This window comes from Ictidomys tridecemlineatus, chromosome 10, assembly GCF_052094955.1.
Source record: "Ictidomys tridecemlineatus isolate mIctTri1 chromosome 10, mIctTri1.hap1, whole genome shotgun sequence".
In the NCBI taxonomy this organism is placed as follows: Eukaryota; Metazoa; Chordata; class Mammalia; order Rodentia; family Sciuridae; genus Ictidomys; species Ictidomys tridecemlineatus.
Window position 1 is genome coordinate 111,028,920 of NC_135486.1, and position 72,089 is coordinate 111,101,008.

Below are 72,089 nucleotides of genomic sequence, written 5' to 3' on the forward strand. Positions count from 1 at the left end.
GAGTGTGCCTTTTTCCTTACATCCTTACATCCTCCTTGTATTCTTAATAAATGACATTCTGACTGGAGTAAGATGAAATCTTAGAATAGTTTTGATTTGCATTTTTCTAATTGCTAGAGATGTTGAAGTTTTTAAATATATTTGTTTATTGATGTATATCATCTTCTGAAAAATGTCTCTTTAGCTCCTTAGCCCATTTATTGACTGATTATTTGTTTTCTTTATGTTAAGCTTTTTTAAAAAATATTTTTTTAGTTATACACAGACAAAATATCTTTATTTTGTTTATTCATTTTTATGTGGTGCTGAGGATTGAACCCAGTGCCTCATATGTGCAAGGCAAGTGCTCTGCCACCGAGCCACAATCCCAGCCCTATGTGTTAAGTTTTTTGAGTTCTTTATATTGTTTATATTGTTCTAGATATTGTTTCCTTTGCTGAGAAGAAGCTTTTTAGTTTGAATCCATCCCGTTTATTGACTCTTGACTTTATTTCTTGTGCTTCAGGAGTCTTGTTAAGGAAGTAGGGGCCTAATTCAGCACGATGAAGATTAGGGCCTACTTTTTCTTTTATAGGCACAGGATGTCTGGTCTAATTCCTGGGTCCTTAATCTACTTTGAGCTGAGTTTTGTGCATGGTAAGAGATAGGGGCTTAATTTCATTTCCTGCATATGGATTTCCAGTTTTCCCAGCACCATTTGTTGAAGAGGCTATGTTTTCTCCAATATATTTTCCAATGAATGTCTTTGATGCCTTTGTCTAGTATAAGATAACTGTATTTGTGTGGGTTAGTCTCAGTGTCCTCTATTCTGTAACATTGGTCTACAAATGCCAATACAATGCCACTTTTGTTACTATTTTGGTGCCAATACAATGCCATTTTTGTTACTATTGCTCTGTAGTATAGTTTAAGATCTGGTATAGCGATGCCTCCTGCTTTGCTTTTCTTGCTAAGGAATGCTTTGGCTATTGTGGGTCCCTTATTTTTGCAAATGAATTTCATGAATACTTTTTCTAGTTCTATGAAGAATGTTATTGGGATTTAATAGAAATTGCATTAAATCTGTACAACAGTTTTGGCAGTATGGCCGTTTTGACAATATTAATTCTGCCTGTCCCAGAGCATTGGAGATCTTTTCATCATCTAAGGTCTTCTTCAATTACTTTCTTTAGTGTTCTGTAGTTTTCATTGTAGAGGTCTTTCACCTCTTTTGTTAGATTGATTCCCAAGTATTTTAACTTTTTTGAGGCTATTTTGAATGAGATATTTTTCCTGATTTCTCTTTCAGTAGACTCATCACTTATATATAGAAATTAATTTGATTTGTGGGTATTTATTTTATATCCTGCTACTTTGCTGGATTCATTTATTAGTTCTAGATGTTTTCTGGTGGAACTTTTTGGGTCTTCTAAATGTAAAATCATGTCATTGGCAAATAGAGATAGTTTGAGTTCTTCTTTTCCTATGTGTACCCCTTTAATTTATTTTGTTTGATTGCTCTGGCTAGAGTTTCAAGGATAATGTTGAATAGAAGTGGTGAAAGAGAGCATCCCTGTCTTGTTCCAGGTTTTAGAGGGAATGCATTCAATTTTTTTTCCCATTTGGAATGATATTGGCCTGGGGCTTAGCATAGATAGCTTTTACAATGTTGAGATATATTTCTATTAATCCTAATTTTTCTAGAGTTTTGAACATGAAGGGATGCTGTATTTTGTCAAATGCATTTTCTCATCTATTGAGATAATCATATAATTCTTATCTTTAAGTCTATTGATGTGATGAATTACATTTATTGATTTCCATATGTTGAACCAACCTTGCATCCCTGGGATGAACCCCACTTGCTGGTGGTGCACTATATTTTTAATATGTTTTTGTATGCGATTTTCCATCTATGTTCATTAGAGATATTGGTCCATCTATGTTCATTAGAGATATTGGTCTGAAGTTTTCTTTCTTTGACATGTCTTTGTCTGGTTTTGGAGTCAGGGTGATATTAGCCTAATAGAATGAGTTTGAGGAGTATTGGTATTAGTTCTTCTTTTAAAGTGTTATAGAACTTGGCTGTGTATTCATCTCGTCCTGGACTTTTATTGGTTGGTAGGCTTTTAATGCCACCTTCTACTTCATTGCTTGAAATTGATCTGTTTAACTTGTGTATATCATCCTGATTCAGTTTGGGTAAAATAATGACTAGAAATTTGTTGATGTCTTTGATATTTCTATTTTATTGGTGTACAAGTTTTCAAAAAATTTTCAATTTTCTTCTGTATTTCTGCAATGTCCATCATGATATTTCCTTTTTCATCACAGATGTTAGAAATTGAGTTTTATTTCTTTTTGTCTTCATTGGCATGGTGAAGGGTTTGCCAATTTTATTTATTTTTAGAAAGAATAAACTTTTTTGTTTTGTCAGTTTTTTCAATTGTTTCTTTATTTCAATTTCATTGATTTTAGCTCTGATTTTATGTATTTTCTGACTTTACTGCTTTTGGTATAGATTTGTTCTTCTTTTTCTAGGGCTTTGAGATGCAATGCTAGGTCATTTATTTGTTGGCTTTTTCTTCTTTTAAGGAATAAACACCATGCAATAAACTTTTCTCTTTCTACTGCCTTTATAGTATCCCAGAGATTTCAATATGTTTTATCAGTGTTCTCATTTACTTCTAAGAATTTTTTAATCTACTCCTTGGTGTCTTTTGCAACATGTTGTTCATTCAGCAGTGTATTATTAGTCTCCTGGTGTTAGAGTAGCTTTCATTTTTAATTTTATCATTGATTTCTAATTCATTCCATTAAAATCTGATAGAATGCAGGGTAGTATCTCTACTTCTTTGTATTTTCTAAGAATTGTTTTGTGGAATAATATATGGAAGGGTCTACTTTAGAGAAGGATCCATGTACTGCTGAGAAGAAAGTGTATTCACTAATTGATGGATGAAATACTCTCTATATGTCTGTTAGGTATAAGCTATTGATTATAATATTGAGTTCTATATTTTTGTTGCTGTTGTTTAGCTTTTGTTTGGAAGATCTATCCAGTGGTAATAGAGGTGTGTTAAAGTCACCCAGTATTATTGTTTTGTGGTCTATTTGACTCTTAAAATTTAGAAGAGTTTTTTGATGAATGCAAATGCTCCATTGTTTGGGGCATATATACTTAGAATTGTTACATCTTGTTGATGAATGGTTCCCTTAAGCAGTATGAAATAGCCTTCTTTATCTCTTTTGATTAACTTTGGCTTGAAGTCTACTTTATTTGATATGAGGATGGAAACCCCTGCTTGTTTCTAGAGTTCATGTGAGTGATATGTTCTTTCCAAACATTTCATCTTCAGTCTGTGGATGTCTTTTCCTATGAGATGACTCTTTTCAAGGCAGCATATTTTTGGGTCTTTTTTTTTAAATACAGTGTGCCAGTCTATGTCTTTTGATTAATGAGTAGGCCATTAACATTCAGGGTTACAATTGAGACATGATTTGTGTTACCAGTCATTTTGGTTTATTTTTGGTTTTTAATTTGACTTGGTTTCTCATTTGATTGGTTTTCCTTTAGTGTAATACCCCTCTTTGCTGAGAAGGTATTGCTCCCTCTGTTTCTCCTTCATGGAATATTTTGCTGAGGATATTCTGTAGTACAGGCTTTCTAGTTGTAAATTCTTTTAGTTTTTATTTATCATGGAAGATTTTAATTTTATAATCAAACATAAAGTTTAATTTTGCTACATATTATTCTTGGTTGGCATCCATTTTATTTTAGAGTTGGATATATGTTATTTCAGGCTCTTCTAGCTGTGAAGGTCTGGTTTGAGAAATCTGCAGAGATCTTAATTGGTTTCCCCTATATGTAATCATATTATTTTCTCTTGTGGCTTTTAAAATTCTCTCCTTATTCTGTATGCTAGGTATTTTCATTATAATGTGCCTTGGTGGATATCTGTTGTAATTTTGTACATTTGGTGTTCCGTAAGCCTCTTGTATTTAATTTTCCAATTCATTTATCATGTTTAGAGAATTTATTTTAAAATTAAAATCTAAAATTTAAAAATTTACTTTAAAAAATTTAAAATCTGATATTATTTCATTGAATAGATTGTTCATTTCTTTGGTTTGTAAGTCTATGCCTTCCTCTATCTCAATAATTCTTAAATTTGATCTTTTTATGCTATTTCATAATTCATGGATGTTCTGTTCATGGTTTTTTAGCATCTTCACTGTGTGTCAACTTTATTTTTAAGACTGTATATTTTGTCTTCATTGTCTGAGGTTCTGTCTTTCAAGTGATCAATCTGTTGGTGATGATTTTTATTAATTTTTAATTTGGTTTATTGTTTCCTTTATTTCAAGGATTTCTGGTTTTTTTTTTAAGAATCTCTGTTTTCTTATTGAAGTAATCTTTTGATTCTTGTATTTACTTATGTAGCTCTTTATTAAAATGATCTTTCTTTGATCTGTATTTGCTCTTTTATATCATCCTTTAATTCACAGTATATTTTATGAATGTACATCCTGAACCCCTTCTCTGTTGTTTCTTCTGCTGAGCTGGTCATGGAATCTAATAATGTAGTATCTTGGTTTGTTTGGGGCATTTTCTTTCCTTGTCTTTTCATGTTGTTTCTGTATCTTATGTTCTACCACTGTGGATCTGGGGTGCTACAGTTTTTACCCTATAAGCTTATAGTGTCCCTGCAGGGTTCCAATACCTCTCCTTTAAGGAAGAAATTGATATTGACAGATCCTAATACAAGCAATACAAAACCTTAAACCAAACATCCTACTAAGATGTTTGTGGTTTTGTCACAATATACAGAAATGGTGAGTTTAACGATTATCTACAATATAAACAGTCAGTTTGCAAAAGGTCTGTAGTTTCTGATGGTGTACAAAGAGAGAACTAGGGGTGGGGTGTGAAATGAGGTGTTAAGGAGGTAGGAGGTGAGGATATAGAGTTAATAGATCTTAGGAAGCATGAAAGAGGAATCAAAAGAAGTTGGCTAGTAGCAGGAGAAAAGATAGAAAGTGACTTTGGGGAGACAAATAAGTGAGAAGACAACAGAGTATAAAAAAACAAATATAAAAATTAAGTAAAATTAAAAATGTAAAAATAAGAGATAAAAGTATATACAATGCAATTGTAGTATACTATTCAGACATTCCAGTCCTCAGTAGCATAATGTATAAAAAGTACTTGGTTTCACAAATGTTGGGGATATGAGGGTGGGGGAAGAGAGAGAGAAAAAAAAGAGAAAAGAAAAAACTCAAAGGAAAATTTAAGGATTGTTTCTGTGTGAGTTCAGTATCTTTCCTTCTTCCCTTCTCATCCAATAGATGGGGTTTTCTGTTGTTTGCTATTATCTCCACCATCAGGATGGTGAAGGTTATTAGGGTGGAAGGGTTGGTATTGGGGGTGGAACTCCTGGAGGTGAGGTAGAGCCCTTGCCAGTCCCCGTTGGGAGTCTGAACCCCTAGGATCTGCTTTGGGGCCTGCTCATGTGATGTGGGAATCTCATCTTATCTCCTTATATCACCTGTAGACCTCACAATATCTGGTCTCCAATTTAGTCTCTAAACTCTATCTCACTCACTCACTCTCTTTCTACTTCCCACTCAGGAACCTCTCTCTCTCTCTCTGGAACTCTTGTGGGTTGCACTCTGGGGCCTGTGCACCTGTCATGGAGATCTATTTTGTATTGGGCAGATCAGGACCAGGCTTTGTGAGCTACTGACCGGTCACTTAGCTGCAAGCACTGTGCCAGGTTAGTGGCTGTGGGGGTGAAGGGGGAGTTGTGGAACTAAAGGTACCTTGATATTGCTTCTAGGCCTCATCCAGTGTCCCAATCTGGGAGTTGTCCCAATTAAAGATGGCAACAAAAGTGTTTCAAGATAGAGGCAGCTGCTTTCAGAGATGGAGTGTCAAGTAGGGCCAGGCGGTGGCCTTGAGCAGCATGCTCAGAAATGCTGCTCTGTAGCATGCAGTGTTTTTGCTGGTAGCTGTCTCTAGACCCTGTCAGTTGTCCCCAGGTGCAAGTGACTATGGCAACCCTGTCACTTCCATCTTGCAGTGTCTCAAGATGGAAGTGACAGGGGATCCCCATGCTGGTAGATGGGGGCCCACATGAGAGTGGCAGCCGGGCATCCTGCACAGGCACTGATGCTGGGGGTTCTGCACAAACATTGAATTCAGAGGACCTAGTGGACATGGCAGCCAGGATTCCTACATGGGAGCAGCTGTCAGGAGTCCTTTAATAACTCACAAACAAACAGTATTCCCCTGCTTGAATCCTAGGTCATGGAGTGACAAGGAATGCAGCCTCCCTCTAGCCTGCCATCTTGGATCTCTTCCTCACAATTTCACATTCATCTGTTGAAGGACACCTTGATTGGTTCCATAGTTTGGCCACTACGAATTCATATACTATAAATATTGATGTGGCTGTGTCACTGTAGTATGCTGATTTAAAGTTCTTTGAGTATAAACTGAGGGGGGATAGCTAGGTCAAATGGTGGTTCCATTCCAAGCTTTTGGAGGAATCTTCATACTGCTTTCCATAGTGGTTGCACCAATGTGCATTTCCACCAGGAATGTATGAGTGTACCTTTTCCCCCGACATCCTCGCCAACATTTATTGTTGCTTATATTCTTGATAATTGTCATTCTGACTGGAAGTGAGATGAACTCTTAAAATAATTTTGATAAGAAAAATTATTCAAGACCTTTAGCTCAGTTTTGATGGCTAAAAGTTCCATCAGCATGGCTTTGGCTCTTGTGAGAGTTCTTCTGGCTTCCATCCATTAGGTGTCATCATGGTAGAAGCATTTGAAAGAGGGAGAAATTGATACCATTGGTTACCAGTGACAAGTTCTGCTTCCCCACATTTTGAAGTAAAACATTAGAGAAACATGCCCAGGCAAGCATATAAAGCAGGGTTTACTTAAAAAAGGGATAACATAGATTTCTTCAAGGGAAAGATAGCTGGTATCCTGGTATCCCAAGAAGTGAGATGTTCTGACTTTTACAAAAAATATGTCATAGATTTCTTTGTTCTCCTATTTCTTCCCCTTATCTCTTTCTCTTTCCTCTGTATGTGACTAGGCCCAAGAGATGCTTGGTAGAATGGCCAAAAGATGAGAAGCTACCTTGATAGGGTGGAGAAAGCATTCTGAAGGAATTAACATTTCATTTCCTCCATTTTTTGGATCTGACCCTTGCCTATCTGCCTGTCTAATTCGGGCTTCAAGATGATAGGAAGAGACAAGATGCTAGACCATGGGGACAGGCCAGGAATGATTTCCTGCTATGCTAAACTTGTGGTAAATTTCACCTGCTGATAACATCACCATACTAGGGACAAAGTTTCTGACATGATCCCTTGGGGGTAAAAAACAAATCCAAACTTTTGCACTATAATTTTCAATATATGGTAAGTATAAAAATTTTTAATACATTATTTTTATTTTTTCACACAGAGTCTCTCACTCTAGTAAATTCACATGACATTGGATAGCAGCTATCAATGGGGAGCAACCACATTTCAAGAGCTCAATCATGAGGTCCTACTGCATCAGACAGTGCAGGATTAATTTTAACTTGGAAATGAGAGAAATCCTAAGGAGAGTTGATAATTGACCAGGGACTGGACAAGCAGTGATAGGGTAGAAAAGCCTTGGAAGTTCATTTCAAGTGACTATAGCCACAGATTGAAAGTGAGTAGTAGTAATCTGTGTGCAGATTTCTACTACTGCAAATATTGTCACAAAGGACATCTTTACATAGATGACTTTGAGGTCACATCCCTTGCTCTGGCATCTGATACCATGAATTTGAATCATGTTCCAAGTGAATCAGCTGTGTGACATGGGAGCAGTTTCTTTACTCCTCTGGGCCTTGGTTTCCTCATCTGGAACATGAGGATGGTGATAGTATGTACCTCATAGAATTATTTGGAGACTCAGTGAATTAAACACAAAAGCATATAAAATGATTCCTGTTGTGTAGTTGATATTGGCCATTGTATGTTTTTCTTTGCTGAATTATTCCTGAAAATCTATTCCCTGGAGAGAGGTACTGGACTGACTTTCTACAAGAGTGTAATATGGACTGTGGGCACAGGGGTTCTGTCCTTGAACACTGCTAATATTTTACTTCTGTTAGACTGTCCTCCTAAAGAAGGAAATGGTACTAAATCAAAAGAAAATTATTCCAAATTTTGCAGAGAGAACTTGCAGTCACCTGAGCAGTCCCCCCATCTAGAGTAAAAGTAGGCATTGTTCTTGAAAGAAATCTGCCTGTGCCGGGTATGTAGTCCTCTTGGAAGTAATAGATTTTGTGAAAACAGACTGGCACCATCTGGAGTACCTTGCATATGATCCTTAGAATTCCAGAATTTGATTTATTCAACCCATATCTGTAAAGTTCTACTGTGTGCTTTGTCCATGTTGAAGATACAAAGGTAAAATAGATAAAAGATCCCTGCCTCAAGAGGGTCACATGCTAGGGTTGAGAGACAGCCAACAGGCAGGAACACAAATTCAGTAACTACTCATTGTTTAATTGCCAGGAAGGAAATGAATAAGATGTTGAGAGAGCAAGTAATAGGCATCTAGTTGCCTGGAAGAGTCAGTGAAGTCTTTCTGAGTACAGGTATTTTAAGCTGAGACATTATGTATTAAGCATCTGTCCCATGAGTAGCCAGGGAAAGAGCATTCCAGAAAGCAGAATCAGCAATGCAAAGGGCTGTGTTTTTTTCCTCTGTGTTTCTTTCTCTGGAACACCACCCTGTTGTTCCAGGGTTAAATCCACTTTGTCATAGTATATTATCTTTTGATCACTGCTACTGGGTTTGGTTTGTTATTTTGTTTAAAAATTTTGCACTGAGCCTCATGACAGAGACAGGCAATTAGCCTGAATTTGTTGTTCTGTTTTTTTTTGTTTGTGATTTGGATCTAGTTGCTGTTTCCCCTAGAATGAGTTGGTCACAGTGCCCTCTTTTTCAAGTCTCTGGGTTGATTGACACTGTGGTGTCTCTTGGCTTCACCTGTGTATTTGCAGCCTCTAGATGGTTGCTCATGGCCCTGTGTTCTAGGACTTATGTTTGTGTGCAATTGCTTCTCCTTTGCTATAACCTGGTGGTCCCTAAATTCTGTATTTTTTAAAATACAGAAACCCATGTACATTGAGTTTAATATGTATCCTGGGTTGACTGTCACTAAGTGGTGCTTCATAGGACCTGTAGGTGAGCAGAAGTGAGACCCTCCCTACCAGCTGCCTGCTGAGGCAGTGGAAGTGGGTGGTTGGAGGACATGATGTCCTGCTTTACTCCTGAAGGAAGAATAGGAATTCCCCAGATAGAAAACTGTTTGAGTTCATGTCAAGGCTCTAGATCCATCTGTGAAAATTAAAGAGACAGGACCATGCCAGTTTTGGGGACTGTGGCAATTGGCAAAATGTTCCAGTTTCTTAAAACATCACATATCTCTGAAGAAACCAGCTTTTGCCAGATGGAGAGGGGTCTGGTGCTTCAATTCTGAGGCATTTAAATTTTATCTCATGGGTTTGGGGAGCAGTCAGAAGGATTTCAGCAAATAGGGAACATTATAAGATTCTATGCTCTGACTGCAGACTGAGCAGAGAATTCCCTGGATATCTCATCCTGGGATCAAAAAAAAAAAAAAAAAAAAAAAAAAACGATTAGGAGGTTACTGTCAGAATGATTGCAACCAGAGTTTTGAGATGAGACTTGATTCCCCACTTCACCAATTTTCTTCTGGGTTCTTTTCTAATAAATTTAAAGAATAAAATCCATGGACAATGATAGAAAGGAAGAGTAAATGGTGTAAGATTTATTTAAATGAGGAGAGATAGAACTCCTGATGTGGGAGGGGGCAAGAGAGCAGGAAAACCCATTTCGGTGTGCTAGCTTAGGGGTTACAAGCATCAGTCAAAATCTATGTTAAAAAGGCATTGAAAAAATATTAAGGCTATTGGTTGTGAGATTTAGCTTGAGTTTTAATCCTTCCTGTAATTCTCATAAGAGTTCACTCCCACCTTCCATTTCCACCCACCACCTCTCTGGGAAAAAGGAGTTGACTGGAGTATTCTCACAGGTGAGCTTCATGGTCTTTTCCATTTGAAATAGTCCTTGATGGTGCCTAGTAATATTTCTACTGGTTAGCCTCCTGGTAGAGAGTCTGCCTTTGAATAAGACCTTAATATGAGCCGAGTCTGACCATTATCTATCCTTATTCATTATATGGGGAGGGGAGCATATACCTTAATGCTCATCTTTTCCTTTAAATATTGCCTATTTATTTCTGTATGGTTTTCTGAAATTGGTCAACACTCTGGTTTTTCTTTGACTTGTTGATTTCATCACCTTGTATTTTATGCTCTCCTGGCACCCTAAATGATTCTGGTTGAGAAATATAACTGTGATGTCTGTTTTTCTCCTGATACCAGGAGTTCAGGGAATATGCAAGTTCATAGTGGGTTTATGTTTATGGATGTTTCTTTGTAACATCTCAGTAACATTTTGTAACTACATTGGGTGTATTCTGTGAGATGCATAAGGAAATATTTATCCAGTTGGGGAGAGAGGTAACCTGCCAGGTTATTCAGGAGGCTGCTTCATATGCAAACAAGCATAACAGCAGCACAATTTGGAATCACAAGGTCTGGTTCCAGGGCCTAGATTCCTGCTTTAGTTCATTGGCAGGTCTATCCCCCATTTCTCTGTTTCTACATCTGTAAGTGCTCATTAAAATAATTCCAGTTCCATTCCTGATGTAGGAAAAAAGAGGCTGAAAACCCAAGGAATTTTCAGTTAGCAGGTTTATTGGCTACAGGGTCCAGAGGGGTTATCACTTGAAAAATTCTCTGGACCTTGAGTCTGGAAATTCTTGGAACTTTGTATGGGGGAGAGGTTGGCGGTGTACATGAAAAGTGCTTTTTGTCCCCTTTTTTAGATTAATCAGAGATTTTCCAAGTTTTATCACAAAAGCAGAAGTAGCACCATCAAGTCTTTGGCCAAACCTAACTTTTGCAAGAAAGAGCAATTTAGTCCTCAGAAAAAATAGAAAGTTCTTTCCCAAATTCAGTTTTTTTTTCAGATTTTTTTTGCTGATGTTTTGTTAACAAGAACAGTTATGGTGTCTGAGTTGAGAAGTCCGTTGCAAGGTTTTGAACAACCAATAAAAAAAAAAAGAACAGTTATGGTAAGGGTCTCTGGAGAAGCTTAAGATTTTTTGGTGGAAGAGGGGGCACCACCATGTTCAGCTCATGGAATCACCATAAGGATCCATGAAGGGAGATGTGAAAGCACTTTGTAAACTGTGAAGTGCTGTGAAGGTGTTAGCAGATAGCTTATCAGGATAGACACTGAATGGAGTAGAAGGTGAGCAGTCATGAACTTCTCTTCTTTCTGTTGGCTGCTTGGCAGCTACTTTTAGAGGGAATCACCTATGCTTGTGGGAACAGGAGAAGCTACCACTCTTTAAGTAATTGTTAATAAGCTTTCTACATTGTGCTGCATGAGGCCCTACAGTAGAAAATCACAAAGAACCTGCCAAACCAGCCAAGGCAGTTCAGCTCCTCTTTCAGGTGAAGTGAAGTAAACTTTTCTCATTATAATCTCCTTATAAAACTTCCTTCTATCATCTTTAAATGTGATGCATGAATAGGCAGGTATGTCGCTGAGTGTGTTCAGGGCTGTGCTCAGCTCTGTGATGAGGAGTCTTCCAATATGAACAGACATTCACTTCCCCAATAAAAGACCCTCTCTTTTTGTTAGGGGAGACACAGCTTTGGGATTTGTCCCTATCCAGGATGCTCTCCATAGTTGCAAGTAATGAACTTTTCTTCACTGTTTCATCTCTGTGTTGTGCTTATCAGTTTTCTAACACCAAAGTCCAAAGCCATTAGGTTTGGTTCCATTTTTTTGACAGAAAATCAATAGAAGTGCTTACCCTCTAGTGCAAGTGGGTGAGAAAGGACAACCCTCTCCCTCACTCCATCCCTCACCAGTGAACTTACTGTAGTTCTTCACGATGACCTGTGTATGGGCAAAGGTCAGTTCATAACCCATTCAAAAGGCAAGGGCTGAGGTGCTAATCATCCACTAATTCTGAGTGGCCTTGGGCAAGTCTGAGCTGGTGTAAAAAGATTAAGATCGGGAATTCTAAAACTAGACTATCTAAATTTGAATTGTGACTCTGTGTGGAATTACCTATATGTTCTTGCAAGGATCAGTTGATATTACTGGAACTTCATTTGCTTGTCTGTGAGTTCTTAATAGTACCTGTCTTTTATGGTTGTCAGAGGTAAATATTTTTAGACAAAAATTTCACCTATTGTAACAGTGATCCACCTCATGCTTTGAATACAGCCTTTGGATTCTCTGCCACTAAGGCTTACTTTAAAATGGACATGATTTTATTTTTCTCTCCTCCCTCTCTCCCTCTATAACCTGGGAGTGGGAAACTATCTTTTTCCCATCCTAGGCAGAGTGATCTGTCTTTAAGCAAGCACACACCCACCACAGGAAACAAGTAATTCAGACTTCAGAAATAGTACCCGAAGAATGACTCTCCCATTAACAAGTGAATTGAACCTCTCACAGGGAAAACCTGGGATGGATCACTTCTTTAATAACCCTCTGTTCTTGGACTGGGGCTATAACTCAGTGACAGAGCACTTGTCTAGCATGTATGAGGCACTGGGTTCAATCCTTACCACTACATAAAAATAAACAAACAAAATAACGTCATTCTGTCCATCTAAAACCACAAAAAATGAATAAAATCCCTCTGTTTTCCCTGATGGGCAGAATCATGGCCTCTTGGATAGGAGTCCCCTGTGCTTCTTTCCTAGTACAGCAATAAAGCTTCCTTCTTTGTCTCAAAATCGTTCTTGTTATTTAATTGGCATCAGAAACAAGACTGAGCTTTTGGTAACACTATTGTTATTTGAGATAAATTCTGTGAATGTACTGGGCAGGAGGATTGCATGTTCAAAGGTTTCAGCAACTTAGCAAGGCTGTAAGCAACCTAGTGGGACCCTGTCTCAAGATAAAAAATAAAAAGGGCTGATGATGTGGCTCAGTGTTTAAGCACCCTTAGGTTCAATCACTGATACTAAAAAAAATTCTCTGTGTGTTTGTGGGCAAGTGTGTGTGTGTGTGTGTGTGTGTGTGTGTGTGTGTGTGTGTGTGTGTGTGTTGCCCTTTCCTCTGTAGTCCTAGTTGAGAAATCAATCTAGCATTTTAAAATTAGGACCCCCTTAGCAAATGTCGTCTCCAAGGTCCAGTCTATTCCATCTTTGTGCTTGATCCTGCCCCCAGGCTCTTGGTTCCTGGCTATACTGGAGGGCCTGGGGGACTCTCAGTGATATGCAAGATAAAGAGAATAATGAAGAGATGGTGTGTTTTTGGAAGTTCAAGAGTATTATAGAGTAAAGAGAGGCTGGCAGTCCTGTGGGGTCCTGTGACTTGAAGGACCTTGACTGAGCCTCTTCCAAAGATGAGGAAACAGAGCTAGGCATACCCAAGTACTGACACACCCCACCCCTCAAGTCCTGTGAATTATGCTTTTATAGCTTTCAAAGTAGGAGAGAGTTAAGGGGTAAAGTAAAAGTCATGATATGATTTTGATCTGGAATGTTCCTAAAGGCTCAAGTGTTAAAGGCTCAGTTTCTAATGCAGCAGTGTACAGGTGGAGGTGGAGCTTTTGGGGAGATGATTTGATCATGACCTTCCCTAACTTCATCTGTGAATGATCCATAGATGGATTCATAATTTTATGGCATTATCAGAAGGTGGTAGAGAGGACAGGGCCTAGGGCCTAGTTGGAGTTAGGTCACTGGGTGCATATCCTGGAAGAGTTTATTAAATACCTGGCCCCTACCTTGCCCTCCCTCTGATTCCCAGCAACCATGAAGGGAGTGACGTTGCTCCATGGTGCACTTCTGCCATGGCAATCTGCCTCACTACAGCTCAGAATCAATGGATCCAAGTGATTATGGACTGAAAACTCTTAAACTGTGAGTCCAAATATATCTTTTCTTCTTTATTTAATATTTCTCAGTTATTTTTTCTCTTGTGGTTTTTAAATTTTATATTGTGCACCATAATTATACATAATAGTGACTTTTATTGTGATATATTCATAATACAATGTATACACATAGCATACATTAGTTTATTTCATTCTCGTGTACCCCCTTCTTTTTGCACCACCTTCTCCCTCCCCTGATCCCAATTCTCTACTCTATTGTTCTCTCATGTGTTCATATTCTTTTTCTAGCTTCCACATATAATAAAAAGGTATAACCCTTGACTTTCTGAATCTGGCTTATTTCACTTAGTATGATGCTCTCTGTTATGGTTTTGATGAGTGGTGTCCCCCAAAAGTTGAGGTGTGAGGCAATGCGAGAAGGTTTAGAGGAGAAATGATTGGGTTATATAGTATAGCCTTAATCCAATCAGAGAATTAGTTCCTGATGGGTTTAGTTGAGTGGTAACTAGAGCCAAGTGGGGTGTGCTACATTGGGGGCATGGATTTGGTGTATATATTTGTATGTGGCAAGTGAACACCTCTCTCTGCTTTCTGATCATCATGTGATCTGGGTCCCTCTATCACACTCTTCTGCCATGATATTCTGCCTCATCTTGTACCCTGAGGACTAAGACCTCCAAAAACATGAACCCTTAAATAAACTTTTTCTCCCCATACAATTGTGCTGGTTGGGTGCTTTAGTCACAGAAGCAAAAAAGCAACTAAAACATTCTTCATTTCTATTAATTTTCCTGCAAATGACATAATTCCATTTGTGTTTATTACTGAGTAAAACTCCATTGGGTATATATACCACATTTTATTTATTCAGTAATCTGTTGATAGACACCTAGGTTGGTTCTGTAACTTTGTTATTGTGAATTATGCTGTCATAAACATGGATAAGCATGTGTTGCTATAGTGTGCTAATTCTGTTGGACATATATGGAGGATGGTATAGGTGGGTCATATATTGGTTTCATTCCTAATCTCTTATCACAGCAACAAAAACCTGACAATAGAGGTCACCTGTGTCAAACACTGCTGGGAACTTCAGCAAAGGTTTATTTTATTTCATAATAATTATCTCAATTTGTAGTTTAATATTATTTTTGTGTTTAATTGGTTAGCATCCCTCACCATTAATCAAGGTTGAGACTCATAAGGGCAAAGATTCTGACTGGCTTGTGGGTAATATTTGGCACAGGTCCTGAATACAACAGACAGGCAGCCCTTCCAATCCACAGTGACACTGAGGTGCAGCTCACACCTCCTCCAGTGCCATGAGGAACTGTCTCTGGACCCAACATGTTCATTGGCACTCCCAACCATAAAACCCCATCATTCATCCACCAAAGCTTAGATACCCACCTGGTTCCCCAAATTAGAAAGGTCAAGTTTTACCTGAGAAGAATGTGAACTTAGCTAAGTTAGACAAGTAATCTTGCTTGCATTATTTTTCCATAATCACAATTATGAATTTTGGAATTTGAACCTCATACACAAATCATTCCAGAGCACTACTGTGCCTGTCTATACCCAAAGAAAGTCACTCAGACAGTGCAAGTCAAGATAGGCTTCCCATGGGAGGAACCACCTGGGCCCCCATTATGAAAGGATGAAAATACCATAATGATTGTCATCCTTACATCACTGATTTGATGGATCACCTGTTCATTTACACTTATATCAGCTTGATGCCTCCCTGAATGTTATCTGAGATGGAACTTTTATCTGTTGCCAATGAGAATAAGAAAGGAGATAAACCATTCATGTTGATAAAGACTGTATATTTCTCATACCTGTATGATTCATTTTATGTGGCTGGACTGTCCTTATTTATGCTACATCCTTATTTGTCTCTATCTGAAACCAGAATAATAACTGGGCATTAGTCATCTGAGTACTTAAATATTTAGAGCAGACCTTTTAAGGTATGTGTTTTCTGCTTTTTTCCCCCAGATTGCTCCCTCTTCAGAACAACCAAATCTACACATGTATATTACCTGGCTTTGTTTCTTTAAATTATAATTGTGTCTGTGGGATAGTTAAGGAGAAGCAATCTAAGTGCTTCCTCCTGGGTTGATCAAATGGCATCAAGTTCAATACTCATTTTACCAACTTCTGTCTACTTATTATGTGGGTGGGCATCCAATTCCAACCATCTAGGATCAAGGCAGATCCCAGGGTTAGGCTATCAGCAACAATCTCACCATAACCCCAAATCTTTTTTATACTTTTTCTATGGAACTAAGGCTAATATGATTTCCCCCTTATTTATTTCCTTATTTCCTTATTTATGCTATGTCCTTATTTGTCTCTATCTGCAACCAGAATAATAACTGGGCATTAGTCATCTGAGTACTTAAATATTTAGAACAGACCTTTTAAGGTATGTGGTAAGTGTTTCACTAAATATGTGTGAGGAGGAGAGGCTAGAGGTCATGAGGGCACTCTCCTGGCACATAATGCTTTCCTGCATTGGTGCAGCACAAATTTAGTATGCAAGTCACTTCATGTTTGAAGATATTACCCTCTATGGAATTAAGTTCATGACGAATCTCTGTCTTTCTCCCTCCCTCTCTCTCTCTTTGAGTGTGTGTGTGTGTGCTCATGCGTGCTCATGTATGTGATAACTTCTCCCTGGCCTTGAACTCCTTGGCTCAAGTGATCCTCCTGCCTCATCCTCTTGAGCAGCTGGGACTATAGATTTCTGCCACCCCACCTGGCTAGAGCATGGCTTCTTTGATTGTCATTTGCAGAACAAGAACCTTTGCATAGGTTGGACTCCAGCACTGGATGCATTTTTCATCTCAAGGAATGACTAACCCATCCTTGTTGGTACAAATCACAACCAGTCCAACCAGGACCAGAGATAAGTAGGACAGGGGGAAAATCATATTAGCCTTTGTTATTTCATCATCTTAGCCAAATATGTCTTGAAAAAAGATGAAATTATATAGTTCCATAGAGGTTTTATATACAAAAAGTTTAAAAAAGATTTTGGGTTATGGTGAGATTGTTACTGACAGCCTAACCCTGGGACCTACCTTGATCCTAGCTGGCTGGATTTGACTGTCCGCCCACAAAATAAATAGATAGAAGATGGTAAGATGAGTATTGAACTTGATGCCATTGATCAACATGGAAGGAAGCCATTAGATTGCTTCTCCTTAACTATCCCACAGACACAATTACAGAAACAAAAGCCAGGTGATATACATGTGTAGATTCAGTTGTTCTGAAGAGGGAGCAATCTGGAAAAAAAGGCAGAAAATACACACATGCAGATTTAGTTAGTCTGTGTTGTCCCAGAAGGAAGGAAATCCCCATTTCCATTTTCTTTGGTGCCCGTCAGGGTGGGAGGTGGAAACCCCATGGTCCTCCAACTTTTACTCTCAGCATGAAGAAGTCATTCCCAATGTCAGATGGGGTGCCTCCAAATTCAGTCTGTTTCAAGGCTGTTAATTGTCAATAGTTATCAAATGACACTGTAATCTCTCCTTGTTTGAATGCATGCCAGAGATGTGAGAAGGGTTGGTAAAGGGTGAGTATCAGTTGGCGCAGAGTAAGAAGAAAGAGAGAAGGAAGCACATAAGCACAGCTTAAATGTCTTCTCATTCTGTTATGTATTGAGAACTTGGAGACTTTGTTACGTAATCCTCTGTTTCTCAGGCTAATCAGACAAAGAATTTGACTCAGAGTTGAGAGAATGAGCTGATTTAATTTCCAAACACTCAGACCTGGCATCACTCACATCAGGAATCTGCTGAGGGGCTCACAATGACAATTGTTCTCCTCCTAAACCAGCTTCCGGAGCCTTCTCTCCACCCACAACCACCCATTTACCAAAAAGCAGGAAGCCATCTGCTCAGACACCTCTTGGCCTAATGAAAAATCTGGGATTATCTTTTCGGAGTTCTGGTGCTGGATGTGCTCTCTGTGGTGATATCTGCCATGAGATGGGTGGGTAGAGATTTGTGGTTCACCTGGCCATGCAGACTGCTATTCTCCTCTTCTGTCCTTTAACACCCATTGGTCATGGACATGCATTATTTTCAGAGACAGAGGCTATTCTTTGCTCTAAAATCTGTCTAACTTTCTGGCTACTGCAAGGATCTCTTACTGGCTGCACAGGAAGTAGCCTGGCTTGACATTACTCAGTGCATTCATCAGCTTCATCTTGTCCATGCCCACTATTTTTTTCTAGGGGACTTCTCCTTATCAGGGTACTGGCACAACAGCCTGAATGTTCTGGGAAGGTGGCTGTGGCCCAAACAAGCCAAATAATCTTCCTGTATTAATAAACCAGGAAGATGAAGTGGTCACCAAAGACACACAGGGAAAGAACCTACAGAGGCCCAGCAATCTCACCTGACTCAATGACCAAACGTCCCAGATACCAGCTCTTTGTAAAGAACTCTCCTAGGGACTAGGTGCATAATAGTGGATAGTACAGAGACCCTGCTGCAGAGAAGTTCACATTCTGGAAAGTTAAACAAAGGTGGAATCCAACAATGTTGTTGGAGAGTAAAGAGAACAACAACAAGAGAAATGTGTTCCAGGGATTCTAGAAGTTGTCCAGGGGAGGAAGTGGTTCCGTGTGAAGAGGTGGTATTGAAAGCATTTACCAGATGAAGTTTTGACTGAGCTGGGTTTTGAAGGATGATTAAGAGTCTTTTGGGCTGGGGCTGGGACTCAGTGGTAGAGTGCTTGCCTAGCATGTAAGAGGCCCTGGGTTTGATTCCCAGCACTGCATAGAAATAAATAAGGAAAGAAAGAAAGAAAGAGAGAAAGAAAAAAGTATTTTAAAAAAAGTCTTCAATGGAGCAAGAGGGCATTGTAAGCAGAGGAAAGTGCATGAGTAGTTATTTAGATATAACTTTTTTGGGGTGGAATTAAAGGATTTTGTAATGAGAACACCCAAGGAGACAAAAACTGATTAGAGGACATTTAATTCCAATGTTTCACTTGAGTTTCTGATACGAAGCAATAACCTTAGGGCATAATGATAACACTGATCAAAGTTTTTATTAATTTTTATAAACCTGAGCTCAAAGATCAAAATAGATCTGTCTCATGACTCACTGCCAACTTCCAAGGTGGAGGGGGCATCTGGCTTCTGCAATAGTGGGTGCGGCACAGGTGTTTTTTTCTACTGGCTGTACACCCAACCCCACCTCCTTTCCCAGCATATAAATATGCCAGACTGACTCACAGCTGTTCACAGAACGCAAGCTTGGCACCTTCGCCAGTGAAAAGATAGCTCACATAGCTGGAAGTCAAACTCAGGGGAGAAAATTTTAGAAGGAAAAAGTGATGGACATGATCCCAAACTTTTCCATGGAAACCTGGGTTCTACTGGGAATCAGCCTGGTGCTCCTCTATCTGTGAGTAACTGTCCCAGTTCCTCTCCTCTTCAAACCTCCCATTTCTGTGAATAGGAGGTTTAGTAACATAATTTGATTTGGGGGATGAACTTCTGATTGAGTCTCAGTTTGGACCTAGATTAATCAGCCAGAGTTCTGTAGAGGCAGATTACAAACAACTGGACACCTTCTGAAAAGTGATGCACTCTTTGCAAACTTTCAGAATTCTGGGGGTAAAGAGGAGTTAACACAACTTTCTGTGTCATTGTTTATCTTTTGTGTTCTATGTGCAGTACAAGAGATGTGTAGGAGGCTCATCTCCTGTGGAACAGGTGGTTCCTGCTCCTCCTCCCCATCTCCCAGCACCATTTGTAAAATGCACCAAGTGCACCCCAGGTGCTACCACAGGCACAGACTCAGTTCTTCCCTCTGTTCTCTTCCCTTTCCCTGGAACAGCCCTCCCTCCAAAAACTCAAATGCTCCACCCTGCAATATGCAGTTACTTCTGAATGATAAAACTATTGAGCAAAGACCTGGGAGAAATTTGTAACTTTTATTCCTTAAGTTAGCATCAGTGTAGAGATTTGTTTCTCCCTTGATTTGAAATCTAATGGCAGCCTCAAGAGACAAAAATTAATAAGCCCATTTTGTATTTTAAATATTTTCCCATGATATTTCAGTACAGGAGCATGAATAAAATAATCTAGTAGAAGAATTCATTTAAATAGTGGGATTCCTGGTCTGGGGTTGTAGCTCAGTGGCAGAGAGCTCATCTGGCATGTGTGAGGCACTGAGTTCAATCCTCAGCACCACATAAAAATAAATAAATAAAATAAAGGTATTGTATCTGCCTACAACTAAAATATATTTTAAAAATAGTGGGATTCCTGGTTTCACAGAGCAGGTGAAGAGAGCAGTTATTTCTGACTGAGGGTAGAAGACATTGCCCCAAGGGGATCTTTGACTTCTATCTTAAATCCACTTTTATAAGAGTAGGCACTCACAATGATGTAAAAATAGAAAAAAATAAACCTGGTTGCAACAATTGAAGTAAAGGGTAGTACTCAGGCTTTTGTTACATCAATTTTCCCTCCAGTGGCATTTTAAAATTAATGGAAATGTTTTAATTTCATTCTGTTCAATTTCTTTGAGGTAAGTTCCTCATGTTCCTTTTGAAGGTCAAAATAGGACTCTTGGATTCTGTATTTGTGAAAACCAATCTGTTTAAAAATGACCTCATCTTTTTTGAACAATTGAAGAAATATTAATTTAATATATATATCCATGACGTAGATTGAACATGTCTTTAAATACACCTGCCCAGCTAGTTATTCTTACTCAACAGTTTCCTGTATGCCAGTGTTCTTAATCTCTTATAGATGATGAGTAAGGGACAAGGTGGACCAGGGATGCAATAAAAGGCATCCAGATAGGAATTATGAAAAAGTGGGAGATTATTCCTCTCTGCTCAAGGAAGAAGAACAGGAGTGTGGACAGCCCCCACCGGAGGCCCCTAGAGGGGCCAACATGATGGTATCAAGTCAGCTTCCTAAACTGACACCAGTGAATGAGCTGACCTGGAAGAAATCTAGGCTGAATTGCTCAGGAATTTTCAAGTTCATGTTTGGAGGACTTATATCAGATATTTACTGTAGCATAGGGAGCCTCATGATGGAATTAGCTGCTTTGAGCTAGTTAATATGACTTTTGTGGTCCCTCAGGGAATGTGAGAGAGGAGATGATGAGCAGATGTAATTAGGGCCATTGGAGTTTTTGTTGTTATTTATGGCCTACATGTTATCTGCCTGGCTTCACTGTTCCCATTCTTGAATCAGTGACTCATGAGCCTCTATATACACACAGTCACAATCCCTTGACCTGGATTTCTCTTCCACTTTGTAGATATGGGACCTATTCACATGGATATTTTAAGAAGCTGGGAATTCCAGGGCCAACACCTGTGCCCTTTTTTGGAACTCTTCTTAATTATCGCCGGGTGAGTGTCATTTGAGCTCCCTGTTTTGCCTCTTATAATTGCACACATCTGCTTAGTTACATCAGTAGAAATTCAGCTCCATGAGAAAAGTTTTAAGATTTCTAAGCTTCATAAACTGTGTGAAGGCCCCATCCAAAGCACAGTCTGGTTTACCCTGGGGCTCTGTTTACAACTCCTCATAGTGTCAGGTTCACTTCTGTTGATGAGCTCAGGACTCTGGCACAAACACACTGTAATCTGTGCACTTTCTGTTCAGACTGAGAGCATTCTCACAGAGTTTTCTTTTTTCTCAGTGTAGATTCTAGGAAGATACACTCATACCTCTGGGATGCTTTATTTGCACAGTTAAAATATTACAAATGAGGAAGATTAATTGCTTAGTTTCTATAATGAAAACTCAGAGCCAGTGTTTACCTATCTGTGTTCTATGTGCAGAGAAGTAGCATCTCCCCTTTTCCTAGGTTGACACAGGAAAGCAAGTCCACTTTTTATTTGCTCACTATCTCACTTACTTACTCAACATAAATCTCCTAGGCTAGAAGAGGTTTTTGGTATCTTTAACTTCCTAATGCTACCAGAATTTTAGAGACAACATGAGATAAATTAAAAAGATACTGGATGAGGAGACAAAAGATGGCCCTGGGAAACACTCATTTTCTCTCACTTTGGGTTTCCTCATGTGCCCATGGAGGTAATAATTCAGAAGGTCCCTGTATTTCTGAGACAACATAAGTAGAAGAAGAAATACTACAGAAGAGAAGCATGTTGTATTCATAGACAAGGGCAATTAGTTGAGTATGTATAATACATAGAGAAAATTTAAGTGACTTTACATATTTCATTTCAAATATTGCATATTTTCTCTTTTCTCCTCAGAAGACTCTGAGTAAGAGCTTCTCTCTAACCACCTGTTAGGAACATCAAACCTGATTTCATGGGATTTGGGTCATTTGATGTGATGTCAGTATATTTACAACAATAATGGAATTTCATTTTGTTCTTCTTCCTAGGGTTTTTTTAATTTTGATGTAGAATGTTATAAAAAGTATGGAAAAACATGGGGGTGAGTATTCTGGAAATTTCTCTTTGGTAGACTTGTTATGATGTGGCACCCCAATGTGTGAGGACAATCTCAGCCCAGAGCTTTTGGGATACAACCCTCTGTGCTGCAAAGTCCTTGGAGGCTTGTACTGCCAAGGGTCCTGCATCTCATCTGGAGTTGGGTTCCATAGTCTGATTTAGGTTGACAGTGTTGCATGTTTTCACTTTTCTCCTGCTTTTGATGACCCAGAGTCTCCTAGCCGTACTTTATGTCCAATGTCTGGTTATTCCAATCTTCCCAATTTTTGTTTGTTTTTGACTTTTTTAATTGAATAATATGTATTATTTGAGAACTTTTTTTTTTATCATGGGCTTATAAGTCTATGACATCATCTTTTTCCTCATTGATGTTTAAAAGCAAAATTCCCTTATTTAATTTTCAGATTTAATGTATGCTTTTGAACACGTGGCTGGGAGGTACTGAGAAGCAGATGGGAAGTCCTTCTGCTCAGTTTTCTTCATTTCCTTTACTTTTTTTCTTCTTTTTTATTGTCATCATTATTGTTGCTCATATGCCATTTTTACATTTTCAGCGTTGGCTTTTCAATGAAGTAGTCCCAAGCATTTCTTTTTCTCCTGCATCCATTTGACGTTAAGACCAGACATAGAATATAGTTCCACCAGTGAGTTCCCTGGTGGATTGATGGGGTTTATATTCGAGGGTGGCCTCAGCTAACTATAGCAACTATTCCCTTTCAGAGCTGGTGGGGGTTTGGTGACAGCCATAGAAGAGGGGTAATCATTTTTCTCTGCACTAAAAATAGTGGTAGAAGACATTGACTCTTCTTCTCCATATTCTCTCATCAATCCACAGAAAGCCATAGGGCTGACCACAGTGTTCTGCTCAGTTGACATGGCTTATAGATACCATGTGATCCAGTGACACAACATTCCCTGCTGGATCTCCAAGGGCTCCACTCCAGCTACCACTTGCAAAACTTAGTAATTGTGACCAGTTAGCCAACTATCTGCCTTCAATTTTTTTCACTAACATAATAGCCTTTTGAATAGTCCAATATTTTACAATGTGAAAAGTTATGGAGACTATGGGCTAAGGCTGTAGCTCAGTGGCAGAGCACTTGCCTATCACATGTGAGGCACTGGTTTTGATCCTTAGCACCATATAAAAATTAATAAATAAAGGCATTCTGTCCACCTACAATTACAATAAATAATAAATAAATTTAGTTATGGAAAGTAGTGTAGGCAATACTATTATATTCACCATCTAGATTTAACAAGTGTTCCAATGGTATTTCTAATTATGATCTCTTAGGAGTGTATTTTGTCTCTACATTTCTCTTCCTACCTACTTTACCCTTTATGCTATGAAGACTCCAGTGGCTTTTGTGGTCAGAATCCCCAACCAGAACTTCATGTTGCTATGTATTGTAGGACTAGGCAGGTGGAATAGGTAACATCAGGATCAAAGTCTGGATTTCTGCTGCAGAATCTGGCGTGTTAGATTTAATCAGCCCTATTTTCTAACACAGCATTTATGATGGTCGACGGCCTGTTTTGGTTATTACGGAGCCCAGCATTATCAAAACAGTGCTCATCAAAGAATGTTATTCTGCCTTCACTAACCGACGGGTAAGCATTTACTTTTCAACATTTTAACATTTTTTAATTATTTTTATGTTTTTAATTTATTCTTTCCAGTTATGCACAACCCTAGAATGTATTTTGACATGTTATACATACATGACCTACAACTTCACAAGCCTGTGTTTGGACATAATGTTGAGTTTCTCTGGTTGTGTAATGAACATAGGAAAGTTATGTCTGATCCATTCTACAGTCTTTCCTATTACCATCCCCTCACCCTTCCCTTTGTTCCCCTTTGTCTAACCCAAAGTAACATTTACTTATTTATTTATTTATTAACTCAATTTTTATCCTGAGATCTTTATAAATTCAGAGGGCATTCCTTGCCCAAAACATTACCAGGTAGTTGCATGTACAATTTATTATGTTTTACCCAAAAATAATTTCTTACATGACTATACATTTATTAAGTTCCTATTTCTATAGTAACAGGAAATTAATACAATCTAGGCTTTTTATTTTCATTTTTTCCTGTTTTTTGTGCCTATATGTATGAGTGTGCAGCTCTGTGCAAATGTATCACATTCCTACATTTGTGTAGATTTGATTGTGTTTTTAATGTGTTTTTCACCTGTTTTTCATTAACCTTAGAAATGTGCCTGGTTTCTTGTGTGTTTACCACATTGGTCAATGTTTGCACCTACAAATAGGTAAAATCCTATGTGTATGCCTTTTATTTATTTGTTTTTCTTTTCCTCTGACATCAGCTGGGAGTTCCAGTGTGAGGTTGAATAACAGCCAGGAGAGTGAACATTTCTTTTGAAGGATATAGACTTTAATCTTCCAAAGTTTACCCCAATTTTAGATGAGGCTGATGTGTGTGTGTGTATTCCCATACAATCTCTATCTTCACTTTTTAAAAACTTTGGGTGCTGGGTCTAGCTCAGTTGGTAGAGTGCTTGCCTTGCAGGCACAAAGTCTGGGGTTCAATTCCCAGCATCACAAAAAAATTTTAAAAAACTTTGATTTTTGTATGATAATATGTTCAATAAATACATATATTTCACACTGCCCAAATCCAGCCTCTATTTACTTTCCAACATGTTCAAATCACTAATCTGCACTCAGATGAACGTTTTTACTTGTCTTTCTGTATATGACTGAACATACATTGTAGAATTATTCCTGATGCTTGAGAGAAAGCAATCAGTTTGCCACAAGTAAGTATACTGTTAGCAGAAAATGAATTTTTGTACTCTTTGTCACGTTGAAGAAGCTTCCCTCTGTTCCTAATCTCCTAAATTTTTTACAGTGAATGAATTGCTTAACACCTCACCATTGCTTTATTTACTCAAGTTTATCAACTTGAACTAGTAAATAACACCTTTGCCGAGGCTGGCTTTGAACTTGCGATCATCCTGTCTCAGACTCCCAAGCTGCTGGGATTACAGGCATGCATCACTGTGCCTGACTGGAAGCATACATTTTAATACAAAAATGTATTTTAGATGATGGAACTAAATTTCAAGGGTTTTGCTTTTGTGGGCTAGCACCCAGGTGAAAAATAGAATTATCTTCCTTTCCCTCTCTGCCCTTGTAGAAAATATTGGAAGAACTTCCATTAATAACTTGTGTTTTTCCTGTATTACACTTATATTCCAAATCCTTTAAGTTTCAAATATTATTATTTTTAAAATTATCATATCTAAGCACCCCTTTATCAAGATGCTTATGCTGTAAATGCATGTAAAGACAGAATTGATCTTAGGTAACATACAGTTGACCAAGAACACCTGATATCTGTCACCAACCCATTTCTGCTCTGCAGAGCCCTGGAGGTTGTACTAGGTCTTCTTCCTGTCTATTCCCCTGGAAAAAGCTTCCAACCAAGGGGAATTTTACATCTAAACAAAGGTGAAATATAAAGTCTAAAAATGGTGTGAGGTGCCTGGGTGTCTCTCTTCCAAACTCACAGGAGGCTAGGCACTTGGAATAAATACTGTTGAGTATCTGACATAGTGCTAGCTTCCTAGTAGGCAGTCACTAAACAATTTTTTAAGTAAATCATGCTTGTTTAACAAACTTTTGCAGCTGTTGAGACCTCCAAATTTATGAAGGACAAAATCTCTTTTCCTCTGTGCTCTAGGATTTTGGTCCAGTGGGATTTATGAAAAAAGCCATCTCTTTGTCTGAGGATGAAGAGTGGAAGAGAATAAGAACACTGTTGTCTCCAACCTTCACCAGTGGAAAACTCAAGGAGGTAATAAAATAGGAGGGCTTTTCACTGAAAACTTAAAGAATAAATCTGGGTGTGGGTAGAAAGTGATATAGATTATAGTACTTTTCCAAGGGATAATCCTCTGAATTTGAACTTCCTAAAAATGTTCTTTTGTCTTTATGTTTTAGAAGAGATATAAGATTCATTATAAATGTCTCATATTTCTTCATCCTGGGAAAATCATAGCCTTGGGGACTGAGTCTCCTCACTGAACTATGGGTGATCTTGTGTTTTGTGCATAGATGTTCCCCATCATTAACCAGTATGGAGATGTGTTGGTGAAAAACATGAGACTGGAATCAGAGAAGGGCAAATTTATCAACTTGAAAGAGTAAGTAGTAGGGCAGCTCTGGCATTCCAAGCTCCAGCAGGAGCCCCTCCAACTGCCTGCCACAGAACTGAATTCCAAATGTTGAGCTTGTACAATGAGCAGACAAAGCAAGAGTTTGGAGTCACAACTCCAACTGTTCATCTAAGAAGGAGGTGCTCCCAGGAGGAGTCAGGGAAGCTGGGGAGAAAGGATCTCTCCTGTATCCACCAAGGTTTGATATACTAGAAGACAAAGTACTGTCAAGGTCAAGGTGACCTTTTTTGAGCCCTCTAGGAAGACTCAGTTATTCTACCCTTGTCCTGCTGAAGCTCAGTTTGTATACAACTGTCATCATCCACATTCTATTTGTGCTACTGTAGTGTGTCTGATTATGGATCTGATTCCTGTGTGGGTGAACTTCTTGAGTTCAGAGGTGAGTCTAACTCACCTCACTGTCCCTACCAGTCCTAGCACAAGTGAAGTACCTCATTTGCAACTCATAAAGGCCTCATAGTCAGTGTGAAGGGATCATGGACTCATAGTCCAGCAGAAAACTGTGACAGTGTGTTGCTCATTGCTTGTCTTGCCTGGGTATGTGAACTTCCTCCTACTTCTTGCTGCATGTGTAGTAGAAGGATTGGGAAGATGCACTGATTTTAACTTTCCATGTCTTTCTCTATTCAGCATTTTTGGGGCCTACAGCATGGATGTGATCACTGCGACATCATTTGGAGTGAACATCGATTCCCTCAACAACCCACAAGATCCCTTTGTGGAGAAAGTCAAGAAGCTCTTAAAATTTGATTTCTTTGACCCTTTGCTCCTCTCAATAAGTATGTGGACTACCATGCTATTTGTTCCTTCTCTCCATTTAAATAAGATCATTATTGATACATAATTAATATACCTTTTAATTACCCAACTTAATTTATACAATTAAATGGTTTTCAGTACAAAGATATACTCAGCCATCACTAGTGACCATTTGTCAACTCAGAAGCAGGCTATCATTTCATTATCAACTCTCTATTCCCCAAGCCTAAGCAACCATGGATATATTTTCTGACTCTTTAGATTTGCTGATACTGTGAATTTTCTATTAATGAATCCCATAGTATGTGGCTTTGCATGTCTGACTTCTTTCATTTATCATTGTGTTTTCAAATTCTTCCATCCTGAAGCATGTGTGAGTACTTCATTTCTTTTTTTAAAGAAATTATTTATTTATTTGTTCTAATGAATTATACATGTCAGCAGAATGCATTTCACTACATAAAACACAAATGGAGCACATGTTCCTAGGGTAATGATGTCCATCTCATTCAACCATCTTTCCTACACTCATCCCCCCTCCGTTTCCCTTGTCCTATCCAAACTTCCTTCATTCCTCAGATGACCCTCCCACCCATTATAGATCAGCATCCACTTATGAGAGAAAATATTTGGCTTTTGTTGTTTTGGGATTGGCTTACTTCACTTAGCATGATATTCTCCAACTTCATCCATTTATCTGTAAATGCCATGATTTTATTCTCTTTTAATGCTGAATAAGATCCCATTTTGTATATGAACCACATTTTCTTTATCCATTCATCTGTTGATGGGAATCTAGGTTGTTCTGCAGTTTAGTTATTGTGAATTGAGCTGCTATAAACATTGATGTGGCTGCATCACTGTAGTATGCTGATTTTAAGTCCTTTGGGTATAAACAGAGAAGTGGGATAGCTGGGTCAAATGGTGGTTCCATTCCAAGTTCTCTGAGGAATCTCCATACTTCTTTCCAAAGTGGTTGCACCAATTTACAAGCACATCAGCAATGTAAGTTCCTTAACCTGCAAATTCTCACCAACATATATTTTTGCTTGTATTCTTCATAACTGCCATTCTGACTGGAGTGAAATGAAATTTTAGAGTAGTTTTGATTTGCATTTCTCTAATTACTAGAGATGTTGAACATTTTTTCATATATTTTTGTTGCTCAATTGTATATCTTCTTCTGAGAAATGTCTGTTCAATTCATTAGCCCATTTATTGATAGGGTTATTTGTTGTGCTTTTTTTTGTGTTAAGTTTTTGAATTCTTTATATATCCTGGATATTAGTGCTCTATATGATGTGCATGTTGTAAAAATGTGCTTCCATTCTTTAGGCTCTCTCTTCACCTTATTGATTGTTACTTTTGTTGATAAGAAACTTTTCAGTTTGAATCCATCCCATTTATTGTTTCTTGATTTTATTTCTTGTACTTTAGGAGTTAAGGAAGTCAGAGTCTAATGTGACATAATGAAAGTTTGGGTCTACTTTTTCTTCTATTAGGTGCAGGGTCTCTGGCCTAATTCCTAGGTTCTTGATTCATTGTGACTTAAGTTTTGTGTATGGTGAGAGGTAGGGACTTAATTTCATTTTGCTACATATGGATTTTGAGTTGTCCCAGAATCATTGTTGAAGAGGTTTTTTTTTTTCCCAATAAATGTTTTTGGCACCTTTGTCTAGTATTAGATAACTGATTTTGTGTAGGTTTGTCTCTGTATCTTCTGTTCTTTACTATTGGTCTACATGTCTGTTTTGGGGCCAATATGGATTTCCAGTTTTGCCAGCACCATTTGTTGAATAGGCTCTTTTCCCCATTGAGTGTTTTTGGCACCTTTGTCTAGTATGATATTCATGTGGGTTTGTCTCTGTGTCCTCTATTCTGTACCATTGGTAAACAACAAGTCTATTTTGGTGCAGATACCATGCTGTTTTTGTTACTATAGCTCTGTGGTATAGTTTAAGATCTGTTATAGTGATGTGATAGCTATTCTGGGTCTCTTATTTTTCCAAATAAATCTTTTTTTCACATAAATTTTGTATTTTTATTTTTCAGTTTACCTCTGGGTATATATTTTTTAATTATTCTTTTTTTATTGTTGGTCGTTCAAAACATTACATAGTTCTTAATATATCATATTTCACAGTTTGATTCAAGTGGGTTATGAACTCCCAACTTTACCCCATATACAGATTGCTGTATCACATCAGTTACCCTTCCATTAATTGACATATTGCCTTTCTAGTGTCTGATGTATTCTGCTGTCAGTCCTATTCTCTACTATCCCCCCTCCCCTCCCCTCCCCTTTTCTCTCTCTACCCCTTCTACTGTAAATCATTTCTTCCATTTGTATTATCTTGTCTTACCCCTCCTTTCCTCTTATATATCATTTTGTATAACCCTGAGGATCGCCTTCCATTTCCATGCGATTTCCCTTCTCACTCCCTTTCCCTCCCACCTTTCATCCCTGTTTAATGTAAATCTTCTTCTCAAGCTCTTCGTCCCTACCCTGTCCTTGTTTACTCCCCTTATATCAAAGGGGTCATTTGGTATTTGTTTTTTAACAATTGACTAGCTTCACTTAGCATAATCTGCTCTAATGCCATCCATTTCCCTCTCCAAATAAATCTTATGATTGCCTTTTCTATTTCTTGAAGAACATAATTGGGATTTTAATAAGGATTGCATGAAATGTGTATAACACTTTTTAGTATGGATTTGCCAGAATTTAATTGAGACATTTTGCATCTATTTTCATTAAAGATATTGGTCTGAAATTTTGTTTTGTTGATGTGTGTTTGGCTGGTTTAGGGATCAGGATGATACTGTCTTCATAGAATGAGTTTGGAAGTGTTCCCTCTTTGCTATTTCATGGAAAAATTTGTGGAGTATTGGTATTAGGTCTTCTTTGAAGGTCTTATGAAAATCTGTCTGGTCAGGGCTCTTCTTTGTATGTAGGCTTTAGATCGTGTCTTCTATTTCCTTGCTTGAAATTGATCTGTTTAATTTGTGTATATTAGTTTGATTCAGTTTGGGTAGATCACGACTCTAGAAATTTGTCATTGTATTTGATATTTTCTATTTAATTGGAGTATAAATTTTCAAAATAGTTTCTAATTATCTTCTGTATTTCAGATGTGTCCGTCATGATATTTCCTTCATTATCACAAATTTTATTAATTTAAGTTTTCTCTCTTTATTTGTGTGGCTAAGGATTTATGAATTTTGGTTTTTTTTTCAAAGAACCAGATTTTTGATTTGACAATTTTTTTCAATTGTTTTTTTGTTTCAGTCATTGATTTCAGCTCTGATTTTAATTATTTCCTGTCTTCTACTATTTTTGGTGTTGATTGTTCTTTTTTTTGGGGGGGGGCTTTGAGATGTAATGTTAGGTCCTTTATTTATTGACTTTTTCTTCTTTTAAGGAATGAACTCCATGCAATGAACTTTCCTCTTAGTAGTGCCTTCATAGTGTCCCAGATATTTCAATATGTTGTATCAGTGTTCTCTTTTACCTCTAAGAATTTTTTAATTTCCTCTCTGATGTTTTCTGCTATCCCTTGCTCATTCAGTAGCATATTATTTAGTCTCCAGGTGTTGGAGTAGCTTCTATTTTTTATTTATCATTAATTTCTAATTTCATTCCATTTTAATCTGATGGCATGCAGGGTATTTGCTAAGAGTTGTATTTGCTAAGAGTTGCTTTGTGGCATAATATATGGTCTATTTTAGAGGAGGATCCATGTGCTGCTGAGAAGAAAGTGTATTCACTGATTGATGGATGAAATATTCTCTATATGTCTGTTAAATCTAAGTTCTTGATTGTATTACTGAGTTCTATAGTTTCTTTTTTTGGAAGATCTATCCAGTGGTGAATAAGGTGTGTTAAAGTCACTCAGTATTATTGTATTGTGGTCCATTTTACTCTTGAAATTGAGAAGAGTTTGATGAATGTAGAAGGCCTTTCCATTTGGCCTTTTCATGTTATCCCATAATTCATTGTTTGGGGCATAAGTATTTATGATTGTTATTTCTTGTTGATGAATATTTTTTAAGCAGTATGAAATGTCCTTCTTTATTCCTTTTGATTAACTTTGGCTTGATGTCTACTTTATTTGATATGAGGATGGAAACCTGTGCTTGTTTACACAGTCCATGTGAGTGGTATATTTATTCCCAACCTTTCACCTTCAGTTTGTGGATGTCTTTTCCTATGAGAAAAGTCTCTTGAAGGCAGCATATTGTTGGTTTTGTAAAAAATCCAATCTGCCAGTCTATGTATTTTGATTGATGAGTTTAGACCATTAACATTCAGGGAAATATGGTTCATATTTCCAGTCATTTTGCTTTATTTTTGGTTTTTAATTTGACTTGGTTTCTCCTTTGATTGGCTTCTCCTTTAGTGTAGTTCCTCCCTTTGCTGATTTTCATTGTTGTTTTTCATTTTTTATTCATGGAATATTTTGCTAAGGATGTTCTCTAGTCCAGGCTTTCTAGTTGTAAATTATTTTAATTTTTGTTTATCATGGAAGGTTTTCATTTTATCATGAAATCTAAAGCTTAATTTTGCTGGATATAGGATTCTTTATTGGCATCCATTTTCTTTCAGAGGTTGGTATATATTGTTCCTGGACCCTCTAGCTTTGAAGGTCTGGGTTTAGAAATCTGCATAAATACTAATTGATTTCCTCCTATATGTAATCTGATTCCTTTCTCTTTTGGCTTTTAAATTTCTTTCCTTATTCTGTATGTTAGGCATTTTCATTGTTATGTGCCTTGGTGTAGATCTGTTGTGATTTTGTACACTTGGTGTCCTATAAGCCTTTTGTATTTGATTTTCCAATTCATTATTCACGTTTGGAAAAGATACTGATATTATTTCATTAGATAAATTGTTCATTCCTTTGTTTTGAAACTCTATGCCTTCCTCTATGTCAATAATTCTCACATTTTGCATTTTCATGTTTTTCCATAATTCATGAATGTTCTGCTCATGGTTTCTTATCATCTTTACTATGTGGTCAACTTTACTTTCAAGATTATATATTTTGTCTTTATTGTCTGAGGCCCTATCTTTCAAGTGATCTAGTCTGTTTGTGATGATTTCTATTGAGTTTTAAATTTGGTTTATCATTTTCTTCATTTCAAGGATTTATTTTCCTTTTTTTCTTTTTTGTAGAATCTCTATCTCCTTATTGAAGTAATCTTTTGCTTCCTGTGTTTGCCTATGTAGCTCTTTATTGAAATGACCTTTTTTTACCTGTGTTTGCTTTCTTATATCATCCTTTAATTCACAGAACATTTTAATTACATACATCCCCAACTCCTTTTTGGACATCTCTTCTGCTGTGCTGGCCACTGATTCTAGTAATGTATCTTGGTTTGTTTGGGGCACTTTTTTCCCTTTTTTTTTTCATATTGTTTGTGTGTCTTTCCCTTTAGCAGTGTAGATCCAATGTATTAGAGTTTTTATCGATAGATTTATAGTGTCCCTGAAGGATTCCATTACCTCTCCTTTAAGGAAGAGATCAATATTAACATATCCCAATGCAAACAATATGCAGGCTTAATTAAACCAAATAGCTTCTATTGAGATGTTTACAGTTTTGTCACAATAGACAGAAATGGTGAGTTTAATTATTATTACCCATGTAGAGGTAGGTTGCAAAAGGGTCTACAGTTTATAATGGTGGACAAAGAGAGAACGTGGAGGAGGGGTTAGGATGAGATTTTAAGTAGGTAGGAGATGAGTATATAGAGTTATTGGATCTTAGGAAACATAAAAGTGGAATCAAAAGATGTTGGCTAGTAGCAGGAGAAAAGAGAGAAAGAGACTGTGGGGAGACAGATAAGTCGGAAATAGAGAGAGAGGTGGAGGTAGAGAAGAGAACAACAAATTATTTCATTTGCTAATATTCTGTTGAGATTTTGCATCCATAATTATAAGATATATCAGTTTGTAGTTCTCCTGTGTTATCTTTGTGTTAAGTCTTAGGATTAGGCTAATATGGGCATTTTAGGATCTTTTACAAGTGTTAACTATACTCTATATTTAAAAAATACTAGATATTTCTATGAATGTTTGTAAAGAGGTAAAGAATTGGTATTAGTTTTTAAATGTTTGGTAGAAATGTCCATGAAACATCTGGACCTGAGCTTCACTTTGTAGAAAAGTTCTTAGTTTCTAATTTAGTCTCATCATCTGATGTATGTAAATATATATTTTGTATTACTTTTTGTGTCAGTTTCTGTTTTTGTGTATTTTTAGGAATTTGTCCATTTCATTTATGTAATTTGTTAATTGTTGTGATAATCTGATTGTTACAAGGTCTTTATATTTCTTTCTACGTATTTCCCTAGTTTTTATTTTGAATGCTAGTAACTGTAGCCTTTCTATTTCTGGTCAGTGTAGCTATTATTTTGCCAATTTTGTTGTGTTTTTTTTCCAAAGAATTGCATTTGTTTTCACTAATTACTTCTATTGATTTTATTTTTTATTTGATTAGTTTCCACTTTGATCCTTAATATTTTTTTCCTTTTTTCCCTTTAATTTTAATTTGCTCTCCTTTTTTTCATGATTTATTGTGTAAAATTTGATCATTCATTTGTGCTCTTTATTTTATGTAATAGATAAGAATTTTCCTCTGCACAATGATGGCTTTTTCTCCATTTTACAAGTTTGATATATTATGCCTCCTTTTTTTCTTTTCAATACTTTATTTGTTTAACTATATTTCTTCGTTCATCCAGTGTTTATTTAGGTGGATATTGATCAATTTGCCAATACTTTGAGTTTCCCAATTTTCTTTCTAATAATGCCTTCTGGATTACTCCCATGGTGCTTGAGGAACACATGCTCTGTTGGTCCCATCCTGACTGCTCTTTCTTGAAGAGCATGATTAACTGCAGCATCACACTGAAGCCTAGTTTTATCCAAAAACACTCTATTCCAGTAAATGAAGGGGAAATGGGTCAGGGTTTTCATCTTTCTCCTTTGGTCATGCCACAGAGGCAGAAGGGGCCACTGATCTCACTAATGTGATGGTGGTCCTATATATGCCATCCTCTTGCTCAGCCAGTGGCCTGGAGCCCAATCAGCAGTCTCAGAAGGAACAGTTCCTCTTTAGGTACCCTTATGACTTCCACTTTTCTGATTGGTAGAAAAGATGTAATTGCTCCAGGTAAATTTTACATTTTTCACTGAAGTGTCCTTTGTTTTTTCTTTCTCCTGCAGCAATATTTCCATTCCTTACTCCAATTTTTGAGGCAATGAATATCTCTATGTTTCCAAAGGATGTCACAAATTTTTTAAAGAAAGCTATAAGCAGAATGAAAGAAAGTCGCCTTCAAGAGAAACAACAGGTAAAATCTCGTGGTGGTTACAGAGAAGGTTCATTTTTGATAACTTATTTGCCTATGGGTGAATGACTTTCATACTTCTTTGTATATTTTTAAAAGGTAGATAAAGAACTCTTGGTCGAGAATAGTATAGGGTTTCCATTTGGAGAGAATAAAGAATTTAGCATCTGGTAATAGAGATACAAGACTGAATCAGAGAGGGAACTGAATTAGAGTAAGATGTATTCCATGCATTTTATAATTATGTCAAAAAGGACTCTACTCTCATATAACTAAAAAGAACTAATAAAAAAGACTTAAATAAATAAAATTCTATATTCCAAATACTGAAAAAATAGTGAACCAAAGAGAAAGCATTTACAGTTAAATGATGGGCTTGGAATTTAGTTTGTCAAGGCATAAATATTGCTGATAGAAAAAGTCCCAAATACTCTAAAAAGGAGTCCTTGTACATTGTTGGGTAGAATGTAAATTAGGACAGCCTTTATGGAAAACTGTGTGGAGGGCCCTCAGAAATCAAATACAGACCCACTGTATGATCCAGCAATCTCACTACTGGGTATCTAGCCACAGGAAGTGAAATCAGAATGTCAAAGAGAGATATGTACTCCCATGTACTCCATGCTGCACTATTTTAAAATTGTTCCTATTAATTGAGCCAAATAAATTTTGAAAACATCCATCATCAGGAAATGATAAATGCAATTAAAGATGTATTTAAACTGACATAAACATCAAACAGAATATACATATATCAAAGTAATCAGGTTACCGTTAATATGTACAGCTTAATGTTTTATATATCAGTTGAAATGATTTTTTTAATAGAAGAAAAACATTTTATATCCCTTTTCTTCAATAAGTAAAATTTCAACATAAAAATTATTTTTTGGTGCTTTAATTTCATCAGATTTTATATTGGCAAAGAATCATTGCATTTCCAAACCTCTCACTTTACAAAACTCTCCACAGAAGGCATCCTCAGGGTAGCTGGTACTGTCTGGCCCCCCATGGAGCAGGCATGGGTTCTTTAGGTGAAGGTTTTGTCTCATGTATGAAGCCCAGCACAGGATGTGTGCAGGCCAGGGAGCCAAGATGGGCCCTCCAGATTTCAGGACAAAGTTCATAGCTTCAAGATTTTGGGATCTTTCAAGAAGCTTGCCTAAAATCTGATGATGAGCTCTAAAAATGGCAGGAGATTAATCTGTGGCATCTTTGGTGAAGAATTAAGGCAGTAAAACAAAATATTGCAGTTCAAGACTCTTCCCTGAGCAAACAAATGTAACAGGAGACAAAGCCAACCACTCTCTGGCCAGGAGGCTATGTTCAGAATCCACAGAAGCTCACAAGCAGGGGGAGCAAAGACAAGTAGCTGTTGGACTCCACAGCCTGTTTTCACTCAGGGAAAGGTCCTACTCACCAAAGTTTATAGATGGATGCTTTTCTTCACCGATGACTTAGGAAATTCCAGCTGGACTTCTGAATTTAAAGAAGTCATAGTCTCAGAAGGGAAGATAAGTTCTGCACTCTTAATTTTTTTCTGACTTCATAATTAACCTTCTATCTTTGAAATCTCTCTGTTTCTAGCATCGGGTGGATTTTCTTCAGCTTATGATAAATTCTCAGAATTCCAAAGATGTGGAGTCTCATAAAGGTAAACAAGGTTGCTATCTCGTCTACTGATGGGGAAACTCAGAGGGAAGTGTGTTCTGGAAATGTGCAGGAGATTTTCCAGGAAGAAGAGCATTTCTACCAAGTTGCAGAAAGGCCATGCTTGAATATTATATACAGTAGCCTGAGGAACTTCCTAGAGAAACACATCTAAAACCATGTTCAAATGTTGAAGCTGATAGAAACAAATATTTCTTTTACCAGCATGGTATTTTTGTTCAACTTATTTTCTTACTATTTTTAGTTTGATGCTCAATTTCTCCAATATTTTCCCCTGGAATCCCTTTCATTTAAGCTCCTGAGTCCTCTATTATTCTTGTCACCTTTTTAATGATTGTTTTAAAAGTAGCTTCTGTTTATTCTGGCCATAGCAATATTGAACTGAAAACATAGAGGTTCTCTATGTAGTCATGCTTCACTCTTAATATCCACCACCAGAGAATTATATTTATCACAGTTCAGGAACCTGTATTGACACACTTCTATCATTCAAAGTCCACAGATTTCCTTAGGGTTTGCTCTTGGTCTTGTACATTCTATGACATGTATCCACATTATAGTAGCATACAGTGTATTCTGTGACCTTTTTATTTATTTTCCAAGTATTTTTTTTTGCTTTCTGATTTAAGATATTCCAGGTTTCTGCTCTGTTTCTCCTGACAGCTTTGTTTTTGTTTTTGCAGTTAATGAAATTTAGAAATCAAAATTTGTGATCATCTTGTGGATTTTTGCTCTTAGATACTCTCAGCAGACAAGATTTTTAACATGAAATACTTCTTCATGGAGCAGAGGACAGAAATATTTCTGTATCTACTCCCATCCAATGATATAAACTATTTTTCTCTCTCCTTCAATTTTTTCCCTAATTTACAGCTTATTTCTGTAATAAATAAATACTCCCATTGCAGTTCTAATTCATGGTACCCAGTGCCTTGACAATCATCTGAAAAAATTACTGAATATTGAGCAATTAATTCTATAGATGAGGACTGGGCTTACTACAGCCTGCCAGTGTACACATTTTTTTTTAAAAATTTATTTTTTAGTTGTAGGTTACACACAATACCTTTATTTTTATGCAGTGTTAAGGACCAAACCCAGTGCCTCACATGTGCTAGGTGAGTTCTCTACCACTAGCCACAACCCTAGCCCCAGTGTACATATTTTTATGTTCACATGTACATGTTATCTATCTATCTATCTATCTATCTATCTATCTATCTATCTATCTATCTATCCATTCATATATCCATCTATCCTGTATGTATTACCCAGTTTTATTCAGCTTTCTATGATGAAGGAAACAGTCTATAATTTAACTCATCAATAAAATAACCACCAAACACATGTTCCTACTGAGCATTTGATACGTAGTTAGTGCCACTGAGGAAGTGAAGTGTATTGACTTTTAATTAATTAAAATTTAAACACCCACACATGGCTAGTAGCTACGAATGCAAACATCTGAGCTCCAAATCTTGACTTATTTTTTTTGGTGCAGGGGACAGGGTTACCAGGAATTGAACTCAGGGGCACTCAACCACTGAGCCATATCCTCAGCCTTACTTTGTATTTTGTTTAGAAACAGGGGTCTCATTGTGTTGCTGAGGTTGGCTTTGAACTCGTGATCCACTCCTCAGCCTCCCACAGGGATTACTGGTGTGTGCCACTGCACCTGGACCAAACATTGACTTTATAGTCCTATTTAATGGGGTTCATACTCACTGGGATAAAAGATTTGATAATTAAATCTTCCCATAACATTTTCATAGAAAATCATCATCCATCCATCCATCCATCCACCCATCCACCCATCCATCCATCCATCTATCCTATATGTATCTACCCAGTTCTATTAAGCTTTCTGTGATGATGGAAACAGTCTATTTAACATGTAGCTAGTGCCACCGAGGAACTGAAGTGTATTAATTTTTAATTAATTAAAATTTAAACATTCACATATGACTGGTAGCTACGAATGCAAACATCCAAGCTTCAAACCTTGACTTTTTTTTTGGCATTGGGGAGTGGGGTATCAGGGATTGAACTCAGGGGCACTCAACCACTGAGCCACATTTCCAGCCCTACTTCATATTTTATTTAGAGATAGAGTCTTGTTGAGTTGTATAGCACCTCGCTGTTGCTGAGGTTACCTTTGGACTGTGATCCTTTTGCCTCAGCCTCCCACTGGGATTACAGATGTGTGCCACTGCACCTGGCCCAAACTTTGACTTTTTAGTCCTATTTCATGGGGTTCAAACTCACTGGGATAAAAGATTTCATAATTAGATGTTCCCAAGACATCATCATAGAAAAGCATCATAGGAAAAAACATCAGTAAATCTGAACTCTGTAGACCTTTCAAACACTTGTTTTGTGTATTATTATTTTATCCCAAATTGCATGTTTGGCATAGGGACCATGTTTATTTCAGGGCCCCAGCTAAAAGTCTTGATGCATTCCAAGATACATGAGTTAATTTCATGATTGTGCTTAGCTTCTGTCAAGAGAAAAATCATGATGGAGGTCAGCTTCTATGAGAAGAGCTGTTTGGTGTGCATGAAGTAGAGCAGAGAGAGGGCATGTTCTAGGGAAGGTGACATTCACTCATGTTTGAATAGTGTTGTGTTTTACTAAAATATACTCTACTTTTTCCCCACATGTCAAGTTTGCTGTCTCTCTATTGATAGTTTTCTTTTGCTACTTTAATGACATTCATTATATCAGTGTCAGTCACTACTCTTCTAACATTGTGTTACTGTGTAGTTTCTGTGTATTCTGAGATCATCCATTTGAAGACAGGTGCCCCAGGTCTTCTATTACCTGATGCCTCTCACTGGCATGAGCCCTACTTCTCAAGGGAAGATATGCACAAGAATCATCACATTTCATGGAACTTCACATTTTGACTTGGTAGTTCTAGGGTGGGTTTGAGATTCTGTGTTTCTAAAAATTTCCCAAATGCTGTTGATGCTGCTTGTCCATGGCCAAGGCTTTGAGTAGCAACAGTTCCTTTGCTGCCCAATATTTCCTTACATTTCCTCCAACATGTTTAGATGAAAGATTCTTCAGTTGACTACACACTGAAACCTTAGTATTATAAAAAATCAAATCAGTGTTTCAAGCTATATGTTACCTAAAATAATTTAAAATTTTCCTGGATGAGAATATCATCCCCTTTTTTACTTACACAAAATCTAAGGGACATATTGATCATACTGTGTATCTTAGATAGAAATGGTGTCTTTTGAAATTACCTATCTTTGGTGGTGCTGAGAATGGCACAGCTAGAAGCCCAGTCCAAGTGTGGTATAGACCTCAGGAAAACTGGATTAAAAATGTTTTCCATTGTCTCCTCTATCATATAAGCTCTGAGAATGACCCTGAACTGCTTTTCCATGGTCCTGCCTGGTGATTGTGGGTTTTAATGTAATTTCTATTAATCCAAAGGCTGATGTTGTGATTTGCTGGATTTACCTAAACTGTGTTTCCTCTTCCATTAGCCCTGTCTGACCTGGAGCTTGTGGCCCAATCAATTATCTTCATTTTTGCTGGCTATGAGACCACTAGCAGTGCTCTTTCCTTCATTTTGTATGAACTGGCCACTAATCCTGATGCCCAGACCAAACTGCAGCAGGAGATTGATGCAGCTTTGCCCAATAAGGTGAGAAGATGGTACCTGCAGAGGGAGGAGAGAGTCTCAGCAAGACTGCCTCCTCGTCCCTTCCTAGGAGGCTTTGTCCAAAATATAGTCACTGATTCTTTTCACCAGCTCTATTTGGAAAAGATCTGAAGAGACAAATGAAGGAGAAAACAGTGTTTTGGAGAAAATGCTATTTCCAAAACTACAAGGAATTTTTAAGAGTGAAATTTCAGTTGTATCCATTAACCCATTACCAGTTACCATGATGATACCTAGGAAGTGTAAGCATGTGTCACTAAAGTGTCCAGATCATTGGCTCTGCTGAGCTGTGGCATGAGCTCCTGCCTGGCTGTCTACTGAGTGAGCCTGGGCTTGGTGGGCAGGCTGACTCTGCTCTGATCCACACATCTTCACACTCTATTAAGTATTAGAGAGAAGCTGCCAAGGGATGAGTCAGGTTTTCTGGCTCTTGAACCAAACTCTTTACTTCTACTGGTCTCCTCTCCAATGTCACACCAGGCATTAGCCACATGTTGTGCTTGCTGTCCTCACACCTCTGCCTAAACAGGGAGTCTATCAAATATCAAGACACCTGGTCTCTGGGGCTGGCATGGCTGGTTTGGAGTGAAGTTGACACAAAGCTTCTTCTTCAGAGCTCACAATGAAGCCTTGAAGAACAACCAGAAGATGGGTAGAGCAACAGAGGGTCGGACTGAGAGTGGCTTCCTGTTCTCCTTAGAACTTTTTCTGGAACTGAAATTGTGTGACATGGTGCCATCCAATCTTAGCCTTTTTTGGTGGTATTAGGATAGAAGTTACCATTTTCCTCAACATTATTTACATGATATAGTGTTATCTCTAAGATATATATATATATATATATATATATATATATATATATATATATATATATATATATATATATTCAAAGCAGGATTATTCAAGAAAAAAACGGATGTATAATGGGTTATTTCCTCTTTTCTATGTTCTATTTCCTTGAAATAGACATGTGATTTTTGTAGTGAAAGGTTACAGTGACTTTCACATATTTTACCTGAGTGTATTTTTTATATTCTATTAGTTACTTTTCCTCACATGAGAAAAAGTAGTACATGATGATGCTGAGGATATTACACACTGAATTTGGGATTGTCCCAAAGGACAATGTATGTACATAACTACTCTGCACTTCTCAGTGGGCCATGGACATGGTTGTCAAATGGACATGATTGTTATTGCAATGCTTAGTCAATTGTACGTACTACTCTCCTTCACCATTCTGTTATTCTTGAGACCTCCCAACGCTTTAATAAAACTACGTAGATTGTGTTTAAAGTTAGTTCTAAACATGAATTTCAAAAAATCTCTTTTTTTCTCTTCAGGCACCTGCTACCTATGATACCGTGTTACAGATGGAGTACCTGGACATGGTGGTGAATGAAACTCTCAGGTTGTTCCCAATTGCTGGCAGAATTGAGAGGGTCTGTAAGAAAGATGTTGAAATCAATGGAGTGCCCATTAGGAAGGGAACAGTGGTGATGATACCAAGCTATGTTCTTCATCGAGACCCACAGCACTGGCCAGAGCCTGAGGAGTTCCACCCTGAAAGGTACAGGGCCTCTGGGAAAGGGAACCACCCTAGGCTAGGGTTGTCCAAGAATGTCCTTGTATTTCTTATCATAGATGAAATACAGGTAGCTATGTAATCATTTTTATATCTGTCTTTGTATTTTAAGCAGTTTTCCTGTTATAAATATAATATTTTCTTGCAAAATGATATGAATTTGTGACAAGGAACAAAATGAATGCTATGTCCATTCACTATACTGAATTATTTTTTAAAAAATTTTAATTGATTTTTTAAAAAATAAATGACAATAGAATGCATTACAATTCTTATTACACATATATAACACAATTTCTCATAACTCTGTATATGAAGTATGTTGACACCAATTTGTGTTTTCATACATGTACTTTGGATAATGATGTTCATCACATTCCACCATCCATGCTAACCCCCTGCCCCCTTCCTTTCCCTTCCACCCCTCTGCTCTATCTAGAGTTCATCTGTTTCTCCCATGCTCCCTGTCCCTACCCCACTATGAGTCAGAGAAAACATTTGGCATTTGTTTTTTTTGGAATTGGCTAACTTCATCTTTTCCAATGCCATCCATTTACCTGCAATGGCCATGATTTTATTCTCTTTTAATGCTGAGTAAAATTCCATTGTGTATATATGCCACATTTTTAAATCCATTCATCTACTGAAGGGCATTTAGATTGGCTCCACAGTTTATTGTGAATTGTGCTGCTATAAACATTGATGTGGCTGTGTCCCTGTAGCATGCTGTTTTTAAATCTTTTGGGTATAAACCGAGGAGAGGGATAGCTGGGTCAAATGATGGTTCCATTCCCAGATTTCCAAGGAATCTCCATACTGCTTTCCATATTGGCTGCACCAATTTACAGTCCCACAAGCAATGTATGAATGTACTTTTTTCCCTACATCCTTGCCAACACTTATTGTTGTCTTCATAATAGCTGCCATTCTGACTGGAGTGAGATGATATCTTAGAGTAGTTTTGCTTTGCATTTCTCTTATTGCTAGAGATGATGAGCATTTCTCATATATTTGTTGATTGATTGTATATCCTCTTCTGAGAAGTGTCTGTTAAGGTTCTTGCCCCATTTATTGATTAGGTTATTTGTTTTTTTTTTTTTTGGTGCTTTCCTTTTGAGTTCTTTATATACCCTAGAGATTGATGTTCTATCTAATGTGTGAGGGGTAAAAATGTGCTCCCAAGCTGTAGGCTCTTTATTCATCTCACAAATTGTTTCTTTTGCTGAGAAGAAACATTTTAGTTTGTTAAATTCTTTAAATAATCATGAATTAATAATATGACCATATTCTCATAAACATATTTCTATACATATATAGATATTTTTACAAAACTAGATTGTATCATATTTTATTTGATTTTTGTTACCACTTGATAATATATGCATTCAACCTCTGCATGTATGATTTTTGGGGTGGTACCAGTAATTGAACTCATGGGCAGTCGACCACTGAGCCACATTCATAGCCCTACTTTGTATTTTATTAGAGACAGGTTTTGAGTTGTTTAGTGCCTTGCTAAATTGCTGAAGCTGGCTTTGAACTTGGGATCCTACTGTCTCTGCCTCCCAAGTCACTGGGATTACAGGTGTGTGCCACTGTGCTCAACCTGTATGTATGGTTTTTGCATCTATAATTTCAACTTATTAAATAAACTTTTTTCTTGTCAGTTTCCCCTAAACAGTCTAATACAATAAGTATTTACATAGTATTTAATATTAATAGTTATTATAAGCAATCCAGAGATGATTTAAAATATATTTCAGGATGTGCATAGGTTATACAAGTATTTCCCCATTATTTTTATAAGAGACTTGATCACCCAGGATTTTGTTTATTTCGATGCTAAAACTATTTCTCCTCAGATATGGCACCATGACTCTGTGTGTATGCATGTGTGTGTGTGTGTGTGTGTGTGTGTGTGTGTGTGTCTGTGTTTTCAATTTTATAGCATGTGCCATAACCTACATAACCACTATCTCATTTCATTTTATGTATTCACTCTTATACTCCTTATATTTTATGTGTGTTTTGTTTCCTTTACTGTATCAATTTACCATGATTTCCTTTGAAACAGCATTTATCTCATCTCAAAAAGACTGAAAGATCCTATAGACTAAGGGGGAAAAAGATGGAAAAACTCCTATAGGCTAAGGGGGAGAAAGGTGGAAAAACTCCATAGCTTACCAATTCTCATAGCAAAACCACAGCTGGATTTCAATGACCAGCCCAGAAATCATCTTTTACACCATTGCTTGGGGTGTCTAAGGTAGCAACTGAAACAAGTAACTGTTGTGGTTTTAATGTTTGTTGACTTGTCATCTATTGTGGAACCAGGTTCAGTAAGAAAAACAAGGACAGCATTGATCCGTACATATACATGCCCTTTGGAAATGGCCCTCGAAACTGCATTGGCATGAGGTTTGCTCTCATGAATATGAAACTTGCTCTTGTCAAAGTAATGCAGAACTTCTCCTTCCAACTTTGTAAGGAAACCCAGGTCAGTAGATTTTCATATAAATAATGTTTTATTTCAAGATGTTTTTCCAAACAGAGGGGCCTAGTCACAGAAAAATATATGCTTATTCATCATTAAGTTCTTAGATTTATAGTCCAGTGAGTCACTTTTGCACCATCTTTGAGATTTTTAGAGTTCATCACTATGGGGGCTCTAAGTCTATGGCTTTATGAAGACCAAAGTGTGATGATGGTGAACTTGAGCACAGTATAAATTCAGCTCCAAGTCTCTTGGAGAGACCCTGTGCACTGTCGTGAGGTGTGGTGACCACAGGGTTCTGATGTTTGAGTAAAGTTCTCCTCACCAGATCTTATAGAACCTCCCTGTCTCAGGCCTTGTACAGGATAAATGTTTATGAAATAAATTTTCAGATAAATGAATAATTTTACTATCCAATCATGACACACCTTAGAGAATGAGTAGGACGAATTCAAAGTACATGATACTAAAAGTAGTTTTATGTTTGTGGAGCATCACTGGGCATAATGTATCTTCTCTACTTTTTGCTGCTTTGGTTCCTGGTGTTTCATTCATTGCTTCTCCAAATGCTTGTCTATATGTTACAGATTCCCCTGAAATTATCTGATCAAGGACTTCTTCAACCTGAAAAGCCCATTATTCTGAAGGCTGTGTGCAGAGATGGGACAATAAGTGGAGCCTGAACTTCCCTAAGGATTTGTGCATTGTTGTCCTCAGAGCCTGGGACCCACAACATCAGAGAACAAAAATGTATTTTGTGAAGAAAACTCAAAATTAAGATTTACTTATATTCCTCAATTGATGAATGATATGAGATGCTGGACCTTTGCTGAGCTTTCTCAGGGTCTGTGCAGAGTATTATGATTTTGTGATGGAAAGGAGGTGCCCATCTCAGTGCCAGATGTGAATACTCACCCTTTCTGGGTCTAATGGGCTCTCTCCTCTCACTGCCAGTTAGTCCTGGCAGCTCCTCCTGAGCTCTGATGAGAGAATAAATAATTATCACCAAATTTGTCAACAATTTTTAATGAAAATGAGGGTGGTTGTGGTGGCTTTTGTAGTGACATTGATATATGATGTCTTACTTAAAATATGCTGTGATAAGTTTTATAATGAGAAAATCAATAAACATATCCTTATAGAAGTTTATCTGAAGCCTCTATGCCCATTTAAGGGGATATAAAGTACTAAATCAGTGAGAGTCAAAACTCAATCTTTTGATCATCTCAATCAGTGAATACATGTAGCTTTTTCAGAAATTCAAATTAAATAATAAGATGGATAAAATTAACCCACTGTGAATTTTCCCATTGCTGGAAATGTATATTCATAGTATCCTTCTGCCATTTTTGAAGTACAAAATTTGTAACACTTTACTGAGGTAGTTATTACTATATCTCTAGCTTAGAATTCATACTCCCATCCTATCTCCCTTGTTGATTCTGGAAAGCAAGAAACGTATTTGTAGTCCATCTTCAACTCCTAATGGTGTAGCCTTTATTCATTTACTTAATTATTTATTTGTTTTGGTACAGGGGATTGAATCCAGAGGTTCTTAACCACCGAGCTACATCCCCGACACTTTACTATTTGTTCTAATTATTTATACATGACAGAAGAATGCATTTTGACACATTATACAAAAATGGAGTACAACTTCTTATCCTTCTGGTTGTACATGATGTAGACATACACCAGTCATGTGACTATATATGCACATAGGGTAATGACCAATTCTTTCTACTATGTTCCACATATATATTATATATTATATGTTATATGATATATACTTATTGATACAGGTTTTAGCTAAGATGCTCATGGTATCATTGAGTTTTGACACCAGTTTTGAACTCATGATCCTCCTACCTCAGCCTATAGAGTCTTGAGGATTACAGGCAAGGAATAAATTTTCCTACTCTTTGAGATTATTAAGGAAAGACTCCATCAAAATAGGTGCTATAAGAGCTGGCTTTTGGAGGCTCAGCAGGAGTCTTTTATGAGGCACAAAAATATTCTAGGCAGAGGAACCTGTGTGGGCAAAGATATATGGATGGAGCTTGTGTTGACAAAGTTCTCATGTTTTGTAAATACACAGGTATGGGATTGGGGTTGTGCTCAGAGGTAGAATGCTCACCTACCATGCATGAGACACTGGGTTTGATCTTCCGCACTACAGAAAAATAAAATAATGATATTGTGTCCACCTATAACAACAACAACAAAAAAAACCCCAAAAATACAGTAGCAGAAGATTAATGCCAGTGGCTTCACTTGAGTTTTTCATAATATCACATAAACTTTGGCACTATTGATTACACAGTGATTTCTTGATTTTTCCACAAAATAAGAATTGAAAGAATTATAGGAGTCCTATGCCAGATACAAAATCCAGGTCTTGCCATTCACCACACCCCCCAAAATCCAAAGAGTAATCACAAAAATCAAGAAAAGAACTTCAGCCACACCAGAAAGACAAGGGGATCCATGTTTTAAGTCATGTCTTTCAGGTGCTGGTATGACCCAAAGGTTTAAAAAAAAACATAATCGAGACAGTGGGGAAGTGCATTGTTAAGCAGTCTTGTCCAAACTGTCTCACTTCTAGCACTGTTAGGTGGCTCCTGAGAAGTCTTTATCCCTTGAAAGGAATAAATTTTATTTATTGTTCAGGATGTTTATCTACCAGACCTGGAATCCTAAAAGAGACAGTGTGGTCCCATGAGATGATTGCTCCTGTTGAGGGAATAAACTCCTTTTGTTTATCTGTCTAAAAGGCTCTGACTTTCCTGGAAGGAAATGAACAATGACTGAAGACATCTGGGAACCACCCTGGGGTTCTGAAACAATATACTGTAAAAGCTTACACTGGAGGGGCTGGGGTTGTGGCTCAGTGTTAGATCACTTGACTGGCATGTGTGAGGCACTGGGTCTGAACCTCAGCACTGCATAAAAATAAATAAATTAAACAAAGGTGTTTTGTTCATCTACAACTAAAAAGAATATTTTTTTAAAAGCTGATAGTTGAATGCCCCTTCAATCTTGCCTCAATCTATAAGGGGGATAAGATAGATTAGATAAATTTGTAATCTATTGCTAGTTTTTATCTGAGTACTCCTTAAATTAATAACATGTTTATGTGCAGAGCTGAGCAGTCACAAATATTTAGTAAAGGATACTGAATGAAGGCAGAATGCCAAGCTTTATCCTGCTTTTAGTTACTCATTGTACAGCTGCAGGTCCCAGAGTCCTTGTCTTTACTGAAGGCAGCATCTTTAAGTCCCTGTTTTCAAACAAAGGTCAAAGTAGGAGAGTGCATGATTCTTTGCCAACTGCAAAGAAGACACCTGACCAGGAGATGCAAAGGTGGCTTTTCCACTGGATTCATCCCTGGCCTCACCTCCTTCCACAGCACAAAACTGGCCTCACTGAATCATAGCTTATCACAGAAGGGACACTGTGCAGGCACAGTTCTGCAAAGGGCAGCCCATATAACTGAACGAAAGATACAGAATTCAAAACTGATGAAGGAACGTGGTGAAGAACTTGACCCTGAATTCTTCTGTAGAGACCCGGGTTCTCCTGGCTATTAGCCTTATGCTTCTCTATCTGTGAGTCACTGTCCAGCCTTTTCTCTTCCAGAAGCCTGGAGTTGGTGGCCTAATCAGGTTTCTGTTTTCCTTAACTATTTGGAAGATCAAAATAGATAATGGAATTGAAATTGCTATAAACCCTTAAGAATTTTCTATTGATCTTAGGCAGACTGCTTGAGCTCCTCCCTGTCCTGAAATCTATATTTCTGTGGGTTTAGGGATTTATGGTGAGGTGTGTTCCCAGGAATAATCTGATTGGCTCTGAGTTTGCACCTAGAGTGATGAACCAGAATTCACCATATAGAGATAATGGGTAAGCTCTTATCCCATGCAGTGGGAACCTCTCACCCTTTCAAGCTTTGAGAATTCTGGGGAAAACCAGTTTGCTTGGATTTTGTCCTTCATCTTCTAGGCTTTCTGGAAAAAGACATTCTGGAGGACTATACCTGTTAATATGGTGATTCCTGCCCCCCCCTGGCTGTAGAACCATTTGTACAATGCACCATAGCCCCTCAGACTCCCTGGGAGGCTGACTGAACAATTCCCTCTTTTCTGTGAACCTTTCCTAACACATCACTCCATCCTAAAACTCAATTCTTCCACCCTGAATTTCATAGACCTTTTTACATCTAAATCATGAGTGTCTAGAACAGAAAAAACTGACAGAAATTTTAAGAAATTTTATTCTTTCCTTTTGTATTATCTTTCCTTTCTCTGGGAGATTAGCATCATAAAGAGACTTACTTACCCCCCATATAAAAATCTACTAGCAACCTGACAAACACCCCAAACCCAACTGGGCTTTTCTTTTTTCTTTCCCTCTACACTCCAACATGAAAGCATGAATCTATACCATCTAGTAGGGAAATTGCTCTTAATGGGATGCTGGCATAATGAAACAGAAGGAAAGAGGATATTTTGATGTGTGGGTAGGAGAGATTCAACACAGGCCATGTGTGACTTCTGTCCCAATTTCACTCTTAAGAATAATGAATCACAATAGCATAAAAAAGGAAAATAGAGATCTGGCTTTGAGTCTCTAAAAGAAAAGTACTAATTCAGGGTGTTGTGGCAACATAATCCTCTCTGATGCCATTTTCTAATGAATTTATGTAATTGAATATATTGTATTTAATGGCACTATTTGTACAGAATATATGAAAACTACACTGCCTTAAACATTCTCCTCTAAAAAGCAGCAGCAAGTTCTAATTGCAACTGTCTAGAACACATTATGGGTTCTTATTTTATATTTTCTTCTCAGTCAACAGGACAGTTCCTAAACTTGGAGGGTCCTCCTCCATGTAGATGAGAGGAATTACAGAGCATGCTGGGCCATTTGCTCTTGCCACAGTTTTCTCCTCTGCCACTACGTGGCCACTTTTGCAGAACTAGTTGTTTCATGGTTAAAATAGCTGCCAGGACTCTTGTACACCATTTCTTTTTTCCGTATTTCTCTCATCTTTTGGGATGGTGGGACGGGGGTTGTATTACATAGAACACTCTGGCATGGGGCTGTGAGTATGACACATCTGAGCTGCTGGCCAGCCAGGCCAAAGGAGCACCAGCCTTTGTGGGTTTTCATAAAAAGGGAGTTGATGCATGGGGGCAATAAACAAAGTGTGCTGTGACTGGCCGCCTTGATGGACATGAGCATGCCTGGCTCTGTGCAACCATCTGAACATCACAGTTGGAGGAACAGGCTCAATGAGAGGGAGAATGGCCTGGAGATGATCCCTCAGTCATTCATTCCTCACTGTAGCATTCAGAGTACATAGGGAACTTGGTCTTCCCTCTGGCTCAAGGCAACCAGATTGTCTGACAACAGACTTGGGTGACACTCAACATGGCTCACATTTGTGTGAGGTAGTGGGAAGTCTCATTGTTTCAAAATGGTACATTTGCCATTCAACAGAAGGATATTATTACTGCTTCCAAGGATCCACATGAAGTCAATTTTAAAGAAGGGCTGGATGCTGAGCTGGGAGCATTGCAGAGAAAGAAGGAAAAGCCCAAAAGTTTTATGACCAAGTTGTAAGAAAAATGTCACCAGAGGCTCTCAGTGGGCCCTTCTGTGATTGAATAGACAGTGTTAAGCAAAATCTCTTCATCAAAGTAACATCAAAATATCACACACACACCCTTTTTAGACTGGGAAATACTACATTAAGGAAGGGCCAACATACCAAAGAGACATGCAAATGAAATGCCCTGGCAGAATTCCAGGCTGAACCTTGCAGGAGCACTCAAGTCTGGGAATGTGTATTGAGTATAAATCTAAGAATTGGGACATGAACTCAGCTTCTCTTAGCTCATCATTTTGTCCCTGGCTAGTGGAGTTTCTGTCTGCTTCCTGGTGCCATGTCCTGAGCTGTTTTATTCTGTCACACTCTTCTGCCATGTTATTCTGCCTCACCACAGACCACAGCAACAGAGGAAGCGATGTATGAACTGAGACCACTGAAACTGTGGGCCCAGTAAATCTTAGTTTTCTCATGGTTCTTGTCAGGGTCACAGTAGTGAAAAAGCCAGCTAAACTAATCACATCAACATGGTCAACTTAGAGGTGACTGGTGCCTTGAACTTCCTAATTTCCCCAGTATTCTAGGGAGATTCATGACAGAAATGAAAAAGATCTAGGGAAAAAAATGAGTGAAGTGTCCTTGCAAATGTCCCTGGGAAACGCACTCACTTTCGCTCAGCTTTGGTTTTTTTCACATCCAGGTGGAGGGAATTATTCAAAGTTGGCAGGATTTCAGAAAGAGTCCACGCGCATGACAAAATGATACAGAAAGCCAGGCTTGCTTCACACTCATACTCAAGGACAACTGGCCAAACAATGGCACACACCTGTAGTACCAATCACTCTGGAGACTGAGGCAGGAGAATCACAAATTCAAGGTCATTATAGGAAACATAGCAATACCTTGTCTAAAAAAAAAGGATAATTTCTTCAATATGTACAATACTTCAAGAAAATTCAAGATGGTCTCTAAATTCCCTTTTCTAATATCCCATTTATTTTCCTCTTCTTTGCCTTTGGATATCTTAGAATAAGAGCTTCCCTCTAACTGCCAGTGATGTACCATATTCCTGTCTGATTTCAAGGGATTGGAATCATTGGTTCCTCAATTAGAAGCAGGGTTCCATATTTTCAAAATAACAATATAAATTCTCTTGTTTCTCCACCCAGGGTTTTTGGCAGCATGACATCCAATGTCATGAAAATTATGGAAAAATGTGGGGGTGAGTATTTTGGAAACTTCCCTTGGGTAGACTTGTTGGATGGGGCACCCCAGGGCAAGAGGACAATGTCATCCCAGAGCTATTACTAGGAATTAATTATCATAAAGCTCTTAGGGGCTCCTCCTCCTGCCAGGGGTCCCATATTTCACCAAGTGTCAAGGTTCATGGCCAAGAATGTCATACTTCTGACTTTTCTCAGTCTCTGATGACCCAAAAACTCTTGGCCTCACCTTCTCTCCAGTGCCCAGCCTCTACCCCTTTTCCATTTTGTCTTCATTAGGAGCCTTTAAAACTACATAGGAGGTATTAAGTCAGACCTTTCTAAAATGTGCAGCATGCCTAGCTTTATCTCTTTTCAAGTTTATCACTTTATTAAAAGTGACTTTATATAAATTTGAGGGTTATTATGTACATTTAAAAGAAAAATGAGAGAGAGATGAACAGATTAGGAAATGATATGATCTCTGCTTTCTTTTATTTTAACTTTCTCTGCAAGTGTAAAGTCTTGGAGATTTCATTTGTTTTTAACTGTCAATTAGGAGTTTTCAATACAAGTGTACACAGGGATTTCTCTGCCTACCTCATTCTACTGACTTTGATGAATGCATGTCGAGTACATTTTAAACCACTGTGTTCCCATGACCTTGTGTACTTCATAATCTGCTAGGATAAAATCAGCTAATTTCAGCAGCCATTTTCTTAATAATGCTTGGTAAAAGCAGCTCCAGAGGTATTATTATAGTTCTGTGTTCTATAAGCAAGTGGGAGATGGCTTTGCCTCTTTCTCCCTCTTCATCTTCTCTCATCAAGTCCTCAAAACTGCAGAGCTGGCCACATCATCCTGCCTAACTGGCATGGCCCATAAAGGCCATATGGTTGAGTGGAAAGAGCACGCAAGGCTGAGTCTCCACTGATACACCCCAGCTGTCTCTTGCATCTTAAGCATTTGTAAGAACTTAATAAATTTGCTTGTCATCAATTTTTCTCTAATCTAATAACCTTTCACATCAGAAGAAATAATTGAAAGCATAAACAGAGAACCTTTAGAAGGGTATAAAATCTTTGACCCTGCACTTCATTTACATTGTTAATATTTATGATATAAAAATAACTCAATGATTTTAACAACTAAAAACCAAATAACTCAATAAATGGGCAAAAGAACTGAGCAGACCCTTCTCAAAAGAAGAAATACAAAAATGACCAATCAATATAAGAAAAAATGTTCAACATGTCAAGCAATTGAAGTGCAAAATTATTTTCCATGCTTTTATAATTATGTCAAAATGAAACTTATTATATGGATAAATAAAAAGAACTAATGATAAATTTCAAATGACCTTTGGTCTTTATGTCCTAGAAGAGATACTTTTTGATTCATTATAAATATCTCATACTTTATAATCCTGGGAAAACCACTGCCTCAGGGACTCGATTCTCTTCTAACTGTGGGTGGAGTTGTGTTTGTGCTTAGATGTCCCCATCATTAACCAATATGGAGACGCAATGGTGAAGTACCTGAGCTAGGAAGTGAAGAAAGGCGAGCCTGTCACTGTGAAGGAGTAAGTAGCAGGCAGCTCTGGGGTTCTGAGCTGTTTTAAGACCTTCCAGCAGCCTGCCAGGAAACTGAAATTACCACTGTTGAGCTACTCCCCTGACCAGACAAAAGTAAGTGTGTGCTGTCACAACCACAATGGGCCACCGAAGGAAGAGAGGCTCCTAGGATGAGTCAGGGTGCTGGGACATGTGTGTACAGAAAACAGAATTAGTTTATCTGCTTGATCATCAATGTGAATATTATGTAAGTCAAAAGTCGTTTTCCAACGAAGAATGTGATCACTCAGAAGTTGAGGGTGGAGCACAGGGAATGTTGGTTATGGGAAGTTTCTGGTACCTATTGAGCAGGGATAGAAAGATACAATGCAGGGCTAGGATTGCAGCTCAGTGGCAGAGTGCTTGCCGAGCATGTGTAAGGCACTGAGTTCTATCCTCAGCACCACATAAAAATAAACTGATAAAATAAAGTCATGCTGTCCAACTAAAAAAATTATTTAAAAAAATTTTAAAAAAGAAAGATACAATGCAGGCTACGGAACAACAAATCTCTTCATGGTTGTACTGAGAATATCAGCAAAATACGAAATATGAAATATTTCCACCACTTCTTCCTCCAGTTTCAATGGAGATAAGGTCCTGAAAGGATATGGATTACAACTACCATACCATTTGTTGTATAAAAGGGTTATTTTGACCCATGAACAACCACTGATACTGTCTTGGGAAATCTGAGAGAATATGTTCACCAAGTTGTGAGACTATCCAAGTATATTTTGAGGAGATTTTCAATGTTTTAACTGAGGATATTCTTACTCATTCCCTTTTGTGAGGTTCTGCCCTTGGGGCCACCTTGGGTCTTGGAGTGCAGGACCTCTCAGAAGCTGTAGCAGTTGGTTCAGAGAAGGGGGGACAATGTTTCTGCCTCTCAGAACAGGGTGTTGCTGTTATGTGATGTGCTAGAGAGAAATCAGCTCTTGGCACAGACTGTGCTTAGGCAGGACCTAGGTCAAGGTCACCTATCTTGGATCCCCTACCAGGAGTCAATTATAACACCCTGGTCCTGCTGAAGCTCCATACTTAATCATCTTTTATCATCTACACTCCACTCACTGATGTAATTTGTCTGATTAAGGGTGTCTGTCTCTCTGTGACTGAACTGCTTGAGCTCACTACCCTAGTGTCCCTAACTCCCCTGGCACAGGGGCAGCTGCCTCGTGGCATTTGATAGGAGCATGGGCTAGTCATTTGTTCAACAGATATTTCTGACAGTGTGTGAATGTGCTGGTCACACTTCTTCCAGCATGTGTAGTAGGAGAGTAAAGCAGTGCAGATTAAAATTTTACATTTCTTTCTCTACTCAGAAGTTTGGGGAGCTACAGCATGAACGTGATTGTTAGCACCTCCTTTGGAGTTAATGTCAATTCCCTCAACAATCCACAAGATCCATTTGTGAAAAAAAAGCAAGAACATCCTTGGTTCAGATGTCCTCCTTCCAATTTTTCTTATAAATAGTATGTGGATTACCATTTCTTTAAAAATAACAACTTCATTAAGATATTATTTACATACTATATGATTCCTTAAAATGTAAAATTCCATAATTTTTCACATGTTAAATGATACATGCAGCCATCACCATTGTCAAAACTCAGAAAACTCATTATCTTTTAACTGTCAGCTTTCAAAATCATTTACCCTAAACAAACGCTACTCTATTTTCTATCTCTTTAGCTTTGCATTTGATGCATACATTATAAATTGGAGACATGTAATATGTGGTCTTTTGTGATGCAAAGTGATATCATTAAGCATTCTGTGTCAATGTGAAATATATATCAGTACTTCATGTTTATGGCCATATAATATTCCGTTGTATAGATATACCACAATTTAGTTATCCTTTCATCAGTTGATGGACATTTGTGTTATTTACACCTTTTGCCTATTGTGATTGATGCCATTAAAAACATTAGTGTGAAACTTGTTTGTGAACTCTAGTTTTCCATTTTTTTTCCTTGTTTTCAATTTTATCTGAGTGTATACTCAGGAGTGAAATTTCTGCCTTACAAAGTACTTCTGTCAGTGTTTTACATAATAGCTGTATCATTTAAATACTTTCCAAAAATGTGTGAAAGATCCAATTACTTCATTTATTTCCTAACACTTCATGTTTCCATCTCTTATTTTAGGCATTGTAGTGGATGTGAGATGGCATCTTATGTGGTTTTGATTTGCATTTTCCTGTTGGTTACTGATACTGAACAATGTTAATCACTTTTTTATTTATTCTTTTTAGTTATGCATGATATGTTTATAGACACATAAAGCAGACCTTATTCTAATTAGGATCCCAGGCTTGTGGATGTACATGATATGGAGACTCACTATGAGGCATTCATCTATGTATATAGGAAAGATAAGTCAGATTCACTCTTTTGAAGAAATATCTATCCATGTCTTTTGCCCACAATTACCTGAAGCATTTGTCTTTTTGTTTTGAGGCTTAAGAATTTTACTGGTGTGAGTCTGTGCCATGTACAACCAGAGGAAGGACATCTTGTGCTCCACTGTGTACAATGTGTCAAAATGCATTCCACTGTCATGTATAACTAATTGGAACAAATTAAAAATAAAAGAAAAAAAATTAAATAAACTAAGTGAAAACATAATTATTCATATATTCTTTACACAGTTTCTTATCAAATTATGCTTTGTAACATGTTTGTTCTTTTCTATAGATATATTTTCACTTTCTTGATAGTGTCCTTTGAAGCACAAAATTTTTAGTTTTTTGCAGTTCATTCATATCATGGGAGGTACTACATATCCCAACCATTAAAATGAATGAATTGGATTTCAACATCTTAAAATCAATCTCAAAGCTCTAGTGTTCACAAAAGAAAGTAATTGACAGTATATGCATGCAACCTGATGCCATTTATATAAATGTTAAAAACTCAACAGTTCTTGGAAACTTAGCTCAAAAGAGCTTGTATTGTGGCAAGCAACATTGTTGGAGACTTAGTTTTTCCTTGCTGCTGAATCATTTGCTCAGCCTGCAGCGTCAGATTCTTTAGCTCTTTCCATGAGTGCAGCTTCACCATTGGGTCTCTCTGGGCCATATTCTTTCCCCTCTTCCTTCAAGAGTTTCTCTTAGTGGAGAATCAGGTCTGGAATTTCTGGGTCAATCCTCAGTCATCTGAACCTTGGTTCTAAGTCCTCCATGCCTGATGGCACATTCAAGTACACAATTAGGAAGAAAAGCACCTTCTGGGACAATACAAGCATGACCTCTGCCCGAAATTATGACTGGATCTGGTCCTCTCCATTGACAAGTTTGTAAATCTTTCCACCAAACTTGGCCTAAAGGGCCTGTTGCTGTGAAAGACATGTGTTGCTCTGCTACAGTGTGACACTCTGAGTCACAGTTTTAAAAATTAAAATTAAACAGAGTATGATTGAGGCTATTTTGGGGGGGTCTTAGTCCTATCTCCCCCTTTTCATTTTTGTAACTGTAGTTTAATAGATAAACGACCTCGATTTACAATAACTTGACCTTGAGGGTTGTAAGGAATACGTGTTTTATGGTCTACATAAAATTGTTGGCAAAATTGTTGAAAAGAGGAGCTAATATAAGCTGGTGCATTATGTTTTAATTTGTAAAGAACATCCTAATAATCCAAAAGCAGCTAGCAATGAGAAATAGCATGTTGAGTATTTTCTTTTTCATGAGCTGTGGCAAAGATAAATTTAGAATAAATATCTACAATTACATGTACATAAAATTGCTTACTAAATTGAGGAATGTGAGTTACATCCATTTGCCATAACTGATTTGGTTTTAATCCATGGGGACTTACCCCAGATGGTAAAAATTGAGTGTGTATAACACATTGGGGGCAGTGACATACAAATTGACAAAGTTGCTCTCTAGTAATATTAAAATTTTTATGTAAGCTAGAAGCATTTTGATGATGCTAAGAATGCAATGCTTGTGCACAGTCACATAAAGATATTTACTGACAAACAGCAACCAGTTTATCAGAGTTATCATTACATGGTGTTAAAAGCCCTGGAAGATTTGTGTGGGGCCATATGGGGCCTATAAAGCATGGGTGTTTTTGCATTTGTACTGTCCTTTGGAGGGTATGAAACAAATTAAACAATTCTTGTGATGGTGTATACCCAATAGTTGAAGTTTCAATATTTTTTGCAACTCAAACTGCATATAAACTGTCAGGATAAATATTGATGGACTCATTTGCAAAAAAGACATAAAGCACAAATGAGAGTTTGAAACTCTGCTTATTGGGCAGAAGAAGATAAGGTTTGTACCACTTCCCTATGAGCATGACTATAAAACCTGCTTTCCCTGAGCTTGAGCCATCAGTGAATACCATTAGTGCTCCATCTATTGGATGTGCATGCACAATCTTTGGAAAAATAAGTGTAGTTACAAAGGCAAATTGAATAATTTTATCAAAAGAATAATGAATTTCTATCTGACCAGGAAAATTATAGCAAAAGCTACTTGCCAATTATTAGAAGTTTGGAAAAGCCAATCATTCTGTTGAGCAGAAAATGGAATGATTATAATATTAAGTTCTGATCCAACCAGCTATAAAATTCTGCCCTTGATAACTAATTGAGCAACAAAATCATGAAAAGGAGTTAAAGACCTTTGAGAAGAGTAAGCTAAATTAATCCACTCAATAACTCCCATATTGCTCCTGTAGGAGATTACGTAGTGGTGATATCAATAAATATGAAGGCCCTTGTGGGTTAATTCTAATAAGGTGAGCATTTTTAATAGCAATTTCAACTTTCCTCAAAGCCATTCTTACTTCTGCTCTGAGCTAATGAAAAGCTGGAGAAGGCTCTCCCTGTAATATCTGGAAAAACAGACTTAAATCTGAAGGAATTAGCTTTAAAGATAGCCTCAGCCAATTTATATCACCTAATAGTTTTTGAAAATCCTTAAGAATGTCAACTCCTTGACTCTAATTTGTATATTTTGAGGACAGAATTTATGCCCTTCAATCACATGACCTAGATATTGAAAAGGAGATATCCTCTGTACATTTTGAGGTGCAATGCACAAACCCATTGCTGTGAGTGAGGTCTCTAACTGGGCAAAGAAATTTAGGAATACGTCTGAATTAACATGAGCTCAAAGAATATATTCCATAAAATAAATAATATATGCATCAAGAAATTTCTCCCTCACAGGCATGATGTTGTATGCCACAAAATTTTTACAAAGGGTAGGACTGTTACACATTCTCTGAGGCAACACTTTCCAGCAATATCTTTTAACTGGTTTTTAAAAAATATATTGCTTGGACACTAAAGACAAACCTTTTACAGTCATCTGGCCATAATGGTACAGAAAAGAAATAATCTTTTAAATCTACTACTATTAAAAGATAATCCAATTTGATAGCTGTAGGAAAAAAGAAGCCCTTTTGTAAGGCTCTGTGGTCTTGATAACACAATTAATTACCCTGAGATCTTGTAATAATCTCCAGTTGCCAGATTTTTTCCTTAATTGCAAAGATGTTCCAAGGACTGAGCATAGGTTGTAACTGGCCAGCCTGAAGTTGTTCCTGAACTAACATGTGGGTATTTAAAGTTTTTCCCCTGACAAGGGCCACTGACTAACCCAGATTGGCTCTTCTATGAGCCAATGATTTTTTTTCTGCTGTTCTCTGTGTTGGGGATAAAGTTAGGAGAACTATCAAAAGTTTTGGCTGGGTGCATTAATTAGTCTCTCTTGGGAAGATTGAGTTGTAGGTAAATACTCTTGTAAATTTTCCTCTGTTTCCCTAGGAAAAAATGTTTGATTAAGTCCCTCAAAAACATGATAAAATTTGAAGTTACTATTAACAAACCTAAGCTGCGCAGAATATCATAGCCCCACAAATTTACTGGCAAGATGTCTAGAACATAAGCCTTGAAAATTCCAGAGTTACCATCTTTATTGTCCCAGTGAAGATATTGAGCACTTTGTGCAGGCTGAGAGATCTGACCTATCTCCTCCATGTTGGCAAGCGCAATATGTAAAGGCTACCTCTTAGGCCATAATCTACTAGATAGAACAGATTTATAATCCCCAGTATCTATGATACCTGAAATTTTTTTAATGATTAACTTTAAGATCCAGTAGAGGGCATTCTTGCTGAACTAATTGAGCCCAGTACACTTGGTCTGGGGACCCAGAAGTTGAGGTCTACTCTGACAAGGCAGGAGTATTAGCTGTGCCAATCATCTCTTAAATAGAGCTAAGTATCGGGCTCTGACTGCACAATAATTTCAATTTTATCTCTAAAGTTTGAATCAATCACTCCTGGCAGCACCTGAATTCCCTTGTTAAAGTTGTTTCACCCCAAAACTCAGCCTATGCTATTTGGGGTAATGGTCCATGACCCCAGTAGGGACTCGTTTGGCCACATTTCAGGCATTAAAGTAACTCCCAAGGTTGGCCATAGTGTACAGTCTTGGTGGAGTTAGCTGCTAATAGTGACGAGCTGGCATAACCAGTCCTGATGACATCAGAGTCTGCAACTCCTCTTCTAGTGTATATTGCAGTGCCCCTACAGTTTGGTGGGCCCAGGGCAGGCCCAGCTCTTAGTTTTCTGGCCTCAAAGAAGGCAGAATTGAAGGCTGAATTGGCTGTGAACTACCGCTGCCATATCTATCCAAATCTTCCCATGGGATGCAGTTATCTCCCTGTTAGTGCCATCTGTGCAAACTGGGAGAGGTCTCTACCCTATTGTGCAGATATCCATAGTCCCAAGCCATTTGCCCAGTTCTACCAAAATTGGAACAGCACTCATAAGAATGGCACCTCTGAGACTGAGGTTGTAATACCCGCTTCAAAGCTGCGGCAAGCATTATGCCCTGTAGCTGTGTGTGACCCACATCCACACAAAGGCAATGAACTTGGAGACCATCCCCCTTTTTCAATGGGGTTGAAGGATTTCCTGACAAACTTTATTAGCATTCTCAAATGCTAGCTGCTTGACTAGAAACTCAGAGGCATCCAAGTCTCCTAATGATCTCTTTGCTGCCTGGTATAGATGTTCCTCCAAATCTGAAAATGCCTCCTCTGACCCCTGTTAGATCTGACTAAAATCCAAAGTTGATTCACCTCGATTATGTAGCTCTCTCCATGCCCTTTTGGCACATGCAGTAGTTTGATCATTTATGGCAAGATCATAATTTAATTGTGTTTCCAGATCTGTAAATTCTTCAGTTCCAGTTAACATCTCGAAGGGGTCATCAAAGCCTTGTCTCCAGTGTCTCTCAGCCTGTTAAGTGCAATAATCAGTTCAGTAAGACCATCAACGGAAGTAGTTGCACCCTCCTCCATAAAAAAATTTGGCCATAGAAATCCAGTTATGTGGGGGTAAAGGCTCTTTGCATAAGGAATCAAGCCGACTTTAAACAAAGATGAATTTGTACAGCAAGCATTTTTGAGCTCCTTTAGAGTCTTAAAAGAAACTGCAGCATGAATACAGACATACTGATTTTGCTAGTTAATCTGCTCAAAGATTGGAAAAAGCTGAAAACCTGTAATGTCCTTCCCTGCTTCCTGTGCTGTTCTAAGGCAATGGTGGAGGGGTGTAAGCATGGCTACTGCCAATTCAGAGTAGTTATTAAACCTTGTTCTCCCAGAGGAGAGTGGACAGATCCAAATGGGTGCATGGCGACAGTCAGATATAATCTACCAAAACCTCCTCTAGATCATTCTCACCCTCTGACTGAGTTTCCTCATATTGTGGCTCACCTTCACCAGTATCTTTCTGTCCATTTACTTCTCCTCCATCTTTAGTCAGGCTCACAGAGACCCCATCAGGGCTAGTTTCCTCTCTAGCACACACCCCTAACATCCAGTTCAGTTGGCACACTTCTAAATCACTGGTTCTGTCTGGTACAGCTGTGACTGAATATTTGCTTTTAGGTCTTGCCCTATGGTCACCTGTCTGTGGTTTGTGAGCTACAGACTGGGTGAGAATTGACTTGGCCCACAGTCCCACTACAGATAGAGAAAACCGCCTGGGAGCCGCTGTTGGCCACTTCTCTGACTCCAAACTTCTAATTGCTTTCTGGAGCCCTTTTAACAATTCTCCTGAAGACCACTGCCCCTCCTCTCGATATTCAAAATGAAACATTCCTAAAGCAGTTCAGAACTTTTGAATATTTTCTATTGTACTCTTAGATAGTTTGGCAGAGAGGCAGCCTTTAGAACTTTTCTACCTATCCTTTCCCAAGTATGCAAATCTGGTGACTCTTCATCACTAAGCAACAGGCATATGTCATTAACTGTTTCAGGAATTGATCCAGCTGGGCCCTCCTGACTTGTTTTGCTCTCCAGTTGATTAAAATCTCCAGGATCATTAAGTAAATTTCTTTTCCTGAAGACATGGAACTGCCCATTATTTCTTTAACATCTCTGACTCTCAGAATGCTTTCTTCTTCTACAACCCCAAAAGACAGTTCAATGAATTTCTAAGGTACATTCACTTAGTCTACCTGGAAATTCACTCTGAGTGGTCCCTGGTTTTGGGCGCCACCTGCCGCCCCCATCAGTGTGGGCAGCTGAACTTATGATCACTGATGTGAATTTGCAGGGACACCAAATAAAACATAGACACAGTTTACTTTTAGACAATCTTCATGATGGCTTCCCCAGCCCTCAGTCTCAGGCTCTCCAAAAGGGAGAGCAAGACAAAGTCAGGAGAGGCTGAGGAGAGAGAGGGAACAGGTTCAGAGGTGAGCTTTCATTGGGGGGACTCTTGCTTAGAAAGTTCTATCCAAAAACCTTCAGAAGGAGCAGGAATACAAGGGAAAGGTGATTGAAACTCAACCCTAGGGGAACATCCCCAAAAGAAGAACACTTGCTCTGAGCTAGACCCCACTCAAACCACAGTGAATGCAGTAGTTGGTCAGAATCTGAGGCATCATGACTGGAAGGTGTGGTCATTCATTGTGGCTCCCCACAATTTATAGTAGGTGAATATGGGGACATAGACTTCAAGATGGATTCTCCTACTACTTTCTCATCATTCCAACATCACTTCAACACAGTTAATTCCTGCTAATATCACCCGGAATTCATCTATCTGCTCAGAACTAATATTCTCAACTCATAATCTCAAATAACCCAAGTATTCTAGATAAAGACCTGAGATTAATGTGACTAGAGAGACTAATTTACCATATATCACAGTGGTAGCAAGTGACAGACTCTAATCCACAGAGTTATGATTCCAAATAATGAGGCTAGAAATTCCCAGATAACAGAAAAGTATTTTCAACCTGTGAAATAAAAAAAAAATAATATCACCACTTAATATGGCAGGACCAATAGAGACAAAATAAATCACAAATTTATGTTTAAAGAATGTTGAATTTTTGGATATTGGCATAAGGCTCAGTGGTAGAGAATTTGCCTAGCATGTGTGAGGCACTGGGTTTAAATCTCAGCACTGCATATAAATAAATGAATAAAATAAAGGTCCATCAAAAACTAAAAAATATATTAAAAAGAATGAAAAATTTCATAAATGCAAATTCCAAATATATGACTGAGTACTTAGATCATAGGAGTAAAAAGGACTCAGTGAATATTTGTCAAATATATGTATTTTACCACCATTTCACCCAGATATTCCACTCCTTGGTTTATACCCAAAGGACTTAAAATCACAATACTATAGTGATGCAGCCACATCAATGTTTATAGTAGCTCAATTCACAATAGCTAAACTGTGGAGTGAACCTAGGTGTCTCACAATAGATGAATGGATTAAGAAAATGTGGTATATATACTCAGTAGAATATTACTCAGCTTTAAAGAAGAGTGAAATTATGCCATTTATTAGTAAATGGTTGAAGTTGGAGAAAATTATACTAAGTGAAATAAACCAATCTCACAAACCAAAGGCCAAATGTTCTCCCTAATATGCAGATGCTAATTCACAATAAGGCAGGGGACACTAGGGAAGAATAGCATTACCTTAGATTAGGTAGAAGGAAGTGATGGGAGGGGAGGAAAGAGGTTGTAGTGATACAAAAGGCAGTAGAAAAAACAGACATTATTACTGTATGTATATATATGACTACATGACCAATATTATTCCACAACAGGTACACTCAGAAAAAATGAGAAATTATATCCCATCTATGTATGACATATCAAAGTGCATAAATGCATTCTACTGTCATGTAGAACTAATTAAAACAAATAAAAAAATTATATAAATATTTTACAAAAAGTATGTACAGGTACTTTTACTTTGTATGTAATAATAATTCCCTTCTAAAAACTTACTGATACAGGAAACTCTACAAGTCTAACAACATAACTTATCTCTCACCCTTCCTTTCAAGAGACCCTTCACTTCATATCCCATGCTTCTAATATTAAGCAAGATCTTCTCCTTTTATATTTCATAAATACTCTTGAGTGGTATTATTTATATCTATTTTATGGATGAAAATATAATGAGAAAAGCCATTATAATCATATTTAATATTTTTTGGAGTGTCCCTGAACTTTGCAAGTCTTCTTTGGAGAGATTTTTAATCTTTTCCCCTAGTTCTCTAGGGGGTTTGAAATGTGCCCCGTGATGCTTAGATGCCTGAGACCAAGTTAAAACAGTGAATTTATACAAAATCCACCTATTTCTTGAAGTATACAAAGAGAATCAGAGACCTGGATTCTTGAAAGGTTTATTCAGATCAACATAAGGAGCTTATTCTATTCCATTCTCTGTTTGGGACAATTGAGAGTGCAATTACTGGGTGATCTGTATCCTTAACACTCTCCTCAGATGCCTTAGCTACATCCTTATTCTGGAGAGTATAAATCAAAGAACTTCAGAGTGGGAGTAATGATGCTATAGAACACAGAATCAACTTTGCCTTGCAGTGGAGTGTGCTGGGACCTGGGCCTCATGTGTGAGAAGATGCAGGCACCAAACCAGAGTGAGACCACAATGAGGTAGGAGCTGCAAGTGGCAAAGGCATTTCTCTTACTCCCAGCTGAACACATCTCAATGACACTGTGCAGGATGAAGCCATAGGATGTAGAAACCAGGATGATGGGGAGGAGGAGAAGCACTATGGTGCTGAAGTACGCTGTGGTCTCATAGACAGTGACGTCAACACATACCAACTTCACGACAGCTGGATACTCACAGTAGAAGTGGTGTATTTTCTGAGTCTCACAGAAAGGAAAGTGCATCAAGATGACTGTGTGAATTAGGGAGTTTAGAGATGCCCCCAATGATGCCCCCAATGATGCTTCCCAATCATGATGTGAGTGCCATCAACACTGCCACCTTCCTGCTCATGAGCACAGATGGCAACATACCTGTCATAGGACATGAGAGCTAGCAGAAGACACTCAGCACCACCCAGAGACAAATAGAGGAAGTGCTGGGTGGCACATCCCACAAAAGAGATGGACTTACTGCCAGACAGGTAGTTGGTAGCCATCTTGGGGATGATTGTGCAGACGTGCATCAGGTCCATGAGGGAGAGCTGGCTGAGTAGGAAGTACATGGGGGTGTGAAGCCCATGATCCACCCAGATGAGGAGGATGGTGAAGGTATTGCCACTCAGTGCAACAAGGTAGACCACCATGGTCAGGCAGAAAAGGAAAATGTGGGTCGGGGAGTCATCAAAGAGCCCTTCAAGGATGAAGTCTGCGAGAGGTGTCTGATTCCTCAGCCACATGCTCCCTTCTCATTCCCTAGGGAAACAGGGAGTGGAGACAAAGTGTGATGCCAGAAATATGGGATACTTTGTACATGGTGATTAGCTCTTTTGATTCAATAAAACATTTGTGAAGAGATTTTTTTTTCTATTTGTAATTATCCAGCAGCTGAAATTATTGAAATTCACTTTTTTTAAAACAAGAGAAACCTAAAATTTTTCATCACGATCATGGTCATTTGAAATTCCAAGACTGTATGAAGGGCCAGAATTTATGACTCTTCTTACTGAATACAGGCATATGTGTGTGTAATCGTATGTGTGATTTGTGTTAGTATGTGTCTGTATTTATATGGTTGTTGGATTATGTTTCTTATTTTATCAGGCAGGTTATAACAAGAGCATCTGAACCACTAAGGCATTTCTATTAATACATGTAATTGTTAAGGGTTGTGTTACAGAACTTTGGCCTTATTTCTTTGTGGAAACTGGTTAAGGAGTTGGTGTACTGCTTTCATGTTTAAGTCTGATGTGGTAACTTTAAGTCTACAGGACAAGCAGTAGAAATGGAAGATAGTACAAAGCAGGGCAGAAAAGAGACAGACTAAATACAAAAGCATGAGCTATGACACCACAAGTGAAAACAAACAAACAAAAAATAGTCAGGTCTGCTTGCCTATGGAGTAGGGACTGGGGTTCTTTTTTTTTTCTTTTTTAATTGGTTGTTCAAAACATTACATAGCTCTTGATATATCATATTTCACACTTTGATTCAAGTGTGTTATGAACTCCCATTGGACAGACAATAAGTCTGATGCCAAGGGGTTGGAACTAACTAGAATCAGAATTCAATATGTTAAAAATAACAATATAATTTCTTTTTTCCCTCTTCCCAGGATTTTTGGAAATATGAACCCAATGTCATGAAAATATGGGAAAATGTGGGAGTGAGTATTCTGGAAAGTTTCCTTACATAGACTTGTTGGCATGAGGCACCCCACTGCATGAGGACAATGCAAGTCCAGTTGTATTACTGGTGACTAATTATCATAAAGCTTTTGGAGGCTCCTACTCCTGCCAAGGGTCCCATATGTCACCTGGTGTCAGGACTCAAAGCCTAGAACGCCACACTCCTGACTTTTCTCAGTCTATGAAGACCCAGAAACTCCTGGCCACACCTTTTATCTAGTGTCCAGTCAATCCTCCCTTTTCCAATTTTTCTTCCTTACAAAACATTTAATAATGCATAGGAGACCTTACTTCAAACCCTTATAATATATGCACTATGCATGGCTTTATCTCTTTTCAAGATAGTCACTTTGATTGAAAGTCAAACACTTTTATATCAATTTTGGGTTTATCATGTGCATTTGAAAGAAAAGATGAGAGGCAGAGAAAAACAGATTGGGAAATGATTTGTCCTCTATTTTATTTTAACTTTATCTACAAGTGTAAAATCTTGGGGTGGTTAATTGGTTTTTAATTGTCAAGTGTTTTCAGCAGAAGTATATACAGGGATTTGTTTGCCAACATCATTCTATTGACTATGAAGAATGGATGTCCAGTACATTTAAATCACTGTGTTCCCCATGAGCTTATGTACTTCAGGATCTGGTAGAGTGAATACAGCTAATTTTAGCAGCTGTTTCCTTAATGCTGTTTGGTGAAAGAAGCTCCAGAGGTATAATTGTAGTTCTTGTGTGCTATAAGCAACTGGGAGAAGGCTTTGCCTCTTCCTATCTCTTCATCTTCTCTCATCAAGTCCTCAGAAATGGCAGGGCGGGCCACAGCATCCTGCCTGACTGGCATGGACCATAAAGGGCATGTGGTCAAAGGAAAGAGCACACAGGGCTGAATCTCCACTGATACAACCCCAGTATCTAAATCCCTTGTAAGGACTTAATAATTACTTGCCTTCAAATTTTCACTAATCCAATACTCTTTCACAGCAAAAGGCCAATCAAGAACATGAACCAAGAATGTACAGAAGAGGAGAAAATCTTTGCCACCTGTATCTCATTCATGGTGTTAATTTCCAGGATATACAAAGAACTCAATAAGCTTAACACACACACACACACACACACACACACAAAAAAAAAAAACCCAAATAACTCAATCCAAACTTGGCAAAGGAACTCAACAGATTTTCTCAAAAGAAGAAATACAAATGATTGATGAATGTATGAAAAAATGTTCAACATCTCTAGCAATTAGAGAAATGCAAACTTAAAACTCCACTGATAATGAAATATTTTAAAATACAAAAATTGTTATGAATGGAAGAGAAAATACATATGCACCATTTAGACTTATCTGACCAGCCTCTCCTTATGAAGAATTTTTTTGCCTTTAAATATCTCTTTCCTACTTCAGCAATATGACCTTCATTTTATGAAAATCAGAGTGGTTTCTATGGCCAGAATCTCGCTGTGTATCATACCCTAATTGACTTTGTATCTAGTGTCACTGTGCATTATACAGTTAGGGATATGGGTTATGGAACATCAGTCTGGATTCCTGGGGGTTGCTCTAACTGCAGAATCTGGCTTTTTTAGTTTTAATCAGCTCTTCTTTCTCATTACAGGTTGTGTGATGATCCACAGTCTGTGTTGGTTATTGCAGATCCAGAGATGATCAAAACAGTGATGGTTTGTTTTCATAAATCAGCTGTAAGTATTCATTTTTTAAAATGAGATTTTTAAATTAAATTTCTGTCTTAAAATGATTATACTTTCATAGAGAATTGCTAAAAAAATATACAGGGAGGTTTCATATACTATTCTTATGCATTCTAGCAGTTATATTTTATGAGCACATTGCTTATCTATGAATATAGTCTAGTCCTCTTATTATACTAATGAGAAATTGTCATTGATACAATTCACAGAACGTATTTAAATTTCACCAGACTTTTTTTTTTTTGCGAGCCTCATGCATGTGTGCCTATGTATGTCTGCAAATTTGCTACTGTGGATAGATTCATGTAACTATCATCTTAGTCCAGACAAAGTGTTTCCCAAGGCTCTGTCTTACTAGTCTTTTAGAGTCCTTTTGTGTATCTTGTCTTTTCCTCTTAACAGGGTCTTCATAAAAGCAAATATGGTTTTATTTGGAGGAGACTAATATATTAATATTTCTTTGTCACTTAGGCATAATATCTGAAAATTCTTTACTTCTGACTTCTGGTTTTTTTTTGTTTTTCTTCTAAAAGTTGTACTTTTATGTTTTGCATTTGAATCTATGATCTATGTCACATTCATTGTTAAACAAGATGAGGTTTGGTTTTGTTGTCTCATTTTGTTGACCTGTGTCTGTCCAGTTTCTCCAGTGCCATCTTTAGAAAGACTGTCCTTGCAGCACTTCCAAGCTGATTCTCGGAAGCCAATATCACCCTGATCCCCAAACCAGGCAAAGACACCAATATCTCTAATGAACATAGATGCAAAAATTCTCAATAAAATTCTGGCAAATTGAATACAAAAACATGTCAAAAAGATCGTGCACCATGATCAAGTGGGATTCATCCCAGGGATGCAAGGTTCATTCAACACATAGAAATAAATAAATGTAATCATCACATCAATAGACTCAAGGATTAAAATCATATGATCATCTCAATATGTGCATAAAAAGCATTTGACAAAATACAGCATCGCTTCATGTTCAAAACACTAGAAAAACTAGGGGTAACAAGAACATATTTCAATATCATGAAGACTATCTATGTTAAGCCTCAGGCCAACATCATCCCAAATGGAGAAAAATTAAAGGCATTCCCTCTAAAAACTAGAACAAGACAGGGATGTCCTCTTTCACCACTTCTATTCAACATAGTTCTTGAAACACTGGCCATCTCTGGAATTCTTGTGGGTTGCACTCTGGGGCCTGTGCATCTGTCATGGAGATCTGTTTTGTATTGGGCAGATCAGGACCAGGCTTTGTGAGCTACTGACCGGTCATGTAGCTACATGTGCCAGGTTAGTGGCTGTGGGGGTGAAGGGGGAGTTGTGGAAGTAAACGTACCTTGATATTGCTTCTAGGCCTCAGCCAGTGTCCCAATCTTGGAGTTGCCCCAACTAAAGATGACAACAAAAGTGTTTCAAGATAGAGGCAGCTGCTTTCAGAGATGGGGTGTCAGGTAGGGCCAGGCGCATGCTCAGAAATGCTGCTCTGTAGTATGCAATGTTTTTGCTGGTAGCTATCTTTAGACTCTGTCAGTTGTCCCCAGGTGCAAGTGGCTATGGCAACAGTTGCAGTGCCTCAAGATGGAAGTGACAAGGGATCCCCATGCTGGTAGATGGGGGCCCACATGGAAGTGGCAGCTGGGCATCCTGCACAGGCACTGATGCTGGGGGTCCTGCACAAACATTGAAGTCAGAGGACCTGTGTGGACATGGCAGCCAGGATTCCTACATGGGAGAGCTGTCAGGAGTCCTTTAATAACTCACAGAGAAACAGTATTCCCACTGCTTGAATCCTAGGTCATGGGGTGACAAGGAATGCAGCCTCCCTCCAGCCTGCTATCTTGGATCTCTTACTCACAATTTATTTATTTATTCATCTGTTGAAGGACACCTAGATTAGTTCCATAGTTTGGCCACTACAAATTCAGATACTACAAATATTGATGTGGCTGTGTCACTGTAGTATGCTGAATTAAAGTCCTTTGAGTATAAACTGAGGAGTGGGATAGCTAGGTCAAATGGTGGTTCCATTCCAAGCTTTCAGAGGAATCTTCATACTGCTTTCTATAGTGGTTGCACCAATGTGCATTTCCACCAGGAATGTATGAGTGTACCTTTTCCCCACACATCCTCACCAACATTTATTGTTGCTTGTATTCTTGATAATTGCCATTCTGACTGGAAGTGAGATGAACTCTTAAAATAATTTTGATAAGAAAAATTGTTCAAATTATCTCAGTTTTGATGGCTGAAAGTTCCATCAGCATGGCTTTGGCTCTTGTGAGAGTTCTTCTGGCTTCCGTCCATCAGGTGTCATCATGGTAGAAGCATTTGAAAGATGGAGAAATTGAAACCATTGGTTATCAGTGACAAGTCCTGCTTCCCCACATGTTGAAGTACAACATTAGAGAAGCATGCCTAGGCAAGCATATAAAGCAGGGTTTACTTAAAAAGGGATAATATAGACTTCTCCAAGTGAATGATAGCTGGCATCCTGGTATCCCAAGAAGTGAGATGTTCTGACTTTTTAAAAAAAATATGTCATAGACTTCCTTTGTTCTCCTGATTTCTTCTCTTTATCTCTTTCTCTTTCCTCTGTATGTGACTAGGCCCAAGAGATGCTTGGTAGGATGGCCAAAGGGTGAGAAGCTACCTTGATAGGATGGAGAAACCTTTCTGAAGGAATTAACATTTCATTTCTTCCATTCTTTGAATCTGACCCTTGCCTATCTGCGTGTCTAATTTGGGCTTCAAAATGACAGGAAGAGACAGGATACCAGACCATGGGGACAGGCCAGGAATGATTTCCTGCTATGCCAAACTTGTGGTAAATTTCAACTGCTGATAACATCACCACACTAGGGACAAAGTTTCTGACATGATCCCTTGGGGGTAAAAAACATATTCAAACTTTTGCACTATAATTTTCAATATATGGTAACTATAAAATTTTTAATACATTATTTCTATTTTTTCACACAGAGTCTCTCACTCTAGTAAATTCACATGACATTGGATAGCAGCTATCAATGGGGAGCAACCACATTTCAAGAGCTCAATCATGAGGTCCTACTGCATCAGACAGTGCAGGATTAATTTTAACTTGGAAATGAGAGAAATCCTAAGGAGAGTTGATAATTGACCAGGGACTGGACAAGCAGTGATAGGGTAGAAAAGCCTTGGAAGTTCATTTCAAGTGACTATAGCCACAGATTGAAAGTGAGTAGTAGTAATCTGTGTGCAGATTTCTACTACTGCAAATATTGTCACAAAGGACATCTTTACATAGATGACTTTGAGGTCACATCCCTTGCTCTGGCATCTGATACCATGAATTTGAATCATGTTCCAACGTGAACCAGCTGTGTGACATGGGAGCATTTTCTTTACTCCTCTGGGCCTTGGTTTTTTCATCTGGAACATGAGGATGGTAATAGTATGTACCTCATAGAATTATTTGGAGACTCAGTGAATTAAACACAAAAAGCATATAAAATTCTTCCTGTTGTGTGTGGATGTTGGCCATTGTGTGTTTTTCTTTGCTGAATTATTCCTGAAAATGCATTCACTGGAGAGAGGTACTGGACTGACTTTCAACAAGAGTGTGGTATGGACTGTGGGCACTGGGGTTCTGTTAGGCTGTCCTCCTAAAAAGAAAATGGTACTAATATTTCACTTCTGTTAGGCTGTCTTCCTAAAGAAGGCAATGGTACTGAATCAAAAGAAAATTATTCCAAATTTTGCAGAAAGAACTTGCAGTCACCTGAGCAGTCCCCCCATCTGGAGTAAAAGTAGGCATTGTTCTTGAAGGAAATCTCTCTGTGCCGGGTATGCATTCCTCCTGAAAGTAATAGATTTTGTGAAAACAGACTGGCATCATCTGGAGTACCTTGCATATGATCCTTAGAATTCCCGAATTTGATTTATTCAACCCATATCTGTAAAGTTCTACTGTGTGTCATATGCTTTGTCCATGTTGAAGATACAAAGGTAAAATAGATAAAAGATCCCTGCCTCAAGAGGGTCACATGCTAGGGTTGAGAGACAGTCAACAGGCAGGAACACAAATTCAGTAACTACTCATTGCTTAATTGCCAGGAAGGAAATGAATAGGATGTTGAGAGAGCAAGTAATAGGGCATCTAGTTGCCTAGAAGAGTCAGTGAAGTCTTTCTGAGTACAAGATATTTTAAGCTGAGATTAAGTATTAAGCATCTATCCCATGAGTAGCCAGGGAAAGAGCATTCCAGAAAGCAGAATCAGCAATGCAAAGGGCTGTGTTTTTTTTCCTCTGTGTTTCTTTCTCTGGAACACACCCTGTTGTTCCAGGGTTAAATCCAGTTTGTCATGGTATATTATCTTTTGATCACTTCTACTGGGTTTGGTTTGTTATTTTGTTTAAAAATTTTGTACTGAGCCTCATGACAGAGACAGGCAATTAGCCTGAATTTGTTGTTCTGTCTTTTTTTTTGGTTTTGTTTTGTTTGTGATTTGGATCTAGTTGCTGTTTCCCCTAGAATGAGTTGGTCACAGTGCCCTCTTTTTCAAGTCTCTGGGTTGATTGACACTGTGGTGTCTCTTGGCTTCACCTGTGTATTCGCAGCCTCTAGATGGTTGCCCATGGCCCTGTGTCCTAGGACTTATGTTTGTGTGCAATTGCTTCTTCTTTGCTATAACCTGTTGGTCCCTAAATTCTGTATTTTTTTAAAATACAGAAACACATGTACATTGAGTTTAATATGTATCCTGGGTTGACTGTCACTAAGTGGTGCTTCATAGGACCTGTGGGTGAGCAGAAGTGGGACACTCCCTACCAGCTGTCTGCTGAGGCAGTGGAAGTGGGTGGTTGGAGGAGATGATGTTCTGCTTTACTCCTGAAGGAAGAATAGGAATTCCCCAGATAGAAAACCGTTTGGGTACATGTCAGGCTCTAGATCCAACTGTGCAAAATAAAGAGACAGGGCCATGCCTCTTTTGGGGACTGTGGCAATTGGCAAAATGTTCCAGTTTCTTAAAACATCACATTTCTCTGAAGAA

The 72,089-nt window shown here is 38.0% G+C and overlaps 1 protein-coding gene across 1 annotated transcript; it reads left to right on the forward strand.

Moving 5' to 3' along the window:
- Nucleotides 1–19,257: 19,257 nt before the first annotated feature.
- Nucleotides 19,258–45,398, forward strand: LOC101975676 (cytochrome P450 3A9). The gene is made up of 13 exons (XM_005342121.4): nt 19,258–19,436; nt 21,318–21,411; nt 22,422–22,474; nt 24,006–24,105; nt 26,207–26,320; nt 26,581–26,669; nt 27,333–27,481; nt 34,693–34,820; nt 36,405–36,471; nt 39,992–40,152; nt 41,514–41,740; nt 44,090–44,252; nt 44,837–45,398. Exons 1-13 carry the CDS (start codon nt 19,366–19,368, stop codon nt 44,930–44,932), a joined length of 1,512 nt encoding a protein of 503 aa, XP_005342178.2. The 5' UTR covers nt 19,258–19,365; the 3' UTR covers nt 44,933–45,398.
- The last annotated feature ends 26,691 nt before the right edge of the window (nt 45,399–72,089 follow it).

Coding starts and splice junctions, on each gene's coding strand:
- LOC101975676 (XM_005342121.4), top strand. CDS start 19,366: ATGGACATGATCCCAAACTTTTCCATGGAAACCTGGGTTCTACTGGGA. Junction 26,670..27,332: donor AAATTTATCAACTTGAAAGA/GTAAGTAGTAGG, acceptor TTCTCTATTCAG/CATTTTTGGGGCCTACAGCA. Junction 36,472..39,991: donor AGATGTGGAGTCTCATAAAG/GTAAACAAGGTT, acceptor CTCTTCCATTAG/CCCTGTCTGACCTGGAGCTT.